The following is a 56,618-nucleotide window of genomic DNA, read 5'->3' on the forward strand; positions in this document are numbered from 1 at the left end:
TACAAGAAACCTTTGACAGACCATAGCCAGAATCCTAAGGTAAGCAGCAAAAAATTGATCTTTATCTATAAATATGGAGAGCATTGGTTCTTGTATGGAAACGTCTGTTTATATTGATTTCAGACAGGGAGGAACAGACCAAGAAAAACATTTTGGCTAAACTGAGCCATCGAAGGTTTATATCAATGTAATTATCACTTTAGATATGATTCTACCATCAAAATCTGCCATTACTTAAAACAGCAAAAATGAAAAAGGAGTTTTGGGAAAGAATTGGCAAGTCAAATGATAGACTACAGACATCAACAGGTTTGAACTGGTCTCTAAAGTTAAAGAATTAAAACTTAAATAATTGATACTACCTATGTATACAAGAGAAATATCTAGCTGTAAGATAGAAACCATTCATTTTAATATTTTTAAAAATGTTTTGAATTAAAGAGTGTTATTTAAGCAAGGGAGATTAAAAATACAAGTATCAGCCAGAATCTGAAACACAGTATTTTTTTGGAAATAAAATGAGAAACTGAAGGGAACATGAAAACAATGTATCTTCAGTAAAAGCAATTTTTAAAAACAGATTTAAAAAAAGATGTAAAAATCTAACAAACAGCATAGTTGAAGTCTAAGGAGAGGATCTGGTTCATTTTTAATTTTGTCTTAATCTCATTTTTAAAGCGATTATACTCATTATTCCTGTATACATGTCTCTCTGTGTGCGTGTGCATCTCTCCATGTCCCCAAAAAATCAACTTAAACACCTGACAAAAGGCAGCAGAGGTCTTCAAGAGATTTGCTGCTACAGCTGGTCCGTACGACACCTGGCTCAAGAGCTGCATGTGGACTGCGAAGCCTTTGGCCAGCCCTGAAGTAAGAGGCACAGCATCACCCCAGGCGCGCGGAGCAGCCAGCCGGGGCAAGTGGCCGAGGCGAAGACGCCTGGTGGTCCCCGCTAGCCGCAGATAGCCGCAGAGCAGCAGGTCCCCTGTCCAGCCCTCAGGAGAAACGAGGGTGGAGGTCAGGAAGAGGAGTTTAAGTACCCCCGTGGGGAAGGCAGAGGGGACACAAGGGAGATGCAAGGTTGTTAGGACGAATAACGAGATGCCAAGTCAGAGGAAAACAGGCCGTGTTCTGTTAGTCACAGAACTGCTTGTTCAAACAAGAACCCAACAGTCTCTATCTCTGCCTACTTATAACATTTTCAAAACTATTGAAAATGAAAAAGAGAGAAAAAATATCGCTCAAAAATCCCAATATGGAATGGGTTAAGATAGTGTTCAGATTCTGCACAACGTACTTGCACAGAGCAATGGGAATTAGAGGGTCAGCAGGCCTCTAGGGAATCTCCCTTGCTATTTAGTAAATACTTTTAATTCCCTAAAAAGCCATGGTAACCTTGTAATGACCTTACTGAGCCACAATTCTTGTGACTGCTTTGTAACATTGTAATTTCTAACTTGCTACCCAATCTTACGGGTTTTAAAAACTGCAAAATGCTGCATTTTTAGACGTAGATGTGCATTACATGTTGTTCTGAAGAAGAACTAAGGTCTTGTGGTTAACACACAAACTGAGCATCCTGAAGTATAAAGAGGAATCCAGGAGAGGAGAGACTGCTCACATCTTTTAGTTTACTTAATCTTTAGCAAATCACTTTATCTTTCTATGCCTCCATTCTCTATCTATAAAATAGGGTAATACTTGCTGTAAAGATAAAAGCTGTATGTGTCCTCCTTTTAAAAACTAAATGTCGTAGAAAAGCCTCTAGTTAAACAGTTAAAACCATTTCTTGCTAATATTAAGGAAAAGATCAATTTTCCTTGTTATCCAGAACAAAATTTCCCCAAATATTCTCATTCAATACATCATATCTGTTAAGCAGATTGGTTCTTTATATAAGAAGTGACCATACTGAGTCCACAACTTGACCTTGTTTAAAATTAGCCTTATAAATTTACTAGCAGCCTATAAAAATTCAGTAGGTTTCTTACTACATTATCTTGACAGAGATAAGAATCACAGACATAAAGCTCATAACCCTATCTGAGACTACAGCTTAGATCACTTTTCAGACAACTTTTGAGCAAACTATGGATTCATGTTTCACTGTCATACATTCGGTATGTATGACAAATCGCGACAACTACATGTATGTAAATCAGGTGAAGATAAAAGTCCTACAGCAAACACATTGGCTATATTACCCATTATCTTCTCCTGACTTTGATCCTTTTTCAGGTATTAAGATATGCTTAATCAAATCAGATTATTGATTCCAACTTTGGTATTTAACAAATCAGTGGAAAAAGCTGGAAGACCTCACAAAAAGGTATGATCGCTAACAGATGATGAGCCAGCCTGACAGTGTAGTGACAATCTGTCACACATCGATATGAGTTTGGATTCTGAACTGAAGCCTGAGCTGTTGAATCAGAGAGGCTGGAAAACTGGCAAGGGCACAGCATTGCTCTCCCAAAGAGGGTGTGGGGCACAGCAAAAGGACTCTTGGCATCGTTCTCAGGGGAATAGTTTGGCTCATGTAAGGCCCGGCTCCAACAAGTTCTGAAGGAAGCTATGCTCAGGCCTTCTCTGCAGGGGAACATATTTTACAACACGGGGCCTTTGACGGGACTTTGGGTAGAAGATGCCTGAGATAGCTGTATACCTAACTGACGATGAATGGGGAATGTGTGACTACATCTCTGTATATGAAAAGAATAAAAGGAAGTAGCCAACATGAGAAAGAACATGGAGAAAATTTCTGTGAAGAGAATAAATGAGATAGCAGAACTGGTGTATGATCCTATCTTTTTCTTAGAAAATAAGAAAAAAATCTTGCAAGTTAAAGTATCTTTATTTTCCTCAGTTGATGGTATTTGAGCTGATACCCTCTAAGCTGCGAGCTTGAAAAAGTCGTTTCATACTAAGAGAGAGCTTCTACAACTCCGACATTAATATCACAACACTCAGATCATGAATTACATTTACTTTATTTAATTTAATATTACATGCATTTTAGACACTGATTCATATTGGGTTTTTGCCCAAGTAGTAATTCTTACTGTACAAGTAATAACCACTGCTGTTACGGTGAAATTCAGTAGCGTGCACTGCACACACTCGTGTGCAAAGTTACTGTTTTCAGTTAGAAAATTTTAAGGTCATGATTTCTAAATTAATATTATACATACAACTTAATTTTGGTTTTATGCAGACATTGCATAGTTGATTATTAGCTTCTCAAGAAAGACTGGAATTGTGGCACCGGTATTGTTGAAGCAGATCAAGTGACAGTTGCAAATAAGAAGATCTGAAGAAGAGGCATAACTTTCAGGGTTGAAAGGTCAGCAAGTACAGCCTAGGATAAAAAACAAAAAGGCTTGTTAAACTTGACATCTGAATCAAATTTCTTTAAAGCAAGTCAAGAAATCAGAAAAAGATTCAAATACTACAATACTAACAATAATTAGATTCAGACCTGGCTAGAAACAAATTATGCTGTTTTATGTTAGTGCCTTATTGTATTATTTTTCATCCTAAGATTTCAAAGAAAAAGCATATGTTTACGTATATAAACCAAGTAACTTTATTTTAGCCTTTAGCCTTACTTCAAATATACATGGCATCATGGATGAATAAGGGATCTAACATTTCAACTTGCTTCTAAAAATAATTGGGAATTAAGAATCCTTATCCTGTGGCTTGGCTAGTACTTGTGAAGTAAGTCCAATGTAATGACTCAAATAGTCAATGCCTTCTCATGAAAGTATGCTAAAAAAAAAAAAAAAAAAGGAAAGAGTCATCACAAGCTCTCAAAGTTTGAAAAAAATGCATCACCAGATTTTGGGGAAAAAATATATTTTAACAAATTACTAGAGATAAACAATAATAATCTTCATCATAATGACTTAATTTTCTTAATTTCCCATCTGTAAAATGACAGTACTCACACTGAAATTTCAGATTCAATGCTGACAAAAATAATCTTGTAAAATTTTTGTAATATCAAAAAGCACAGAAGCAACTACATTAAAATGCACTGAGAAAAAAGGTACAAACCTCCACAATATTTCAAAAACAATATATCCCACAAACGTAGATATATTAAAATAGAAAAACAATATGATTGTACAAAATAACTTGATAACATTGCGTTTTTGTAGCAAATATACTCTTTTATTTCTTTTTACCCCAGAAAAGCAGTATTATGTACTGCATGTTCACAATTTCCTTAGTTTTTTATCTAAGGTAAGAATTTAGGCAGAAAGATTTGCACTATGTACCACGTGCCATGTGAAGCTTAAGTTACTCTTGTTGGCAAAGCATCAGAAACTATTTCAATCTCCTCTAACTGAAACTTATCCTTACTTCAGCTGCAGCCAGTGATGTCACCTCCATCAGGTTGACCGCTCGGAAAGCAAACACAGCAGCTGCCAGGACTGAAAGAAAATGCCCAATATTTAAGTTGCTGACCTGTTAATTAGTGGTTAGAATTAATCTTGATGTAAAATACCAATTCTCACTCCCTTAGAGTAATTATTTTGATTCTGAGGAATAATATACAAGGGATGGCTGTGTTTGAGTTTCTTTGGCCATTCTTTAAAACAGATAGGAAAAACACAACATTCTTTCAGAAAAGTCTGAGTGAAAATGCTTGAGTTTAAGGTGACTAGCTTTTAATTGAAAGGGACAAGGTGATTTACAATTAGTTCATTTCTAAGCCAATAATTTTAATTTATTTAAATAGCAGTATTTCAGTTGTGAATGTTATGTAACATAAAAAAAAAGTTCATTTATTTTGCACTATCTTACTTAATTGTATCTCTCTACATAGCTGTCTTACATGTACAGACAGAACCAAACCCCTTTCTCTTCTCTTCTCTTCTATTCACCTACTTTGTATTTAAAATCTGACCCAACTGAAGATACATGTCTTCCTTAGAACCCCCATCTAAAACCTTGCATAAAACTTAGGACAGAATTTTCTTCATAAAAAATACACACAAAACTTCCAAAGTCTCTTAAAAGATAGGGCTTCGAAAGAAGAAATCCAGCAAAATCTGGGGAATTCTCAGTTGCTGTAAGTACTGAAGAAGCACTCGCCATAAATGAGTAACATGAATCTTGCGTTTTGTGGAAGGTGATAAGCTCATGTATTGTTACCACTGAAGCTGAGAGAACATCCTATGTTCTGTTCACAGAGCGCTTAGCTTTTTTGGAGTGCTGTCATAAAAAGAAATTACCTCGCATATTTTTGTTAGAGATGCAGTATTAATGCAATTCTAGTTTTCTAAAAGTTATACTCTTTGACATGCTTTCAGCATTCAAAGAGCAACTATTTTCTTCTTGTCACAAAACACATTGAAGCTAACATGTATTTGCCTTACATCAACCTGGACTTAACACCTTTTGTAAAAATAATTCTATTACCAGCAAGAATTTCCAGAGAGTTGTATCCCAGGATTCTGTCCCACAGAAGCAAGAGCTGATCTGTAGCTAAATAACCAGAAAATGCCCGTACCATCCATTTAAATGAAATTCGTAGCCTGCAAACACGTGATAAAAAAATAGTTATTATATTTCTGTCTCCCATAATGATCAGACAGATCCTCTATAAAGTGAAAATATTTTATTATTCTTTTGCATTTCTCTTCCAGGAGGAATAGCCATTTTCTCTTGCTGCATTAATAATCAATATTTTCCTTTGCAACAGCCATCAGAAAACTATTTAGCATCTCATTTGACAAAGTACTAATATCATTAAAATACTCTGACCAGACAGTCACATTAGAAGGATCCTCAGCTTTTATCACCCTCAATGTTTCATCCTTTCTGCTATTATGCTATTAGGATGGATACCAATTATAACAGTAAGATTTTCAGGTTCTGTTGCACTTGGTGCCATGAGTACACTACAGAATGGCAGCCTCTTGCTCTCTCTCCCCTTCCAGTAGCTTCTGCTGTAACTAACATATCTCTGTGTCTTCTGTCCCCTAGGAAATAAATCACTTAGTTCCATCAGATCGGACATGAATAACTGAAATTTAGTTCAATAATGCAGCATTTCTCATAGAGCAATTCTCCTCTCTTCTTCATAGAACATACATACAGAAGAAATGCACAAAGCACATATACGCAGGTTAGACAAAGGACTCCCAACTGACTTTCAAGGAAAAATGGCACATTGATGTTTGCACTTCTGAATAATTTCTCATAGCTTTTAAATTAAAATACCACAGAACAGCATTTTCAGAACAATGAATCTGCAACATCTGTAGCAAGTCAGAAAGAAGTACTTACGGCTGAGCCCCAATTTCTCGAAGGTGATAAAAGAGCTGGGGCAGATGGGTTTGTAGAAGAGTCTCAAACAGCAAACACAAGGACACAATGCCCTAATGAAACAAGATAATATCCTGAATACTAACACTCATCCTGTCAAATCTGAGAAAACAGTATCAGCATGTAAGTATGCATGAATTTTTAATTCAAGCAATGAAACACTATTAATGATATAATATATAGCTTACATAAGCAGAACACAAGTAACTCTAATGCCTTCAGTCACTAAAGCCTTGCTCCTACAATTCTATGTATGTATTAGCAACATAATATATTTTGATAGTCCCTTTCAACTGTAAGTTACTTATGGTATTTATATGTCAGAGGTCTAAGTACTTAGTGGGTTATTATAATATGACCTACTTGAAATATTTCCACTTTGATGAAATAGAACTCAGTTACACTATATATACACTAAAAAACAGAGGATGTGAGAAATAATACGTCTGATAACTAGAAACAAACAGCAATGGGGATAATTACAAAAAGTTAAATGTAAACGCATTTTAAAATTTCTTTTAAAAAGTACCATGAAAATTGAAAGATTCCTGTCTGACCGGTTTCCCTGCTATTAATGACCGAAAGCACAATGCGCAGCCTTGAAATTGTATATCAAGGAAAGGATTTTCTTTTAACCAGGAAATGTTTTCAAGAAGTAAAGTAACTATTCTGCACTTTGTGAAGGAGAAAAAAAAATTACTATATTTTATTCTTCAAAAATAGAAGACAAGCAAATTTCTACAATTGTCTTACATTCAAGACAGCTGGTCCTGGTCATAAACATAACCAAATTATTTAAAATTCATCTAGTAGTGCTAAAAAGCATGTGCTGTCACACAAAGATACTTGAGGTAAAGAAACAGACATTAACTTGATACCACTGAAAAAAAAAATATCTCTCTGTATGACTATACTTTAGTTCCTCTACCCCAGAAAACACTAAAGTGTGTGCGCTTACATGTTATTGATTAAAATGAAAGCAAGTAAGCATTTATGTGACTTCTCGAACTGAGAAACCTATTGCATAGAAGACTTGACTCTCAAAAAAAAAAAAACCTCATAAAATGAGAACTGTACTATTTTAAAGTACATGATATTCTACAGCAAAGACTAACATTGACATAGAAAACAAAAATATCCTAACTGGAGTTACCTAATATTCTTTCCAAGCTTGTCTGAAGTATATATGTATTTCAATCACATACATAGAAAATCGCACCACTGTATATTATTGCTCCATAGCAAGCAGAATATCAAGTGAGTGGGTTTTAATTCCTAATGAACTTACAGAGGGATGAGAAGAGATGGAATGGAGTCTGAAGAAAAAACGCACATACATCTCACGGAATATCTGATACAATTTGGAAGGTTCATGGTACAGAAAACAAAGTGGAGCAACTGAAAGGATAAAAGAATTATAATTGACTCAACACTGTAAACTGCTAAAAAAGTTCAATGATTAAGTGCATGAAGTATGAGGAAACCCAAGTAATTTACAGTAGTACAATTTACAAAAGCAATACCAAACCAATTATTTAGAAAGAGATATTTTATAATCGAGTCTATCATTTGACGTAAAAAGTTCAGAAAAGAAGTGCAATACATTCTAGGTAATAGTTCTATATATTTCAAGAATCTAAACTAATTAGAACCTGCTTATGACAGTGCTGGCTTCCTAAGCATAAGAAATACACTTTAAGGATAGCTTCTCGGGGGTGTAGGGCAACGATATGTTGAACAGTGCAAGTTTTTAATTCAACCGTTTATAAATTCCAATGTGCTCTTGGGCTAGTGACCATCTCCGAATTGGTGCTCCATTTCTAAGACTGGAATAAGTTTACTGCTTGAAGATGGGTGTTGTGAAAACGAAAATATTGAAAAAACAGCTTTTGGTTGCCACAATAACATCACATAAGTATGACTGATTGATAGAGAGATTTCTTATAAGATCTGAAAAACACAGACATTTGGTACTTTACTGTTTAGAAGTCTTTTAATATACCTGATTCAAAATAATAGTTGGCTACATTTGTAAAGCAGCGGTTGTCAAACTTTTTCCCAATCAGTTCCTTTTTTCTTGTTGTAAAAGTCCAGCATATAGATAAATCTATCGTATATATATGCTGTACAAACATAATCAGTTCCCCCCAATTTCTACTCCACTCATTCAATGGATGTTTTACAGACAGTTGTTCTATATACATTTCTGTAAACAGCCGTTCCATCTGTCCACTCGCTCACCACATCTACTGCTTCATTTTACAGGTACATTCATTCTGGATGACAGCTTGCATTTTAACAGACTCATAGTTTCTATCTCTACATTCACCTTCCTTTCCAGGTTTAGTTACACAAAGATAGGGATATGGATACATTGGTCTGCATACATATGTATACATATGCACATAGATATATGTACATTTATATATATATATGGGCGTATGCACGTGCAAATCCATTTTCATATACATATATATCAGAGAAGGTGGCTTAATAGAAAATAATGGTGTACGTGTATGAGAGGTGGGGTGCAAAGGTAGGGTGAGATCTTCACAGAAATGTATTTACGTAGGAGTAAGAAAAGCAGAGGGTGTTACTAGTGTGTGTGTTTTTAAAGATTGAAGATGGAAGTGGAGGAATTGGCAGTGTGCATATGTACATGAAGCCCAGGAGGGTAACAGAACAGGGCCTGACAGTTGGCACTGTATGAGTGTACGCATGCGAACATGCAAAAGCGTATAGGATTTACATAAGGACCCAGATACTTCCTCCAAGAGCAGCACAGCATGGAATACACAGGATGCTCTGCTTGGTCGCAGCTACCTTACCCACAGCCTGGAGTTACACTAGTGTTTCTGCTGCCTTGCTTTTCAGCCTCCCTCCTTCTCACAACCAGCATATTCTGAGCCCTTGCAAACAGAGAGGACAGGAGGGAGGGAAGAAGCTCACACCCAGTTTGAGAGACGCTGTTCTCAAGGGCAGAGTCAAATACAAACATTTTGAAAAGTGGTTCCACACAGAAAAAGTGAAAGCCTCCTAGTGAGTACCTAAGGAAGAGTTTGTAACTAAGCTGTTCATTATTTCAAAGACTTAGATTCCCTACTCAGGTTCAAATTTGCATTTCTTATTTACATTGCCTGATTTCAATGATCGTGTGATCATTAAATTTTCTTATTAGCAAACATAGCATTTTAAGTATAATCTTAAAATCTGTTTGCCCTGTGATGCCACAAACACCTTTGATAAATCAAAGGAAAAAACTGGAAAGCTGTAACAAACAGTCTGACATTGTTGGAGTCTCTCTGCACCAGCTGCCTTGTTACATCTGCGACCTGAGGAGATTTTTCTGTTTTCTTCCTAGAAATCTTGTTGATATTTGAGCTTTCCTCTGTGCAGTAAAGTAGCAACCATTCTTTCATTTAATGCTCCCTTAGCACCTGTTCTAGGCAAATGGATACAGCAACAGGCCTTTCACATAATTCATGGTTTTAAGAACTCTTTCCACAGGTAACTTGGTTTACTCAGAAGTGAAACACAAGAAAAGAGCACTCTGTCAACAAACTTTATCCCTCTATTTGTATACATTAAAATGTATAGCTCAGCTATTAGCTCTCAAAGAAGGAACTCCCACATGGTAGTGAGCTGTAATATAAGTAAATAGAAACAGACTGGAATTTTTAAAAATATATACAACAGTCTTCATACACAAAGAAACAGAATACACACGTTTAAAAGTTGCAGAAGTACATACAGCTTTAAACTGCAATATGATAAAAAGCAGTCCTGAGGTTTTAGGAGTTTATGAGTCACACTTACCATACATAGAAAAGCCGTGAAAAGGAATTACACCTACAAAACAAAAATATTTCTTTTTTTGTTCTTTTATATTTCTTTTTATCCATGTAAAAAAAAAAAAAAAATGTATTTTTCCCTCAAGTTTCCAAATTGTATTCTGCCTACCACAGGAATAAAATATTTCCTTGTTATGGCACCTGCAGTCTTAAATCTCAATTTTGTAAATATTTAAGTACAGGAATTGTATCACTTACTTCAGTACAACGAACTACGTGCTTAAACACATGCTATAGTTCCTAGAAAGCCAAGTAAAGTTCTGTTTCCATGAAGTTATTACGTGTAAGCTTTGCTGAAATCAGAACCTAATTTCAGATAAATGACAACCTGTAAATGTCATGGACTGACAAGGAGAGAGCAGGAAAAAAGGAGGCCAAGACCTTTAGTAATTCATGTAGTAGTCAGAAAAAACATGTAGAGCAGTTGGCAGTTGTATCATGACAGTTCTCTCCTCCTTTCCACCTGATCTTCACTCCCATTCATTAATTTTCATATAGGACTGGTAAGAGGGAACTGCTTTGGCACAAGGTCATAAGGACAATGCTTCATGGCTACAAAGCTGCAAAGAATTGCAGAGGCAAAAATGGAAGAAGGGGGAACAGAAGTATGCGCTACAACTGACACCACTGGAACACAGAAGACATAAAAGACAAGGCCAGAGACACAGATTTAAGACTGGTGACGTAAGGCCTTGAAAGCAAGAGCAAAGAGCTTGAACTTAAAATACAAACGCAGCGCAAAAACAGCAAAAGGATTCAATAGACAGGGACTGATACGGCCAAAATAAGAGCTGAAAAAAAGAATTTTAATAACCGAAGTATCAACAGCAGCAATGACATTAACTTAAAGTTATATAGATTAGTCATGTCTGAATTTTTAAAATGAGCACAAATTTTGAAAGGAAAAGACTTTAAGGTGTGGTTTGTTGAGTACTGAAAAGTTAGGGGTCAGACAGTTTCAGCATGTATCGTTCAGATCCTCTAAGTGGTGATACAAGACTGGAATACAAGCTGCTGCACCAGAAGTTGTTTTCCTTCTGCTTCCCACACACATAGACAAACTCCATATGTGACTACTAACACCAGGCTGAATGTGGTTTTGGAGTAGCTTCAGTCCAGCTTACTCCTTTAAATTAACAAATTTTGCAGAATAACAGCAAAACATAACTTGTAACAGAAAAAGAAGTTATCATGTATTTGAGAAAAAAATCCTGTATCTTTCCAATCTACCACTAGAGGAGGCAATAGTATAATTCTTACCATTTGGAGGATAGAAAACAGCATACTCTTCCATTCCAAGTTTTCCTGTGAATCATTAAACCACAATTAAAATATAATTAAACTACTAAAAGATGTGAAGAGTTAAATTAAAAAAGATACATTCTAAGTTACAATTATAAAAATCATAACTAATTACGTTATTGACCATTTTATATTGTCTAAAACAAACGAGCAATGCAACAGGACAGGTACGGTGTCAAGATATAAAACTAAAATGCAGCACCAATAAGGGAGGATGACAAAGAAAAAAAAGAGGAGGAAGATTTCAGCAATGCCATCCCATAGAGATTTTATTTGGGTGTGTCTTAGGAGCGCTAAAGGTGTTTGCTGCAGACCTTGAAGACAGTGAAGCTCATGAGGGAATAAGGTTAAGGGGATAAGTCTGCCATGCTGTGGCAAACTGACCTAGGGTCAGGAGAGGCATTTAAAAAGATGTAAGAACAGATAAAAAATATTCAAGGCTTCATTAAGCCTGCAACAGAGAGGAAGATGGATGGTACAGTTTTGATATAACAAAAAAATATTTAAGTAATCTGTTGGATACAAAAGATCAATTAATTCAAGACAATCATTGGTAATATGACTGACCATGACTTTTTCTCTTCCCTGCAAAATGAACATGTTATATTAGTTAACCATATTTTAACTATAGAACCTAATAATTTAAAATCCACTATTAAAAAAACCCAACAATTTATTTAGAAATATAAGTGTTCTAAAGCATAATTACAACTAATTGAAAGCTGTGATTATTTTATTTTTAAAATGAGAAAATTCAACTAGAAAATGTAATTACTTATATGAGAATGTATAGAATATTCAGAGATCTTTTAGATCTCTGTGTATTTTGTTCCCTCTACACAGAAGAATTTAGCACAGGGAACTTTTGTCAGGTTCAATGGAGTCTGGACTTAGATATTTTCCTGTAGCATGAATTGACCAAATTAAATTCAAAATTAACCTGCAAAGCTCTTGCCTACTACACCATGAAAATAAAATCCAGTATTTTCCAATTACAGAAATCAGTTGTTTCATTAAACTAAAAAATACTTTTTACTTTTCCTTTCAAGAGTTTGCTTGCTGTGCAGCAGGGAGTTGTAATCTGGGAGTATTTTTAGCATAAAGCACATCTCTTGGAAAATTAGCCAAAAATAGGACCTACAAGTCTTTCAGATTTACGCTGCACAGGTTCAGCAGAGATTTAGATTTCAGCAACTTCATTCCCCAGATTTGTCTAGGAATAAGTAGGATGTTCCCCATAGCTGTGTTTCTGGGCTGCCATGACTCTGTGCCTGAAGTGAGACCTGGGATCCCACTGCTGTCTGCTCTCAGGTGAGCCCTTTGCTTGTTTCAAGAAGCAGGTAAAGAAAACTCCCTAATTCAGTTAAAGAGAGAGAAAAGACCTACAAAGCAATAAAGGAGGAAGAAAAAAATTAGAAAACAAATGTTGCCTCTAGTGACATAAGAAGCAGCAAGAGGAAAACTCTCAGCACAGGTCCTGTTCAAAAAAAGAACTTGGTACGGGGATCACATTTGGCTAAATACACTGGCACGAGGGACCAAGGAAGAAAATGGGAATGCAGAAAGTAAAGGTACATGGAAAAAAAAGTGATTGGGTGGCTGAATGATTCAGAAGAAAGACAAAATTAGGAACCTCTGGGTAAAGCCGAGGCAGGTGAGGATTTAAGATGCAAGGAAACAGAGCCCAGAGGTATGGCATTAGAAGCTGGCAGAGAAGGCAAGTGGACTGAACCAATAAATTTAAGATTGTTAAGAAAAATAACACTCACATGACAACTTAGCCAAAGAACACCCAGAAGTAAGCTAACACTCTGGAAGATGTCATGCTTTGAATAAAAATCGGTATAAGTCTGCGTGGTAGAGCTCTGCTCTCCCAGACCTTCAAACAGAGCCCACAGTTCTTCAGCAACATGGTCTGCTCCCATCTACAAATATCTGCAAAACTCACTGCTTTGGGAAGATAACATCCTACCACCACTTCCAGTTGCTAAATTGATTGAAGTTGCAGAGGACAAGGTTGTGTATTTAAATTTCTAGCTCTGATGAAGATAAATGTTGTCAAGATTTTATCATATTGTCATAATTGTGTGTTTAATTTATTTTGGTAAAAAACTGGAGAATTATACACAGGAAACTACAGTAAAAGAACAACATTGCAATCTGGGCGTCATGTGATCAGCTTCTAAACTGTCATAATAGAATCTGTGCAGATGTCAACTGGATACATGAAGTTTTTATTAACGTTCTTGTAAATGTAGTCTGCTAGGTGTAATGAACATAAAGGAAATTCACATACTGTATTACTGCAGCAGTCAACAAAAATCTATACAATCTTTTATAAAACAATTCCTTTTACCTCGTATATATGATTTCGGTGGGGTAGCACTACTGTAAGTGAAGTGCTCCAATACAGATGTATCTCGGGAAAAACAGAGTAATACCTGTAGAAAAGACAGCACATAAAAACCAGCTGACTTACTGGATCAACAAAGCAATGTCAAACAGATTTAAGAACCTGCCTTAATTAGCACCTGTTAGATGCTATTGAACAGAGCTAATATGGTTGAAAGCTCTTGACCAACTTAATTTACTTTCCTGTCCAAATTTCCAGGCTCGCTTTGAACTTGCTATGATTTTACCTTCACATTCATTTGTAGTCTGCAAAATATTCCCATTCTCCAACCCTCCTCTTTGCCTCAGCATGGGTTTATCCCCTTCTGTCACATCATTAGTGACTATGCATGCAACTGGCTGCTTTGATGTCTATTAGGTTATTTTTCTGTTCAGTTACTATGACCTGGGGAAGTCCTAGTAAGTGAATAAGCAAATGAAACATTTAAATTTTCGCATGTGTGCAGTTCGAGAAGACTGATCCTAACATTCGCTTTCATTCCCAGGGGCTTTACAGAATGCTTGCATGATATTCAGTTCTTTCAAAAACCACAGATTATAATGTTCACCTCATATCCATAAGTTCTGAAATGCACATCGTATTTTGTAAAATATATTTGTGGGTTTTATTGTTTACATAAATAGCTAGTATTCACAGCAATTGAGTATAAAATTAAATACTAAAAGCATTCCTAGAAAAAAATTAACAATGAAGAACCTCATCCTATATGCAGTTGTAAAAAATGTAATAATTAGTATTGTACTCGAAAATTTTCATGTTTTCATGCAATCAAGTTTCAAGTTTTCATGCACTATCAAGAATGTACACAAGAGGGCACACGTAAGACAGACTTCAATTTGCTGCTGACTTTTTTGCATGCATTAAACCCTCTCTGCTCTTGTAGGTTTTAAGAGTTTGTTTGTTTTAACTGTAGCCAAGCTATAAAAGGTGGAAATGTTTTAGATGTGTTTCACTACATAATTTATTGTGAAGAAAAATGAATGGATTTTTCCTTCAACTAATTATTGCAAATATTTTCCAGATATCAACATTTGCCAAAAGGAAACATACAAAACCGAAACAGTGTGACATCTGAACATCATTGCTTTTTTTTATTTTTTATGGAAAGCGGGTCATATTTTGAGACATTTTCCTTCTTTGAACCTCAAAACTATTTCTCAGATACAAACACCTTTTAAAAAATAAATAGTGTCTTTATCTCAAACAGTTTAAGCTAAATATTATTTCTGCACAATACACAATCATTTTCATAGCTGCCAAAATATAGCTGACAATAACAATACACAGGCAAATGTAATTCTCTGTATATGTTAATTGAGGTGAAAGAAAAGAAACTAATCTAAAAAGGACATAATTTATGTTCTCTCATAGGGGAAAGAATGTAACCTTAATTTGAGGCCCCCTTTTTTAGGAATACAGTGTCCAGTACCAGTATCTGGAAGTCTTTAAATTAAGACTATGCATCTTCATAGGAGATAGACTCTGGCTCAAACATAAGTTATGACTGTACCTAAAGTGGTAAAGCTGGTGACATTCTTTGCATATATTCATTATGCAGGATGTAAGACTAAAGTATTCGCATTAACCTCTGGCCTGAAATAACGAATTTACAAATTTACTACTTTATATATTATTTTTCTCATGCACAAAAATGATAATGCTAAAGAAAACAATGGCACAAACCACTTTTTAAGTACAGAAATGTTTGGCAAACTATTGGATACTTATAATCAAAACTTAAAACCACTGAATTCAAAGGACTGAGAAAAAGAAAAAAAAACAAAGCCAAAGCTGTTATCAAAAAGAAATTACTATCTTAAAACCGTATTCTATTTCAATCGTTATAAAGAAGTAATAAAAACATGTAAACTTTGGGACGAAGAGAACAAAGATATTAAAGGAAATAAATTACATCATTTCACAGTGTTCTTCTCAAAAAGGATTGCATGCTACTAAAGAGGTACCAATAATCCAACCAAATATCCTCACTGTTATTTTAGGCCCAAATTTGCTGGTTTTGATGGATGCTTTATCTGTTAACTAATACACAGACAAATGCCACACTCTGATCAATGACTTGGAAAACTCGGAGGCAGTAACTAGTCATGAAAAAAACCACAAACCCAGTGCAAACAGAAATAATTTATCCAGTTTAAACTAACATTTTTATTACCTATTATTTTATTTAGCCAATATTAAATTCCAGTTAACATATGAAATCAATAAAGAATATTCATATCAGAGTGACTTATAGTGCAAAATTTTTCCAGGGGCCACAGAACAAAATCATTTGGCAGCAATGCGTTTGCAAATTAGGCTGGAAGAGAAAATTATCAAGGAAAGTGGATAACTTTCTTCTAGAAAAAGTGTCTGAAGAATACCAAAAAGTACCAAACAAAACTAGAGCAACTAATAATTAGAAGTTTGAGATATTCTTTGTCTCAAAGCCTTGCAGTAAAACTAGGCACTTCATTTTTTCAGAGATTTTTGGTGACTCTCCTTTAAATTACTAAGGATAGTTTAGTCTTTTTTATGATTTTCATTCTGTGATCATTCTTTTAGTTAATAGAGATATATAAAAAATTAAAATATTCAACTGTGCTATATATTGAGAATGATGAACAAAATCTATTTCTGACGGTCTTAAAACAGAAGATTATACTGTATACTAGCTCATACTCCTTCATAGACTATAATCCTGTGTCCACTGGAACTGGCAGTTAATGACTAATTAATGTGCCTTAGTAGTCTATATAATGAATGAAGCAGAAGTAAGAATGAGATTTTCATATCCCATGATGAAGAGATAATGTTACAATAATGAAGATCATCTTTGACCCTTAAATCAAGAAAAACTTCTACATGTAAATATTTTACTGAATAAATATCAATGTTTCAGTTGTCATTATGTAGTCACTTTTCAAATTTTAATTCAGAAACAAATTCAGATACGGATCTTAATATTGGAACTATTTTAAGTAAAAAAGGCTATAATTTCATGAGGTTATAATTTTAAGTATTAATGTTTAAATGCTTATTACGCTAAAATATTATATGTAGATATGATTGAATAGTATGCTTAAATAGTTATGCATGTTCTTATACCTATATGGATTAAGCAGCATTAAGGACAGTTTCTTGCTTAGTTAAATTACTAGCAGTTTTACATATTACCATCAAAGAAGAAATCGTTTAGTTTTACATAGCTCTAAAACAAAAAATTAAGCAAGTCTAACCTAACAGATGTGACTAATGAAATTGAAAGCACTGTGGAAATGGTAAGTTTGCTGCATGACATTTATGTTGACACTGCAATCAGCTACACATTAGGAAATTCATAAATGTAATGTCCTTCTATTTAAGGGCATTTGACAGGCAGCAATGAAGATAATTCTTTATAAATTAGCTGGGTTCCCCATTGCTAGAAGCAGCTTTGGAATGGGAGCAATCCTAAAAGTAACCATACTTACCTTATGCAGAATCAATGTCTTCAATTTAAAAATATGTCAATAAAATCTCTTTTATGCTTATTGCAGTAGGTCACTGTAAAGCTTTTTTTTTTTTTAAATTGGGACCCTGAATATACTTCGCAAGTCTTAATTTCTCTGTACGCCACAGCTGTTAATCATTTTATTATTGCAAAGCTGGAAAGGGGAAGAATATGGCTGACTGTGTATTTTCCGGCTTACTGCATAGGAAAGACATTGTGTAGCGTCCTTCAGAGTAGGAGTTTTAGAAGCCTGTCCTGCTTAATCTGTTTAAGTGTACAAGATTAATTTACAGTATTGTTATTCAGAAGGGAAAGTATATGTAATGTGGCAAACAGATACTGTCTAGGGTCCCACTGTACCCTGCCTACACATGAAACACAAAGGCAGTCCTTACTCCGAAGATGATATAATCTCATAGGAGTGTACTTTCTAGCTTCTCTAAGAAAAAATTAGTTACGTACCTGATATAAATAATCCTCAAATACAAAATAGTAGTCATCATTGCTTGCCGTCAGCTTTACATCCTGTAATCAAAAAATACAGCAGTTTGGAGCCAAAAGACATCTTTTCAGACTCCCATAGAAGCTAAACGTAACACAGTGGTAGAAGACACTGTTTCACCATTGAACCATGAAAGAGCTGTAGTTAAGCATATACTCCACATTTTAAAATTAAAAAATGCTATATTAAGTTCATGATTAAAATATTCAGAATTGAAACTTGAAATGGAAGCACTCAGACCCCAGTGCTTTCTTCCTCACAAAACCAGTTATTGCTTCAAATGAAGTTACCATTTCTTTACAACTTAATGGCTCAACTCAAACAAATGTCTTACACAAGAGCCAACACAGGCACAAGGAGAGAGTTTACAATAACAAATTCACACTAATTATTCTTACACTCCTTAAAACCAAACCATCTAACATTTTCTTTGTTAGAAAACCAAGATACTGGTGTGATGAGTATATAAATCACTTAATCACTGTTTAGTGAATCACTTACTTTGTAAATCAGGCTGTCCACTAAAAGGTCGTGCTGAATCACATTCGACTTAAGCTGTTCATAATACAAGATATCCTAAAATTAAAAATATTATCATCATCAGTCTGAGACACAACTTTAATTTATATTTAAACTAACAAAGCCCATTTTTAACAATTAAAAAAAAAAAAACACAAGAAAAATCATAAGCATGTATTCAGCTGAAAACCCCACTGCATAATTTATGAAGCATTCTATCACTGTTTATTCTAGCTTAAGCCCTAAGAAATGAGGCAGATATTTGAGACTTAAATGCCCTCCCCTTTAGATAATTAGTAAAATGCAAATGAAGGAACTAATTCAAACCAAAGATCCATATCTTCCAACCCTTGGGTCTCTACAGCTAAAACTTTTTCAGTGCTCAAAATCATAATTTTTTTTTCTTTGTTACCCTCTATTTTCACGCACCTCTCCATTAATAGTTTCTGTCATATCTTCTAGCATTAGTGAGTTGCTGCATATATGTGATATTTATCTAATATGAATCTCTAAATGGTATAAATTTGTGAAAAGATGACATGAGAAATATATAAAAAAATCTTGTGAAGAATACAAGGAATGCAGACCTTTTTTTAAACTCCCATTATTTCCTGAATGTCTACAGAACATACACAAGGGTGAAATGATGGGGAAGTATCAGAACAAATACTTCTCTGCTTTTGCTTATTCTATCCCTTTCTTCTTAGAAAGAGCTTGCAAAAGGAAATATCGCACTATCATGTAATTCCTAAATCCCTAAATACTTCTCTGTCACTATGCCTACAACTGAATAACACGGTTTCAGACTGAATACCACAGTTTCAAATGGATTTGGAATAAATATATAAACTAAAACAGCAGTCCCAAAGCTCCTTCCCACTTTACAAAACTATTTTGATTTCAACGTGTCTCTACAGGCACCACACAAATGCTTGTATATTCCAAGTTTTACGTAATATTTACTGCCCATTTCTTTGCAAAAAAGGTAAGTCTGGAGTAAGGATTTAAAGAACAAATGGGAAGAAAGATGAAATTTTGAGAGGGAGAGAATAGAAAAAAAGTGAAGGGAAGTCTAGGGAACATTGTAACTGTTCTTTGTATTAATCCCAAACTGAGAAGTGGTGAATATTATACACTTAGAAATTATTAGAATTAATACGTTATTAGACTGTTAAGTTGAAATGAGGACAAAAGCTGTATTTATTAAGTACTGATAACTACCACAGAGAAAATATTTACATTTTTCTTTCTGAGAAATAAAAAGGGGAGGTATAAATAGTACACTATTTCTTTACGAAGGATCAGACACAAATATTTACTAAATGTAAATTAATGGCAGTATGAATGTATCACTGCTCTTAAGAGCTACAGAGAACTACTCTAATATTGAAGTCACAATTTTAAAGCATCAATACTGTAGTCAATTAAGTGTAACACTGCCAAATGAATAATGTCTAAAGTTTTATTTTTTCCATCTCAAATGACTTTATATATTAGAACAGAAGGAGCTAACAAAAACCCCTTCTTCTTCATGCTAAGGAGATTGCATGATTAACTGTTTCTGTTGTACATGGAAGTACTCTTGCAGAAGAAATGGTACAATGAAACTCATGGCTACAAGGGTACTAGATAACGCAACTACTAATTTATTGTAACTTGGGAAAGAGATTCTAACAACCTCATGGTTTCCTGTTATCATTTCCTAGTTTTCAATTCTCTAGAACTGCCTTGAAATTGCTAAAGGCTGTTTGAAAGCGGGAGAAAAAAGCGCTATGAAGGAAGAGAGTAATCTTTTGCTACACACATATAGAGCACACTTTAAATTTATATGCAGAAACGAGTTTTCGTCTTAAAATACTTTTCCCTGAGGTCACACGGTGGCTACAAGCCACAAGTTGACATTATCACTAGTCCAATATTTTGTACTAACCTTTTCCTTCCTGAATTAGGAAGCCATTCAATTATGTTTTACATTTGCTACACAAGTCCTGTTATTATTAAAATTATTATAAAACCACAACTAAAAAGTAATGACGTAAGTACAGGGTCCATTCATCTTAACAGTCAGAATAACTTGATATTAGGTTGAATTGCTGCAGTTTTATTCGCACTTAGAATAGACTTAGTGATTTGGCATGCAAGGAATGACTTCACTGCATGTATGAAGAACAGATTTCTGTACATGAAAAAAAAAATTCATAAACAATGCTCTACTGTACCGACATCATGAGTTTAGTTTCAGTGCAGTTTTGTTTATGGCATCATACTGAACTATGATTGCTATGTTATTAATCTCTGAAATATTTACTAGCTTCCTATGCCTTAATTCAACTGCATTATTAATTGAAGTGTAAAGAATCATGTCAAGTGCCATTATGTATAAATTAGTTTAGTATAGCCAGTGAACAGTATCTTCCACAGAAGAAAAACAGAAAAACATTGAAAAACATATAAATGAAATAGTTTAATCAGAACAGAGTATTTACTATTTGTTAATCCAGAATGACACATGTATTTAAAACATTTTGTAAAATTTCTTTTTGTTTTAGCAAAGGAATCAATAAAGCTGAAGTGTAGAAAATTCCCATTTCTCACCCTTCAGACTTGCGTACCGATTTAAAAAAAAAAAAACAACTTAATTAGAATATAGGGCAAATATTGCCTGAGTTAGAACAGAGATTTGAATCTCTTAGCCAACAGGATGTACAATTTCTGAAAAATACATCCTTCCCAATTTTCCTCCTTAATTTGTTTTAATTGGTGTAAATATTTCAAGCAGTTAAAACAGTGGTAAGAATAAGTAACCTGACATTTAGGGCACTGTCTCAAAAGAGAGAACAACTGCGCTCAGATTCTTCAGCAACTCGCAGAAACTGAATGGAAGTTCTTTATAATTCAGTTGAATACTTTCTTCAGTATGACTTTAAATAAAAAGTGTAAACAGTTTATCACCTTTTCTTTTTTCACAAATAATAGTTTCTCCTTTGCTCTTACAAAAACCCACTAGGCCAATTTGGTCACTTCTCAGAAAATAAAACACTGTTTGCTGCTGCTGTTATAATTTCAGCATGAACTAAAATTTCAAACACAACTCAAAACTCTACTCTGAAAAAATGAATAGTAAATTTACATTGCAATCATTAGCAGAATAAAACAGTACTTAAATATTTTAACAGTTCAATAATTTAGTAAAAAGACCAGAAGGCCAAGCTGTCCACCTGAACTAGAACTCATGACAAAAAGTTTGGGAAACAAATCAGAACTTTTAAAAAGGGACTTGCAATGCAAAAACAATCATAACCATTCTAGGAATAATGTTTTTAATTGATTACTTGTTATTCATTTTCTCTTCAATTGTGATTGTTGTAAAATGCAAAATGAAAACAGGGCTTGGGAATCACACTGGTTTTTCAGACGCAACTTGGCCACAAGCAGATCTTGCCCATGCCTCTTAGTAAGACAAGAGGCTTGTGATTCATGCTGTATTAATAAATGTATTCCTTATATCTGAATCATAAACAAGATTGGTCACAGATTTGCTTTCAAGCCACATGACCCTTTTGCTCAGTGATCAGTTTTTCTCACTTACACAGTGACAAATGTTTTTAAGAGCCTCACTCAGGCTTCAAAAAAGATTCAAGTCTTGGTTTTTTTATTGGTTGTGTTTCTTCCTCCTAATGAGACAACTGACTCTTACCAAGTTTCAGGAGTGCCCAAAAATGTGGTAGGTTTCTTAGCCTAAAATGTTTTCATTTATAAAGCTAAAATCTTATCATTTTCATCTGATTCAACCTTTCTTCTCTGTCTGCCAAATCTTAACGTAACCTTGATTTGTAAGCTGTTTACTTTTCAAAAATGTGTTGCATTTTTATATAGACGATAGCTTTTATCAAAATAATATTGATTATTTTGATATTGATTACTATTTTTTTTTATACTGCACCTCCAAACACACTCATCTTTCCAAGTTGAAACAAAGTACACTTTGGGATTGCAATGTCCATCCCTCTTGATCTTACAAAGCCACATACCGAAATTTCCACCCAAAAAACTCATACTCTATCCACCTGAGAGCATAAGGAAAAGGGAGCTCTGAAAGTAGCTCGCAGGCAAGAGAGAACATATCTTTCAGCAGTACCCAGCAAAGCTAGTTTAAGCAGAAGCTGGTGACTCACCTTTTTTGAAATTAAGGTTTGGGTTACTCAGCAGCCTCTGTGCAGGCACAGTCCACCTGTGGCCTGTCATGAAATCCCTGGCACAGGAGCTGCACTGTCACTGCTGAACTGTAGGCAGCTCATGATTCATTTTTATGTTACCCTCACCATTTGATTGCACTGTCTATACCTGCCTCTCAAATCTAATACAAGAAATGGATGGGTGAAGCATAGAACTAGGAATACGAAGAAAGATTGACATTGGGGAGTCTAGAAAGGAGACACTAAGATTTGTGGGAACTGGATGAAGCCTAAAGAATGGCAATCACCATTAATTAGGTGAGCTGTAGATTTTGGAACAGAAGTACCAGAAACAAGTACAAAACAAAAAACTGAACAGATTACATAAAGAGATAATGGACAAGAGAGCTAAAGAAAGTCCCCCCTGGCAAATCCTGGAAGAGGATCCAAAACTTATTCTCCTTTTACCAGACACCTGTGAAATCTACTCGTAAAGTACATCCTTCTCCAAAGATGATGACAGTTCATTACTGCTACTGGCTTCTCAGCTGTTTGAATGGTGCAGCAGGTACCTTCAGCTACTGATCCTAATCTAAATAACCCTATTGATAAGGCATAGAGTTACATCATGCTCCATTGTGAACTTACCACCTCACCTATTTATTAAGTTTTTAAACCTCGGAAATTACATTCAGTAAAAGCTGTAGTAAAGCAAGGCATTGCTAATTTCTGCATGCTGGAATTTTCAGAATTAAGATTGATTCTCAACCCATTAACTTATAAAAATTGGAGGAAAAAAGCCTGTAAGATAATGAACAATTTTGGTTTTTAAGCACTGCTTGAATAGCATGCAGTGAATAAACAAGAGGGTAACACACTGAACAGAAGGAAAAAATAATATTAAACAGATTCTCAGTAAGTGTGTGCCATCTGTTTTGTGCAATCAATGAGGCAGACATCCCACAGGAAAAACTGATTTTGTGATTCAAGAGCACACGATAAAATATATATATACAGCAAATTCGACTGTTTGCACAGACAATATTAACTGTGACATTGTTTAGCTTTTAAATGTTTGACTTTGCAACCTTAAAAATGCCCTGTTAACACAGTTTCTTTAAAATGTAGCATTACAAATGAAAACTAATAAACAATTCATTGCCAGGAAATGTGTTTATGCATTTCTAAATAACCCTGCATATAGAGCTTACAGTTTATCATTTTTATGATTACGATGCTAGATTGCTAGTATCACCCCTTGTTTGGCTGTATATTAGCTTTATACAGAGGCTGAGCTTTACTGAATAAAATTTCCCAACAACAATATTGGATGCTAACACACACAACGCTGCCCATACCAAACCCTCAATAATGTTTTACATTAAAGAAAGGAAATTCACAGTCCTTATGAGTTATAGATTCATACAGCTATAAATGTAGTAGAACCTAAACTGCAAATCAGAAATATTACAGCAAGAAATCTCTGCAACCACACAATTCAACTTCGGCAGAGAAACACTACACAAGAGGTAGAGAAAAAAAGTGTTAGATAAACCAATAAAGTCTATGTGAAATACAGCAGATCATAAAACAGCTACATGTATCTGAAAACTGCTTTGCTATACATTACAAAAAATAAAGTGGTATATTCAGTGTATGCAAGAAGAATGTCTCAGGGTGTTCACATTCTGGCAGTAGTTACAGCCTTCTGTGAAACGCTAGTAAATGCAATCCTTAAAATGAACTATGGACATTCAGCTTATAACATAGCTATAGTAACCGATGTCCTATCCTACCTGATCCATGGGCAGTCTGCTAGGTCTGTCAGAAAGCCTATCCCTTTATTGCATTTGTATTTTTAGTACCAGTCCAGAAAACAACTGTAACTTAGAGCCCAGGATAACAAATACTATACTATGCTATGCTAAAATAGTCTTGGAAAATAAGATAAAAGCCTCCAATAGCTGTTACGTTAGAAGATACAGTTTCAGTTTAGCATGATAGAAAAACAGTCATATGCACTTACATCAACAGCCTAGATGATTTTCTCCAACATAGTACATCTTGTCCACAGACATGATAATTTCTGTTCTTTGTGGGGAGAGAGGGTGGATTTTGTATTTTACTGTTTTCCAATCCTTTATTTCAACAATCTCAAAGTAGTGACAACTTTGCAATCTGCATCACTTCATCCATCCTTACTTACCACTTTTCCTTGATGTTACCATTACCATTTTCCAGCCACTTATCATCATCTTTCTCAAGTTCTTTCAGCATCATCACAAAATATTGTCTCACCAATAATTCCCTGCACATAGTCTACTTAGTTGAGTCTCAAGGCTCTGGCCCTGTAAAATGTCTCCTAAAGAATATCTACTGCACTGAATCTCAGAATACTACATGCGTATATGGTTTATTTTTCTTCTTCATCCATAGTTGATGAGCATCACTTGCTAATTGCATAGAAAGTTATCTCAAGGTAAAATATTATGTCAACGAGAACAGATAAGCTGCCCTGACATAAGTGTCCACATGCATCCTTGCAGTAAGTTGGAGCTGAATTACCATTTATTACACAGTAAAGGCACATACATGAGCACTTGTGATCAAACAGCTAATGTACTGTTCTCTAGCTTACCTAACAGCAAATTGAGTTAATACTCTTACAGCAGAGAATAACCTTTCGAGAAGCTCTAAAATATTCACATTTCATGCATAGTATAAACACATATTAAAAACAAGTATAAACGACAGTTAACTTTTAAGGGACCTAACAGTGTGGCTGACAAATACATCAAGAGACAGACATAGCCTGTTCCTCTTTAAAAAGGGTAACTGTTGAAAATTGTCCATGTGAATTTCAGGAAACAGATTTTAGTAAATCTATTTCTGTAACAACTCAGCTTTACATGAGCATAAAATGAAATATTTTATCATTTTTCTGATTATTATCTTGACTTTCAGTCATCAAAACAGAATACTTGGCTTTTTTATTAAATTATTTCATTTTCCACATTAAGATAAAAATGCTCTTCGAGCACGCAGCATTTAACAGAATATAAACAGATGCAATGTAACCAACATTAATTTCACACCTCTAATATTCCTGCTCCCATAACGAGAAAGACTTCTAAAATTCAAGTTATCCTGATAATTTAAAATAACTTAAATCTAGTGTTGAGCATCTTAAGTAAGATGTATAAAATCTCATTATTATTTCAACAGCTCTTTCTTCTACAGAAAATTCAGTCTTTTATTTACTAGAAAGAAAAGCCTATTTTATTTTTTCAAAAACGAATAAACAAAATAATTCTAATACCAGACCAAATAACTTCAACTCCTTAGGTAAGCTGTCAATGAACAAGATTTACATTCATTTTTAAGGGCAAGATCTTATGACTGTACTATGTAGTTACCAGTAAATGCCCCAGTATTACAAGAAAATGGCTACATCCTCAAGGGACATGAGATACTATAAAATTCTCACGTTTATGAGCAAGTATGTGTGTTATTTACATGTATGCATGTTATTTTTTATTGCAATGAAAGCCTTGCATCAAAGTCTTCACAATTCTGCAAAGATTTAAATAGGGATTTAACTCTTTATGGCATATTAGATATACTGACTATAGCATGTCTTCGGATACTGCAAAAGATTTCATTGTTGAGGACTTGAGTCAAACATAAGGTACTATGAAAAACTGCTGCTGTACAAGGGAGTATGAAAACAAGCCACATCTTACATGTGCATGTTCCTACATGCAATAATATATAAAGCAATTTACAATGTACATGAGTATGACGACAGGTTCAAATAGTCAGGAAAAAGGTATAGCACATCTTTTTATAAAACTTAGCAAAGATAAGAGAGTTTCAGTCTTCTTTCCAGGACTTTTTTCTTGTCCCCTTCTGAAAAAGTCAGCACTACATCGGAAAACCTCAGGAGCTAGCCAGATCAATTGAATAGTTTGTTCTACAGTATTTTGCTCATGTATCTGTTAAAAAATTAGGGAAGAGCCTAAAAGACTTCACCACAGCATGGAGTTTTTTACAGGCACGTGCATATTTCTCATAAAATGTTTATCAGTTTCTGTGACAACTCAGTAGGGCACTTATATTTTGGAAAAAGGTCACTAGAAGATACTTGCTTGCACTTTTGTGTTTTCACCTAGTCTTCATATTTTACTCTTACTTTGCTCCTTACCTCTGGCTGATTAGAAATATTGAGAATGAGGGCCCACAGATCGGCTCGGAGTGCTGTTGGACATCCCTGACGAACATATTGTTGAGCTGCAGCACTATCTTGCTCTGCTAAAACTGTTAAGAAACAAAGCAGGTAATGAATTGATGTAGTTTAAGACTTCCAAAATTTATCAATTTATCAAAAACTTTAATTTTTAACTTTACAAACTGGTTTATCATGCTGTAATCATTAGCTAATGGGAAAACATCTAAAAGGTCTGGTTTTCACAATGCAATTTTGAAGTAGTTCCCTGGGAAACAAGGCAATTGATATGAATTGATATAAGCCACGAAGATGGTGAAGGGTTTAGAGGGGAAGCCATATGAGGAGGGGCTGAAGTCACTTGGTCTGTTCAGCCTAGAGAAGAGGAGACTGAGGGGAAACCTCATCGCTGTCTACAGCTTCCTCACAAGGGAAGGAGGAGGGGCAGGCGCAGATCTCTTCTCCCTGACGACCAATGATAGGACCCGAGGGAACGGCAGGAGGATATGCCAGGGGAGGTTTAGGTTGGACATTAGGAAAAGGTTCTTCACCCAGAGGGTGCTGGAGCACTGGAACAAGCTCCCCCAGGAGGTAGTCACGGCGCCAAGCCTGACAACATTTAAGAAGCATTGGGACAACGCCCTCAGACATATGGTGCAAATTTTGGGTTGTCCTATGCAGGGACAGGAGTTGGACTCGATCATCCTTGTGGGTCCCTTCCCACTCAGGACATTCTATAATTCCATGAATAAGCAAGGCTGCACTACCTTCTGTCATAAAATAGCACTGAGTATGTATCTGCCCTGACGTGACTTAAGAGAATGAGGTCTGGAATTATAAATCTATTTAATTGATTCCTCTCTCCTTTCCTCTCTTCTTAAATACTGAAGAGACCAGTCTGCCAATTTTCTGTTTAACCTGAAGAGCTCTAATACAGATGGCGTGTGATCCTTTTTTCCTAAATGAAGAGGGCAAAAAGAAAAAACATTCCTACGTTCCCCACAAAACTTCAGAAAACACTGTGATTCATCTCAATGTCCACGAGTGCTTACCTTATTGTTTCTTACTGAGACACAAAATACTAAAAAGTCATTTGCTATATACAAGACGGGTTTTACTAAATACAATAAAGAAAATTCCTCAACCTTGGCAATACATCTAATATAAAAACAAAATCAATATATTAGTGGCAGCCAAAGATATAAGCAACACCCAACAGAGCATGCAGTAGGATTCCCACTGAATGAACTGAGATTTCAGTTTATGGTCAAGACTCTTGACTTTTGTTTTTACAAAATTTTATGTCTTTGCATACAGGAAAATCTAAGACAATCTCTGTAATAGAGGCTGCTCTACACAGACAAGAGACAAGGAGTAAGAATTACATCGTGGAGTTGAATGACTGGGTCAGGAAGTCTGGATGGGGAGTTTATTTGGAAGAACAGAAAAAGAACATAGAGATGGATGGTACCCTAATGAGTTGCTCTTGGATCAGAAAACAGACGATGAGGGATAGAAGGAGGATCACAAAAGGAGAAGTAAGTAAGAAAGGTCACTGTTTTGTTATTGCAACAAAAAAAAGAGATGAGGACTTTTGGGATGGTACCAACTATTTTTTTCTTTGATGGTGATAATGTTCAGCAGGAATCACAAAAGACAGTAAGGAGCAGATATTGATGGATTTCAAACATTCCTTGTCTGTTTCTTCTATAAGTGAACTTAAGCTAATAAATGATTGTTGCTTTTATCTTTCCCTTTCTCTTGTAGGTTATTTCTTAACCTACAAAAAACCCCAGAACTTCTTCAGAAAAAGCAGTATACAAACAAGTGCATTTTCCTTGCTGGCTAAGTATTGCAATACTTAGCAAGTTCTGCAATTGCAAATAACAATTAAAAAGACTGTTCTGATGCACAGGAGTAAACCCCATTACACTAATGAGAACTGTGTGTGCAGAGAAGGGAGTCCAGAGTCTTTTGATTTAAAAATGAAATTCAGTAGTGGCATAAGTTATCACCAAAAAGTTATGTCTATGCTTCCTATTTCATTTTTAATGAAATATCTGTAAAGTTTTTTATCTGGTAGCTACTGGTAGACTGCAAATGCTTGCTTTTCTGTCTCTGTCTGAATTACAATGGTATTACTGACTGTCTCTGTCTAAATTACAGTGGTATTACTGACTATGCTTTGCATTAGTCTGTCTAAATTGTTAAAATTCTAAAAGGTATACGTAATTGAGACAGAAATTTACTAAATGTATTCCTAACTATTCACAGTTTATTAGAGATGAAAACAGATCCATACCTTTCTGTCCAACACGTACATGTTCATTTTCAAAGAACTCTAGAAAATAAAGAAATAGAAAAGAATGGCAAAAATTAAATTAAAAAAAAAAGATACTTCAGCTAGTAATGTATTTTATATTTTTACTACACACCACTACATGCAGCTGATTTTTATTGCTAATGTCACTAAAAATTAACCTGCATCAGCATCAATGCTCTTTTTCAAAAACTAAGAAGAAATAATACTACAGAATTTTTTCTTGTCTGAAGGACACAAATACCAAAGTAGCACTATACTGCACGAACCTAGACTTTCAATTAGGTAAGTTTCTATTTGAAAAGAAAAATCATTTGATAATGTTTTCCACTTTTATATGGAAAGACCATTTTAACACCTGTTTCTACAACAATAAATGCATACACAGCAAAACAACAGAAATTATGCACTATTTAAGCTACTGATTATTATTGTAGGGATATTTTGTGTAATCTTTTCTTAAAGATAGTTATTTAAAAGATGTTTCTATATATGCCTATCTGTTAGTTGGCTTAACATTTATTCCTATTTTCTGTATTTTTGGAGACAGGCAATTTTGTTCTCTAGATCCTGGTCTTCAAACACACTGAAATTAACATATTTTCAACTTAAAGTGATGATTTTAAATATTTTCCAAATCTGACCCTTCGTATTTGCAATGTTTTCTATTATTAGCTTTATTTTACTAAGAAAATCACTACAATCATAGTTACAGAACAAACATTTATGGTTTGTTATGGAAAAAATACACAAATTACTTGATAATTGCAAAGTATTCTACTCATTAGTATTCTATTTAAATGACTGAAGCACAGCATTAGCTAACCAGGAGGCACTTGAGCTGAATCATCAATCCCCAGCTGTCCTATATTTAAGCCTAGTTCACTGAAGTCTTCTTTCTGAAAAGAAACAAAACCATAAAACAGTAATTAACAATGTTTAATTCTCTAAATCACTAGAGATTTCTTCTGAAAGGCTTAATGCGAGTATTTTCTAAACCAAACATAGTTCTTTTAAATGCCTATATATGAAATATGAGTTCAGGTTTTTAAAGAGAAGAATGTCACATCAATTCTTACTCTAGTTTTAGTTATAGGCCCCAGTTTGCATGTCAACTATGAGCTACACCTGGATGTAATAAAGTGGTGAATGAAAGATTAGGTTAAGGATATCTAATTCCCAGCTCTTTCCCAACCCAGGTGCAAGTGTTTCTACTAGCATAAAATCCTCAAGAGACTTATCAGTGAAGCATTAAGAAGAGCTCTCCTATTTTCCAATTATAATACTAGTACCCAAGCATTTCCTTTCTTTTACAATTTAACAATAAAGGGATTTAAAATTACTTTGAGAACAAAATTAGAAGTTAACTGATTGTCAGGTTACTGATCTTGTACAGCATCAAGTATAACTGTAGAGTTAAGATAAGCTACATATTTAAAGTTTTCTTGTACAGAAAGAAAATGAGTGAGTAACATGTACAGAAGTATATTTTTGGCACAAAATAAAAAAAATGAAAACTTCCCTACTGGCAGATTATTTACTGTTTATGTTTTACTTTTCATTAAAAATGTCTTTTCATAAAACTTTTTTTATGCTCTGTGTTTTAACTACATGTTTAGATTGATTTTCACTTTCAAAAGGAGAAACTTATTGTGATATTAATATTCTTTCTTATTGTTTAGAATGTTATTCATTAGCAAGGCAAAATAATTCTTACAGAAACCTCTTGTAAGAAAAAATATACTTACCAATTCTGGAATATCTTTAACTTTTAGAGGAACCTGAATTAGCCCCAGATGGTTTCTGAAACTAGGATGTTCTCCATTTTCATAATTTGGGTTTCGAAGATTCATCAGTACCTTAAAAACAGCAGCTCTGTCATTCTTTGCATATATTCAGAAATTTACATTCAGAACTCCTCTTAACATTATCAGTATTACAAGCAGTACATTCAGCATAAAACCATTTCCTGCAACTACCAGATATATGGGCCCAAATTATATCTCAACGTTTTCAAAATCAAGAAGGAGCCAAATTTTTAAGGAAGCAAACATATTCTACTTTGAAAAGTAAGCTCAAATTATGAAATAAAAAAGCAGAAATCATTTTTTATATATGGCATTAAGTGCTGGCTACATAGTAATGTCTCAACTAAAATTCACTTCCTCATCAAAGCCATTCAAACGCTAAGAGTATATTTCTGATGGGTACAATATCCAGGATATTCTTCAGTATTACTTTTTTCTGAAAGAATTTTTATCCATATTCTTACACTGGCAATCCTATGTAGCTTTCAATCCAAGTGCTACATAATTTGCTACTAAAATAATTCCTTACTAAATAACAATACACCAAAATACCGTATTTCATTTAAGAAAAAAAATAAATTACAGAATTGAAAACCTAAAGTAAGGATAAAATTTAAGAGACAAGGAATCATAATGTCAATATAAGTAACTTTGATCTATAAGGGAATTTACAGTCCCTTACATACTGTTATTCCATGGGTATAGATTGTGATAATATAATGTTGAGCTGGCAAGGCTTCTTTCTAAGATGAGTTTCCAGCTCTTATGAAATTCTTCTACAACATCCTACCTCTACAATTCTCAGTCTTGTAAGTATATTTATACCATATAAACTCACTGACAGACTTCTAAATTAAAAGATTAATGTAAGAAACTGCAAACTCTGGAAAGAAAACAGTATAAAAGAAAAAAAAGAGTGACTTTGAGGGTGACTGGATAAAGGTAAAACGAAGATGGATTTGTATATTTAATCTTGAATCTGTAAATAACTTGGCTGTAAGTACAGTGATGGAAAACAGAATAAATTAAAAATTTCCAATATTATTATCACTAACTGAACAAAAGGAGCTCTTTAGAAATGTAATAAAATGGACAGAAAGTTTATTGTTGGATTCAGAAATGCATTCACAATTCATAACCATGAAACAATTTACACTTAAGTCAGAAATACTATAAATCTCTTCTACCACAACAAAAGACATTTCACTAAACTTGCACTGAATCACATCGGAATATTAATACATTAATTCTGACTGATAATTCAGTATTAGACTTATAAGTTTTATTCTGTAAATTAGGAGGCCACCTTAACTCTATAATTCTACACTGTCATCATGCTCTAGACTATTTGTTTCCTGTATAACTCACAGGATATACAGATACTGATCTTTTAAATTTTATTTTCAATCACATTTTAATCCAAAATCTCCTATTGTGTCACCATTAAGTTCACTGTCATCAACAATGTTTATTGTCCACCATCCATGTCTATTCTAGGCACAGCTGGTAAAGCAAGTTCTGTTTTACTAAGACCTTCTGTGCTTGAACCATAGAACATGATGAGTAATACTGTCATTTCTGACTTTAAAGATTCAGCAGTCACCATTTTTTTAATGGTTTGGTTTGATTATAGACAAAAGCCTCCAATTTCCACACAGTTCTGTTTCATGTTTGATTTTTCACAATCTTCATAGATGACCTACAATTTCAACTGCATACAGGTCTACTATCTACCACCAACAGTCTATCAGCTTCGCATACTGCAATTTATCAGCTTTACGTATTGCAATTTAAAACGTAAAATGATTTGTGAAATCAGTTGGACAATTGCTCTCAGAGGAAAAAAGTTAGCTCCAAACTGATTGTTCTTTGGAGAAAGTGAAGTTTACCACAAATATAATTTAAAAATGAAGTTAAAAAAAGAGACAATAGCATTTTGTTTTGCAAACAAAACACAGAGTCATAGAAAACATGCCAAATTTCACTTGCTATAAAGGACAAATTGTCTGAAATACACTTATTTATTTTTCCCACTTCACATAAAAGACTATAATGGATGCAAGTCAATGGCTGAGTCATTGTTTCATAAATGCTTACCTCAAGAAAATCTTTAGGTGCATAAACAGGCCGGAAGAGACTTAGATCTGAAATAAGATTTCAATGATGCTATGTTAAAATCAAGAGATGAAAAAAGCATGCAATTTTCCCATACCTGTACCACAGTCTAGCAATTTCAATAACATATTAAAGCAAAGATTAAAATAACATTATCACAGATATCATGGCTACAACCACCACGTATTCTCCAAGATTATGCTACTGTTAGTGCCTTAGTTTTGTAAACCCCAAGTAAGTGAGCAGTAGTCACAGGATGCTTTTTACTTATTGTACGTAAGTCTGTAGATTGAACCATTCTTAGACATGGGAGAGAGACGATATTCAAAAGAGGGTTTTTCTTTAACAGCATAGATTGTGGAATTAAACGTACTGCTGTCGAACAAAAAATAGGGACTAGTCATAAACAATCCATGAAAAGTATTTGCCATCGCAGAGACGGTACTGCGATACAAACTAGTACCTTTGCAAAATCATTTATTTTAAGGAACTTGGATATGAACTAACAAGGCAGTTAGCCTTGCTCTCCCAAAGGATAATATGACTGACTATTCTGTGCAAGTGTTATTTTTATCTTTTGTTAATAAAACATCCGAGCTTAATTATCCATAGTTCTGAACATTTTCTTTCTATCTGCATGAGCTTACACTATAAGGAGCACTGCCCTAGCTGTATAAATCTCTAAAGCACTGCAATGAGGAGTATTATACCATAACCTCTCAGTGATGATTCAAAGTTAGTACAAGAACTTGAAACAAAATAACAATGAAATGAATATTTATTTACATATAGTGACACATTACCAATGAGAAAAAAGATTGAAATCAGTTTATCTTGAAGTGATTATGTTAATCTTTGACTGATAAATAAGATGCATATGCTATTCTTCTGTGTACAAAAATTTAACGCACGTAAATTTAGTTGACCTTACCTGGCTCATCAGTTCCCATTTCATTCCATTTATTAAGCAGTTCTTTCTGTTCACTTACAGGCCTCTGAAAGGCACAAGAAAGTAACTCTTCTTTTTTTATCAGAATGAGTAAAAACATGCCTATTTCAAATACATAAATTAATGTAACACTTTAAAAAATAGATTGCGCTAGCAACACAAACTTATTTTGCTTACAAATTATCCCCAGCCTGAAGGTATATTCTATTGTAGAAAGTCTAAGTTCCAGTTCAAGGAAAAAAGGAGCGTATTAAATAGTTTCATGTGTTTACTAATGGACTTTAGGCTATTTAGTAGTCAGTATCATATTACTGAAGATTTACTGCTCATTCCATAGAGCTGTTTGACTTTGTCATCAAATTCCTGTCCCTGGCACAGTCATGAAAAGCAAACACAGCTGCATCCTTTATCTCATATGATGAACCATAGAGGTTTTGCTACCTAGCATAGATATGCAACAGGAGAAAGATAAAGAACAAAACATTCTAACATTATTCCCCAATTCCCTGACCTTTAAAATTAAAGCTTCTAAATTAATAAAAACCAAAACAAAACAGAGCAAAATGAATGACAACCAAAATCAGCAATGTATCAGTACCTCTCTCTCCTAAAGTACCAGTTCAACTATGTCTTCTTCAGCACACACAGTATATCTATATTGCATACAGACTATGCAGCTAGAAGTAAGGCAGCTGAGTCTGCACACAAAAATGCTCTATTAAGAGCAATGAACATAGCAATTAACTTTCCAACATGCTGCTCCCTCAAGAGGCTAAGTACTGCACCAGCAAAGAGGAAGATCTGCCTATAGACTTTATCTTTTCCCAAGTTGAGCTGATGCATATACATTGCTACTATCCCTGAAAATTATTCTGTATTAAAATTATTTGGATGCTGGCCTTGCAGCTTTTGATAACCACGTGTAAAATGAACATTACGTTACAAGTGTGCAAGACGAGGCTTAATTTCCAAAAAATGTCAGTTTGGCAACAGAAAGTTAATAATACGTTACCTTCTGCGCTAATGGGATACTGAGTTCTGTGCACATGCTGTTTAGACTTTTTAGAATTCGCTTCTCCCAGCTTCCCTAAAGCACACAAAAAAAATTTATTTCCATGGAATTTCTTTTTCCTCCAATTGCATTTATCGTGTAATAACAAGCAGCTTTTTGAAGTTATGTATAAGAAAGGATAGAAAGAGTCACTGACTGACATCTGCAAAAACGTTAAGGGAATATTTACATGCTTGTTTAAATGGAAACAATAGAGCAAACAGATTTCATCATTTACATCACAATAAAGAACCAGAAAAATGAGTTGTTCATATTTCAGATGTCCAAAAAGCATGTATTTCACAGTTACTGATTTTTGACATATGCCTAATGATCAAGCTTCCTTATATATCAACATTTAACAAATTTGTCAAATAATTATAACCAGGGCAATCAACTGGGTACAGAGAATGCCTTCTCCACTTTGTGACCTGAAGAGAGTGCAAGCCTTTCTCCACCAAAGGTATCATAGATGCTCCCAGAAGTTAAAAAAGTTAGAAATTTGGTATTCTGTAATGCTCAAAAAAAAGTTCTTCTAAAATAATGTTCAGGAAATAGTTCTCTAATCAAAGAGAAAACCAGAAGCAGACAATACCTCAGTAGCAACTAGACAGCTTAAAGAACAATCAGATTCCTCTGACTATTGCATTAGACTCAAGCTTACCATATGGTACCTAATCCGTGGATAATTCCTCTGAAGTTAATGCCAACTAGTATTGACTTCCTAGTCAACTGACTTAGGATCTTGCTTCCGTGATTACAGCAGCACTGGTGGGTTTTATAATTAATTTAGTTTTCTGTGGATGATGAGTCAGGCCCTGACCAAATCAATGCAAAGACTCCTCTTAATGTAATTTAGCTCTATTTATTATTTGTAATTTGCTCTAGACACAAATTCTACAACAGTTAGTTACTGTCTAACCACATGTTCCTCAAACTTAAAAGTTCTGTCCTAAAGAGGCTGCAGTGTCAGGAAGCAAATGAAGGAAAGGGCAGATGTTCAAATGTTCTGTTAAAAAACAAAAATTATATCTTGTCTATAATTGTTTCATTTTAGTTTCCATTTACAGGATCCTCTCATGACTTTTTCCATCAAACGAAACAGCTATTTTTCACCAGAAATTTCTTCTCAAAATCAAGCCATCCCTTCACCTTCTCTCACATAAACGAAACAGATCTGAGTATTAACTGTAAGGAATGTTTTCCAAATTGCAGTGGTTTTTATAATATTCTGTATAATATTTTTATTTAACTGTATTAGCATATTCAAATGCCTTCCAGATGCTGCAGTTACACAACACCATGCCACAAACTGGTTATTCTCTCTCAGACGGGTGGTGTAGAGCATTTACAGTACCCTATTTTGCTGAGAAGTGGGGTTTTGTTGCTGAAAGAAATGAAAAGTGAGAGAGCACAAAGACTACTAAGCCATATAGGATAAGAAAGCAGAAACAAAGAGAGAATACAGAGGTGTTAGTAGCAGTTTAAAAAACAAAGTGAAATCATCAAGATCAAAATTAAGGGCAGGGGAAGAGCATGGATATGCTCCAAGATACAAAAGCTACAAAAGAAGCACAGAAGAGGCAGATGGCAGGTTTGCAAGACGGAGAACCAGCTCATTCCAAGGAGCAACGGAGGTCAATACTCTCGGTGTGACTGACAACTGCCAGACCAGACATTAAGCCACTTACTGCACTGGGGATGCAACATGTTAGTAATAAATCACTTCTGGATACTCATAAACTGTGCCATAATTCAGCCTTCAAGACTCTGCCCAGTAAAAGATGTTCAAATAAAAGCAACCAAGTCAAAACAAAAGTGAGGGTTACACAGCCTCTCCAAGCAAGATGGCCTCCCCTCTCCTCAGGACAGTGGAGTTACCTGCAGTGAGCAGAAACAGAACACAGTATCCTGGACTGAAATAAAAGCCAGAGGCAGAGTTCATAAAGTCATTTCATTGATGGGAACAATAAATTTTCCAAGATGATTCCTCTAATTTTATGAAGAAATGTAACACTAAGGAAACACGTTGCTGGGATTGCTATGGTTACAATGATAACCTTCAGTAAAACAGTTGAAACCGAGGAAGGCAATACTGCAATTTGGTAACAATTTCAAACATGTCTGTTACAAATCGGATTTATCTTATCCTGTAGCAAAGTCATTTATAAACTTTCGCTGCAGTTAAATGAAACTGGGTGGACAACAAATAAACTAAACAGAAATATGTCACAACTGCATAAACTAGCCAGGATTAGTTACAGTTTTTTCCACAATAATGAAGCCTAAAATTCTTTCAGAGTGCACCTAATAAGACCTACTCTGTGGGTAGAATTCAAGGTGTCTGGACACAGATTTCATTTGGTACATTTTCTCTAATGAAAACCTGTAAATTTCAAAAAGAAGAGAAATATGGAAACTATGTTGGTACTGCTCTCGTTCTGATGCTCATGAACTTTTCGTCTGGCCTCTGATAAGATGCATAGCTTAATTTAGGATGCAAGAAACCAAATCAATACATGGTCTAAAAAGAGATCTGAGTATCCCCTACTCCAACTTCTGTAACAAGAAACAGAAATTCTTTTAGGAATAATAAAAATATTATAAAATTTCTTTTGACTTTAATACTTTCCAAAGAAAACACCATTTTTCTTTATCAACTATTCAAGCACTCAAGTCTATTTTCTCAAAGAGATTTAGAAACTAGGAAAGGTGAATTGACTATTGAAGGAAGACAATTTAAGCAGATCTTCAGCAGTCACAGCATTAGAATATGTAGTATTGTCATTTTAATTTTTTCAGAGTCCACCAGTCTGTTTCAAGAAAGAAAATTAATAATTTAGCTGGGTTTTGTCCTTTAGGGATTATTTAACTCTTCTGGGAGAAATTAGGATATGGATAGGAACATCTCTGTTATACTTTAGAAAGTTCCTAGTACCCACGCTCCTATTGAAATTGACTGTAATGTTACTCTTATTTGAAATAGGACTGGGGAGTGCTTTAGCTCATAACTACAAACCTACAGGTCAGAATGCTTTTTTGATTGTGTGTCTGTGTAGCGTGTACAACATGGGGAATCTGGTCTTAGCTGGGAAAAAAAACTACCAGAATATCAATAGCAAATATAGCAAGGTAATTTTCTAATCAAGTCTGTTGTTTATGTATGGACTTTCTTCAAAATGCAAGATCTGAGAATAAACAAAGAGGAACATAGGAAAATTTAAGTACTGGGAGGAAAGGATTTGCCTTAGCAAAGCTCCACTTCAGTAAGATCTTCACAGATTTGGCTAGAAGCATGGAGGTAAAGAATCCAATGAAGCAAGGGACAAACAGATTAAAACACAGACAATTACAGTCTTCTTTCTTCCCAGAATTTGGAAGTGCAGCCCACCAGAGAACAATTTATCTTTTCACGTCCCTGTATTTTTAGATAACGAGCTGATGCTACTCAAGTAGAACACACTGAATTACCCTTAAGATATCCTTAAGTAGTACATCAGAATTCTCATTTTTGTGAATGCACTCCAGTACCCTGGTTTTCAGAACTGCCCTACCTTCAGGAAGGTATACTGTATCGCAAAGATCACCCAGAGTTGTTTCTGACTGTACAAATTTCAGATAAACCTATCTTTTTTTTCATTGGAGACAAATTTAGAAATAACGGAACAAAACTTTAAAGAAGATCAAGCAAGAATACGTATTATTAACTCAAACAACATGGGTTCTCCAGAGCCAGTAGAGTATCTCAGCTTCCTTTGAAGATAGCTAATTAACTTAATGTTGCCTCCCTCTGGAAAACAATACCTTTCCCACTCCTATTGTGGTAAGCAGTTGCTAGAGCGAAGCAGACCTACTCCAACGCAGAACTGGCTGCTCCTTTCCCGTTTTCCCACTCCTTACGCTTTGTAGCTAGACAATTTCTTATCCACCTATCACCTCCTTAAGTTTACTCATTTAATATTTCTCTCACAACCCTGAAAAAAGCTCCTGGCTTACAGCTAAAACTAGGAAGAAGGACCTGTATGGATTAAAACACAGTGGTGCAAATTTATAAATTATATATTATGGGATTGTCATGATAACAGTTCCTGTTGAGATTTACAGTGTTTGGTTTGTTGTGAACTTTGTAAAAGCTACACATGACACAATTAAAAGACAGCTTCGTAGGAGGTATCAGACTGTGGAAACACTTCCTAACATTTCTTTGGACTCAGATTCCTATGCTTCTCTTCAGCTCTTTATGCTCTTATTTTTATGTATGTTGTCCATTTCATTTCTTCATTGCTGTTTGCAGCAGCCTTGTCCTAAATCTCGCAAAGGCTTTCCCAGTGAACTCTGGGAGCAAAACAAACAGTTGAAGAGGTCTGCAATAATTTCACCTTATCAAAATGTAGAAATCAAAATAGTCAATACAGTAGTTCAGTGGATTCAGGAATGTTTCAACTCACATCAGTCTCTGCTGGGCACATAAAACAAATTAGTAAAGTTCAAATTTTTAATCCTAGAATCTAGTGCTAAAACTTTGCATTGAGATGCGTAAGTTTTAAGCAATAATTCTGCTCTTTCACAAGGTGGGAAGAGGTGAGCTATCCCCCCAAAATTGGAACCAGACCAAATAGCTCAGAAAACACCAGAGATGTGTAATAACCTGATATTTTAAAGAAAGGTCCTAAATGTTATATCTGACATTTTTCAGGAAACGAAACAAAACAAAGACCTAGTATTTCTCTGTCTGTCTCTGTCTAGGAAAGACCTAAACAATGCCAGACTAAAGCAGCTGTACCCAGTGATCTATCCCGACCCAAACACAGGTCCAGTTCTCCAGCACACGATTAGAAAATATACATTATGTTACATTAATATTCAAAGATATGTAAATATTAATGGCAGTACATTTTCTACACTGCACAATACCACAACTACATGAATAATTTACAGCGTTATTATGCATTGCCATTAATGCTCCATCCTTTCCTAGAAAGCTATTTTTCTTTTGAGGTAGTGAAGAGAATACAGTATAAAAACTTCAGTCTACCACCTAAGAATGAGCAAACAGAACCACCTTGAGGAGGAAAAGGGTTAATTATGAACATTTTAATATCCACTCTAGAAAAATACTAATATAGTTTTAATTACTGATTCAAAGTCATTCCAATAACTGGTATCAAAATAAGATGGTTTTCAGAGAGTATTACCCTTCTTTCCAGAATTCTGAAGTAGAGCAAAATTAATTAAGATAGAAAAGGATAAAGAAAATGTCAACGAGCTCATAAAAATGGAAACAGCACCTTAAACAGTGGCTGTGCATAATAAAAATAGGATATGACGTATATGGAAAACATTTTTTTCTACCAGGACGAATTTTGTTGATAGCACCAAAACATTCTCTTCCAACTGCTGTGATGCTAAAAGACAAATAAGGTGAAAAAATCTACCTCCAAATGAAACAAAAACAGTCTTCTACCTTCAAAAAATTAATTAGATTTCTGATACCTAATGGAAGTAAATTGGTACGTTTCCACTTTTATTTCTCTCCCAAAATGTATTAGCAACATCTATATTTGCATTTTAGCTACTTCCAAATATTTTAAACAAACAAAATCATGGAAACACTGTCTTTGTAAGTCTTTTACATTGTTTACTGCTCTTTAATCAAGAAGAGTAACAAAATAAAATCAAGTTGTAATTCAACTGATCTGATCATGATTGTTTTCTTACGGACCTATTATCTACAGTGATAAAAGTGTGTGCATCTTGAAAATCACTCACACGTACCTCAGCCGTTTTAGAAAATATGTTAAATCCCTAACTGTGTATTTATTACTATTTTGCAACTAGCACCATTTATCAATATTTCTCTATGAAAAGGATTCATATGTCTTTATTGAAGAGTTGTACTTCAAAAAAGGATTTGAAAGAGGATCTACTGGTTTTGGCTGGGATAGAGTTAATTTTCTTCATAGTAGCTGGTATGGTGCTGTGTTTTGGATTTGTGACCAAAATGGTGTTGATAACACAGCAATGTTTTAGCTATTGCTGAACAGCATGTAGGCCTTTTCTGTTTCTCATGCTGCCCCACCAGCGAGTAGGCTGGGGGTGCACAAGAAGCTGGGAGGGGACAGAGCTAGGACAGCTGACCCTAACTGAGCAAACAGATATTCCACACCATATGACATCATGCTCTGAATAGAAAAGCTGGGAGAAAGAAGGAGGAAGGGGGGACATTTGGAGTTACGGTGTTTGTCTGCCCAAGTAACCTTTACGCATGATGGAGCCCTGCTTTCCTGGAGATGGCTGAATGCCTGCCTGCCGATGGGAAGTGGTGAAAGAATTCCTTGTTTTGCTTTGCTTGTGTGCATGGCTTTTGCTTTACCTATTAAACTGTCTTTATCCTTCTTTATCACAAGTTTTCTCACTTTTGCCCTTCTGATTCTCTCCCCCATTCCACTGTCGGGGAGTGAGCGAGCGGATCAGCTGCCTACCAGGGTTAACTCACCCCAGAGGGTATGGATGCATAATACTCTTTGAAATAGGGCTATGAAATTTTGAAACTAGTAAAGATAGGACTTCTCCTACTCGTTCCTAAACTATTAGAAAAACAGTCCTTTCCACATAGAGCTAAAAATATTGGTTACCATAAGTATTGTATACACTTTTATAAAATAATAAGCAATGAAACTGGTTTAGACAAACATACACATAGATACACCTCTGTGGTTTTTGCATTAGTAAACTGATAAGAGTGATTATTTTCAGGCAGTAAATTGTGGCATTACATTTCACATCACAGAAGAAAAATTGTTTAATACAATCTTTGTCCCCAAATGCTAAAGACTGAAACCCAGGACAGCAAGATAAACTTACTGGAATAGGCAACAATATGACTGAAAAAGTAACATAATATGTTGAATATCTTGTAAAAGAATACTGCACTGTATTTCTAGGCACAGCTGAGTTAAATACAATTTTATCCTTACCTCAGCTATTTTGGTCAGATCATATTCTGGAAGCATTATTTTTTACATATTTATGTGGATTTTTTTTATTTATTTCAAATGGCACATATTGGTGAAAAAATAAAAACAACGAAGCAAAAATATTTTTTCCTGACACCAAAAATCCTCATTTAATCTTTTATAGTCCAGTTTCTCTTATTCTCCTTCAATATGCTTTAAGCTCCTTAGCTCTATACTTTCCATCTTCCTTTCACATTTCTAAGTACTAAATATATCTCTTCTTCCTGAAGATCTCACTATCTCTGCAGCCTGTTGTCTTTCATTGCCAAACTGCCTGCCAGTGTCTCTTCATAACAATATTTTTGTAACCTGAAGTGAAATGACCTATAGCTACACTTCATCTTCTTCCCAACAAAATCAAATTCTCCTCCTTGACATATTTCACATTGTCTCTCTGTTTTACAGTATTCACCTACCTGACACTGTATCCTACTTCTTTCATGGTTGGAGAATTACCTCAGCATTTTTTTATGCATGTAAAATTTCACATATACAACATTATTATTAACTTTGATGCAGTTACAAATTTGTGGTTTTCCTAAGGTATAAAACCTAGAAAATGTACAATAACATTATAGAGTGTAAATCTCAAATAGTCTAATCAGAGACCTGATATGAATGGTAAAATTGGTAACAACCAACCTGTGCTTTCCTCATATAAGCTAACGGTTCTTTCATATGCTCAGGTGGTGCTGCAGGATGACAGGGTGAAGGAAACCTTAAAGAAAGCACATTTTAAATGTTCAGATTTTTATTTTTCTTAATTAATCCTGTATTTGTAAACCCAAACGTAACTTCTTTCATGACAGCGCTAGTAAAACCGCTGTGTATGTTGATCAAGAACTAAAAATAAGCGTTATCTTTAGAAGTATTTCTTCCTCATCCTTTCCTATGGACACAAACAATATAAAGATATGTAAGTATTAATAACATTTCAACATGAGTTCTTCATATATTAAAAATAATACTTCCTCATAATTTCACATATTTGTAAAATAAAATCAAATAATTCTATGAACAAATCACGTATTTTAGAAGTGTATCCTCTGCACATCATGTCATCTTTATGACTCCCTGGAACTTTTACTATCCAGGATACTGTATTTTTTCAAGAGACAATATATTTTTTGGAGGATTTCCTTTTAAAAATCAATAGTGAACATGTACATGTCCAAAGCAATTAGAACTTTGTGGTGTTGACCTAAGCAAAGTTGAATATCCATTCATAAACTGCATTATGCCAAAATATAAAAGCTGGAACAAAACTAAAAAAAACCAAACCAAAACACTAATTTGTCTTCCAGTAGTGCACATTATTTCCAATGAGTTATTGCCAAACATTTCATCCAGCTTAATTTTAACTGTCTCAAATGTCTTTCAGGAAACAAAATTTACACAAAGCTTCTCTTATAGTTAGCCTGAATTTTCATTTGTTTATATGTATTCAATCAGTTCCTATCACAGCATTTTGGGAAACCCTCCCCAAATTTCTTCCCATTTTTAACTGGTAAAGTCATTCTTGTACTTGCTGCTAATTTGTTCCGGACAACTCTGCCTATGTGTAAAATGGAATCAATACTAACAGATTTGAGCAATGCTGTTTCTTGGCTTTTCCACAATGCTCATGAAATCATGGTATTCTTAGCTAACTTCAATTTTCCAGGGCTTATTTCTGTGAACTCAAAGAAATCATAAGCATTAGTCCAATAGACAGGTAAATATTTTTCCCTTGAAAGGCATGATGAAGATGAATCCTTACTAACAGATACATTTACAAGTATTTTGCTGAATCGAGTCCCTCGTACTACTAAGACGTTCAAATCTGGTAACTCTAATAAGCTTATTTAAACTAGCACAAATAGATTTGCATACACATTTCTTATTATACAGTTGCATTTATGGCTATACCTGTTATGAAATTCACCTTTCCACCTTGCCAGAATGTAAAGGCAACTTACGCTTCCCAGAAGTCTAATCCAAAGTTCGCTGAACAATAATAAAAAAGGAATTTCACAAATTTCAGTGTGTTTATAACCATATCCCAAGCATGATAAGCACTGATCTGGTAAGTCTAGAGATCCAATATCTTAATTCTTTTTTTTTTATAATTAATACAACAAATATGCACAATGCCGTCAGAAAAATCTGACAATAATTAAAATTCATTTGCAGCAACTACCTCAGCTACAGAAGAATTACATTATGACTCTTGGTACACTTTGGAAGTAAAACAACAAAGATATTACTAAAGTAACGAGAAATGTGGTAATATTTGTTTCAGTCATTCTTTAAAATGTACTTAAGTCCAATATTTTTACGAGGATGAAAAAGAAATAATAGCATTTTAAAAACAGAAATTAAGCAGGCACCCTTGGTATGACAGATCTTGCAGATAATAGTAACACAACCTACACCTATATACACAAATGAATCAAAAGTAAATCATGTGAGTAGAACTTATTAAATAAAAATACTAAATAAACTCACACGTTGAGTTCACTATAAACAGCATTCTGAAGCTTCTTTTCCCAACCTGTTAAAATAAAAAAATAACCAGAAGACAACTTTAGGAATTAGTACTAATGGAACATGAATCAGAGGTTGCTTTATAGTCACTAGACTTTTCTGTCCTGTCTCAATTCATGTCTACCTACCAGACAGACAGGAAGAGATGAAGAAACCTTAACCTAATTCAGGTAGGAAAAATTGCAAGTTGAGACCTGTATGAAGATTGAATATCCTTTATTTCCATCTACTGCTCAAATAATTACAACACAGTTTTGGTTAAATTATTATATGATATTTTTTCAAAGCCATCATATTATTAAAACAACTATAAATATTAATAGACACAGCATTTCTCATTTTTATAAATCTTACACCACTTACTATCAAATCTTCACATTACAGTTACATAGCCTACAACTTCCAACGGAAACTGGAAATTTAACTAAGGGTAAAACTTTCAAGAGTACCTCCATGAATGCTAATTTCCATTTTCAGAAGTGACTGAGCTCTTGTATCATTCAGAACTTTCAAAAAAATTACTAGTATCTTATAAAATAATAAAATCACCTCTTTGCATAGTACGTTTTTCAAAATGGTGCTGGAATCCAAGAATTTTTTCCCTTTTAATTTTCTCTATCTACCTCATTTAATAATCTGGAATCACTGAATATCTGCTTCTGGCTACCGGCAGTGACAAGGTACCAAGCTACACAAACTACTATTTTCATCATGTATGTCACATATATTCTTACATAGGTCTATACTATCCACAAATGTAGCAATGAAGTATTACAAACCTGATGTCTTCAGAAAATCCTTAATATCTTCTTTTAGTGATTCCAGTTTAATTTCTGGTTTATGTAGGCTAACCTAATATGAAAAATAAATAAACGGATAAATAATCATCAAGCAAGCACTAAAAAGAAAGTAAATTGTGTATTTTAGGTTATGAAACAAGAAACATACATGCTTAAGGTTATACACAAAGCAAACTGCTTATTACTAACTTAACAATGGTAACTGCAGCCAAAAAAAATCAGCCAACTTTTTCCTCACTTGATGTCTTTGCATCAGTGCTAAAAGCTGTATGTGTGGAAGGAGAGGGAAGGGAGGAGGAGTATCCAGTGATATATGGTTGATATTCTGAGCAAGTACCCCACATACTTCGCACAAATGCTAGACTCTACACATTAAAGGATTGGTCACAAGGTATACAAATAAATAACTAGAAGCCACTCACTGTATTCTACATGAAAGAATCAAACTGAAAATGTTCCATAACTTCTCACTTAACCTCCCACAGTTCACCTCTTTCAGATTGGAAATGCCATCTTCAAACTTCAAATAAAAACTGTGGACCAAACACTCCTCACTGCAGCTGTGACTACCAGGTTATGCAGCCGCTTGTAATGAAACGCACGACACAAACAACTAGGCACCAACCAGTTTTACAACTGTACCATGACACTACCACGCAAACGTTGCTGCAGATTTTTCAGCAACAGCAGAAGCAGCTGCTATAGCATCTCCTTCTTCTATAGCTAGACCAAGAGGAGAAAACAAATAGACCACAAAGGTCCAAAAGGACAACAATCAGAAACTCAGAGGTTTCTGTGAAGTGACTTCTAATACATATTTTCCTAAACATGGAGTGTGGCAATAGCTGATTAACACCAGAGGATAAAGCTAGAGGTTTAGAAAAGAATAGCAACCCTGGTTGCTACCTCAAAAATAACACTGGGAGATCCCTGTGCAATTTACTCCACTGCTGTGACAGCTCAAGGCATATGTTAGAAAGAAGCATATGGCCACATCATCTACCTAGAAATGTGAGATTATCTCTTACCAAAAGCTACTCAGCAATATGCTGTAGGCATATCAGCTGCTGATTCTATTGCAGTAAGTTATACTGCTATTAAAAATAAACTTTCACCAGCTTGCGCAGTTTGCCGGCCCTAACAGCACTGTTGACAGCATGGCATGCTTTAGGTCCATGACACACAACTAACAAACTCCACAATCCTATCATTTGCCTTATACTTTATATACAGAAAAGGGTATTTGCTGTGCTGCACAGCTTGCTGGAAAAGTTGGTCTAGATGAATTCACAATGCAGAATTTTAAGGAAATCTTTCCATTTTTCCTAATTGAAAGGGGGAACGCCAATAATGCAGAGACTGATAGCATCAGCACTTCTGCTCTTATTTTAAGTCACTTTGCCACTACAGGTAAGGAGGGCTTTTATATTTGGTTTATTGACTCCAAGAGCAAAGAGACCGTAAACATGCCTTCCAAGAAAGAAAGGTGATCACAAGCACAAACCATAAGGCGCGGTGAGTTGCATAACTCTCATGTCAAATGACAAACACATATTCCATTCAGCACAACAGTAAAGGCAGGCAAAGGATCATTGCTAAAGGCAGGGAAACAAAGAAAGATTTTCATGGGAGTTGTTGGGCAGCTCACAAAATACCCTTTCAAGCAACAGCCTCAAGGAATATCTTATGAAGGATTCCTTCTGAACCTACTTTGATGGAAAGTACTACATCCGTTTTGGACTGACGTATGTCAGGCTGAGTTTAATTTTTTCTGCTGCAAGGCAGTGGTTTTGTACCTCTCCTGTATGAATTTTATATAAAGCAACATCCATCAAACTGGGCAGATTGTGCCTTACTGTTCCTCAGAAGTTGTTGAGTACACTTTTGTAAATGCTCAATTTTGTCTTCTGGGTTAAGTATGGCCAACTTTGATCCCAAGGTCCACAGGATGTTTACCTGTGGGGCCTGGTACATATCCTTCAAAATACTTTTTAGATATGCAAAAAAACCCTCAGAAATACAATTCATTGACAGATGATGACTCACAACAAAAAAAAAACTTTACAATCTACTACAAAGTGGGTTCATTGTCTTGACACTGTGAACAGTGCAAGTGACAAAAGTGCAATCAGGAGAACAGTATTTTCCTTCTCTGCTGTTCAGACATCTGTAAGATTTGTGAGCTTTTGGCTCATTAAGGAATGTCTGACACTCATATTGATGATCCTTTTTTTTTGTGGTTTCCTGGAAATTCTGGAAATTGATACAGCATATTGCATTAGAGGGGATAAAGGAGTTCAGTCCACACAGATGACTTCCCATTTTCCCTGTCAGCCCAAAAGATACAACAGAGGACTTTCTTGTGAACTGCTGTTCCCAACAGAGCCTGTTCCCCAGCTGCAGAACAAAAAAACAGTGACTCTTTTGTATGCAGCAGGGTGGCAGTCCAAAAGGAAGCAGGACAGCACTTTGGGGAAAACTTTCTCCAAGGATTACATTAGTGCTTCATCTCCACCAGTTACGTTCACCTCTTCATGCTCATTTATTCAGTCCAGTTCTATTTCACTACTCCTAGCCCTGCTGCAGCTGCAGCAAATATTCTTATCTTTAACTTATCAAAACTTTTATTTTTAGCCTGTTTCCTGTGTCCTTTTTCTTCTCCTGACTGCAAAATGCCCTACTGAGACAAATTTTCATATAAGAAACATGAAAATTCTCCCCCAAATTATGGGGGCACTTATGTCCCCACTCGTGTCATTTCAGGATGCAACTGCCAAAGCCTCCTCCCATTTCCACTTTTCCTTTTGTTTACTTCTGGATTATGATCGATAGATTCCTACAGTGCTACACAGAGCTACAGAGCCGCAGAAACTGTTACTGTTACGGACTCATTGCGTACTGGATATCTGCATAACTGAAAGGTGAAAGCAGATGGCAGTCGGCCCAGCTAGTGGCTGCAGCCAGTTCTAACACAGAGCAACATACTCTAGCTCTCTGTAATATAACCAAAGAAGAAAATACTTATTTTGGCAGGTGAAAGGAAATCCCTTCAGAATTGCTTTGCCATAACTTAACAGAACGATACCTCTTTGGAATTTACACGGGTGTTTATGGGCACTAAATTGAGGAGTCAAGGAGACTTTGCAGAGCTGATGTTCCAAAATTGCTAAACCGGGTCTCCCATATACTTGTATTTTCCCTTTGGACTAACTGGTCTAACTTATTTCTGTGTTGCACTATGCTGCAAAAACATTTAGGTATTTTCGTAGGGTTTGTTTGCTGTAAACTGCTTGATACAAAGTACTGCCTAAGTGTCATTTGCATTTTCATCCACTATAGTTTTTTGGTAGAATGAAAAACATATTGACAAAATTTTATTTATATAAAAAGCATTACTATGTTTTACACTGATAAAAATGCCTGGCTAACATTTATTGGGAAAAAAACACTTGACGAAATTTGTACTGATGAACTGAATTAATATTTCCTGCATGATCAAAATGCAGCATATACCCAGGTAGAACTACAGACTCTCCAATTTCAATACACACATCTTGATGAACAAGTATCTTCCTTTTTTTAAAAAGGATCTGGTACTATCAGGAGGTCGTCACAAGCAGGGTAAAGGAGAGTGAGCAATATAAGGGAACAACCTGTGAAAGCAAAGAGGGACAGCCAGACCAGGGAAGAAATCACGCTATTCAGAGGCTCAGTCAGGCCAAGACAGAGTCCTGAAAGGAGACAGGGATGAATGCAGTGTGATTCAGCAAGCAATAAAAAATTATTTTTAATAAAAGTTAATGTCTACCAGTTTCTCTTCCAGTAAAACTGTGATTGTGCATATTCTTATGGATAGGGCGCTGGGGTTCAGGTGTTGGGTGTCCACGTTTATCTACAGTCTTGGCCAGCTTCTTGCAAATCAAGAAGCAACCGGCTGTTCAGACATTCCTTCATAAAACAAGCTATCATTACGGCATTTGTTGACACCCTCTTGTCCTTCAGCTGTATAGAAGAGAAAGAATGGTTTTCAGACTTCAAAAATTTTGCCAAACCTTCTAAAAGGTGGCTAAGGTACCACTAGCAATCCCTTGTATTTATGTTCTGCGCACATATTCTTTGTCTTCGATTTTGGTAAGGTATCCTGCTGAGATCTGGGCAGCCACCACCGTAAGTGATACTCTAAATGGATTACACTTTTCTGTACTTGGATGCCAAGACGGAAGAAAATCCAGACACTCAACATTGATCTGGCTGAAAGCAAGCAAAAGGATAGCACAGAGCTAGTTGGAAAAAGTTGGTGGGTGTAGCAAATTGATTCGCAGAGCAAGTGAACACAAAGAGACAAATCTATTTGCAAATTAGCATCTAAATTTGGAAATGGCATTCAGTCATCATGACTGGAGCAACATTGATCATGCAAGAGGACAGATGAGCCATCAAGGCACAGCACTCAAAGAAGTATAGGAAAATACTTAGAGGACAAGCAACATACTACGAAGAGGAGGCTTGACAGAACAAAGTGTTCCCACATAACTCCAGTGTTAAACTATTTCTTTTCTCAACAAGAATAAACACTGCAGAGAAGTGATCCAACTATACTGAAATGTGAAACTGCATCAGGTGAACACATATTTTTATCCTGCTGCAAACAGTTCTGCAAATAACTGTACATGATCTAAATATTTTTACAGGCTATCCACCATAATTTATCTTCAAAGCCTTTTTGTTTTAGACAAGTATGTACATTCTCAGAGCATTTATTATTGCTCATTATGATTTTGCACAAGTGCACAATGTTTTTAGCTTTTATTGCTATTATTTTCCAAATTACAATAAAGCACACTACCCCAAAAATATTCCAACTTTAGCAGAAGTAAATTCAATGAAAGCTAATAAATATTCACCTTTTCTCACATACTCCATTCTGCCGTAACTAGATTTTACCAGGATCAAGCCAACTTGTTAAAAACCACTTCAAGTACGACCACAACAATTTCAACATAAACACTCTCTAAACACTTAAAATCCTACAAATTTAAGGGAATGATTTTGTTTTATATGTTTCTGGAACAGAAAGAGGAATCATTCTGAGCATAACTAAGCAAATTTCCCTAAGTACGAAACCCTGATTACACTGACAGTTTTCCAACCCTTGTACATTTCTACAGTAACTACACTAAGGGAAAGAGTATTGTGAACTTTCTTGTTCAAGTAAAAACAACCTAGCAGTTGAAACAGAGACCTTCAATTAGCCTCACACAGGAATAAACAGCTTCAAATGTTATGTTCTCCCACAAGATATGCAGGATACATTTTTAATAATATAATTCTGATGTTTTAATAAATTTTCTAGGTTTTATTTTAATATAAAATTAGTCCTGCAAATAAAATACACACGCACAAAGTAAAAACATATAATCTACATTATTAAAAAAAAAAATCTGCGAATCAAGCTTACATTGCTTCTGAACTCAATAATCTGATCAACGTATTCACAACTGCATTCAATTTAAAATTCACTGCACTGCAAATGTTACTACTGAAGCATTTAAACCAAAGTACAAACTCTATCAGGAGGGGATAGTAAGTCCTTTGTTAAATACAATGCACAGAAAATAATCATTAATTATCTATGACGATTCATGAGCCTACGTTTATTTGCTAAGTTTTATTAAATAAATGCTATGTTTACAGAAACATTCTCCTTCTTAATTTGATCTTTTACTTAAGTAGGGATCAGTATCAATTTCTTTTTTTAACCGTTGGAGAAAAATGTAATGAAAATAATATCCTCAGATTTCTTGCAGACCATTCACTCCACATAAATTATTCTAAGATGCTTATCTGTACTCCTTTTAAAAGCACACAGTCGGGTAACACCCCAGCTGCAACATTCCTAGGGCTCCCAAAGCAAGCTCCTCTCCTTCTTTGCCCCATTTGAAGTCTTGTGAAAACCCTTACCTCTCACTTTGGTTAATATTTTCTTTAAATCCTTCTGGTACTAGTCACAGGTTTGTTCAAAGAGTAATGGCAGAGTCCTCTCCTCTGGACAATCATTCTGATCATGACATACCCTAGCATATATCCTCTCCACACCTTGTTCATACCTTCAGGTACCTCCTAAAATCTTTTCTCACTCCCAAACTTAATACTCAATTGCCAGAGTGGGGTGGGGTGTCAGGGAAACTCAAGTTACCACTTTTAGCCTACTTTGACAGCTATCATCCTGGTTTTCTAAAAGTTCTCCTTCAAGTTGCCCCACTACAGACATAACTATAAGAAACAAATCTGAGAACACCTACACAGAAAATGCCCAGAGGGATTCCTTGTATCGTGAGTCTTTCTTGTTCCATTTAAAACATAATTTAGAACCTTTATCTTTCATTTTATTTTCACCTCCTGATTTAGAAAAGTTCTTTAGGAACAAACTACTGAAGCTTTTGTTTGGTTGGTTTTGTTTTTTTGTTTTCCGGGTTTTTTTAACTTGTTATTTGCCCCTGGCCACTAGAGGTTCCAGGCAACTCAGAGTCAGACTGATTTCTATTAGAGGTTTGTGGAGGACAAAAATTGAGTAATCTTAATTAATTAATAAAGCCTGGCTTCCTTCAACCATGATTAAAAACAAAGTTTCTGAATTGTCTGCAAATGAAAATGTGTTAAAAAGGTAGCACTTTTTTCATGTCTCTGAACTGTTCCATTTTTGTCAGTTCACTGACACAGCTTTTTCCCTAAAACAAAATTTTAGCAAGACTTCACAAACAAAATTGCTTTCAAACTACATTTTGTTCTTGAAGATGTCCATGTCTCAGTTTTTCTAACCACCTCTAATTTTTACCTTAAAAACATCTACATTTCAGAAAGGGAAGAGAAAAATTGAGACAAAAGCAAACAAATTTGGTTACAAACTCACACAGTGAAAGCTGTGCCTAAGAAAGTGAGATCAGCTTTCTCCTCTGATACCCCAATAACCCCAGCAGCAATTCTACACGTTGAAAAGCTACTATCTAATACTTCGGCTCTCTATAACTCTTATCCTTTCCTTTCAAACACAAGACAAAATATGCTCAGAAGAAATTCCAAAGCAAATGACTTGCATATTTACACTCTTTCCTGCATTAATCTCTTCGTATTAACTGCAGGCACATTATCAATATACCAAAACTCAACCTACAAAATCAATGTAACATTTATTTTCCAAATTGTCACTAACAAGCATATGACCCTACCTCTACTTCAGTCCTTGGAACAAAAATGTGATTATCTTGGTATCCACAGAGCTAAAGCTCTGACAGCAAATCATTTGGTGCCCATACCAAACTTATTTCAAAGAGATTGTGTATCACAGTCCTTGACACTAGCTCAGGCTCTCAGTGACAGCCAAGCATAGCGCTGCTGTGATCACTTCATAACCACAGGGCTACTCTGTCAACTCTCACAAATAATGTCAGGATATTGTGTTTACCCCAAAATTCTATTAACTCGTGAAAAAAACTGTTCATTTTGAGCTCTCCTTCCTAGACATTGAAAGAGATGGATTTATAAAACAGACTTTTTGTTAAAATACTGTTTGTGAGTAAAAATTTCTCTCAAACATTTCAGGCAATATTATAATGGACCCTAGGATCCATTCTGACTCCCATGTTTTCAGAGAGGGTAAATATTTTTGAGGAAGGAGTATCAGCAATGTCTACAGTTTCTATACTGACAGATCAACAGCAATCTTTGTAAAGGCAAAATGCAACTGTAGTATAAATATCCAAAACAATAAGTACGTTTTATTCTGATGCATTGCCTCAACAGATTTCTCAAAATACAGTATGCTTCCCAAAAAATAGCTTAAAAATTGTATAAAAAGGGACCACCTATAGATCAATATGGCAACCAGTGCAGACTAAGCATTGTTCAGAAACTGATCGTTAACCAGCAGACAAAAAAACCACCACGTCCTATCAATGAACAGGAGTTCAGGTGCGATACATAGTAATAGCAAAGATTTCATATTTGATAATGCAACTACAGAAATACCCCATGTTACAGGAGGGAAATCAAGCATTAATTTAATACAGAAAGTAGCAAAATTCAGAAACCTTCAGAACTCTGTACAGCTGCTAAGGGATGGAGCAAAGATAAGGAAGTCACTGGTAGGGCCTTTGCGACTGCATACTATAGCAATAATATGACTATACAAGCATTATAAACAAAACAAGTCTATACTGTACATGAAAGAACATAAATGCACGCAAGGTCAATAAAAAAAAGAAATCAAGATCAAGGAGAACATACAGATTCCTGACAAACAGGGTGTACATTTGGCCCTATTAATTTAAACTACAAGCTCCAAAAGATGACTCTCTACATTGGGAAATCCTCTAGCTGATGTATTTAAAAACTTTCCAATCTTTCAGATCACTACACTGAACTATAGCTCTGATTTAATCTTCTATTACAAACTCTTCAAACACCTACTCTAAGAATCAACCTGAATATTTGTTGCTCTGTTTTTCTTTCCCCTTAGCACTTCATATGACCAGGATAATCTTCTGACCTATATATCCACGTTTTTTTTCTTCTCCAAGAAATCTGTAAAAGTGTTCTGCAAAGCTATCACGACAGATTTGGCTGTGGTCATTACACTGTATTTATTTTATAGGTTACCTTTATGCTTTAATTATGCAGAGTTTCTGGCCCTTTCAGACATCAAACACCACAAGGGAAGTGCACAGCTAAGGTCCTCAGAGTGTCCACCTGTACAAAATGGCTGTACAAAATAGCCATCCACCAGCAGCATTGAAACACCCCGCCAAGTCCTGAGGACACCAAGCTTCCTCGTGTTTCAAAACAAACATGAAAACTATCAAATGACTGTGAAATCAGGCCTCACAGGAGACAGAGACAAAAGAATGAATGCAGAGGTGAGTACATACAAGTTTTATTATAATCAGTAACGGAGCTGTTAAAGGAGAGTCCTTTTCTGAAATCCCATCACTGCCTTTACTGAGGACAAGGTCTTGAATTTGACTCTCCACACCTCATGTCAGGCTATCTATTTGGGATGCTGAATTCCCCAACGCTTAGCAGAACGCAACATCTATACTCTTTTATAATTCCAGCCCCCTTCAAGTCATGCACATTTGCTTACTCACATATTTAGAGAGCAGCCAATCAATAGGAGCAAAGCAGACGTTTAAAAAAGCATTTAGAGATCAAATCAGCAAATTTAAAAACAAAACAAAAACTAAAAAACAGAAAAGACACGCAGTGATGTCACTTGCTATGGAAAGCTTTAAAGACATTCAGAGAAGAAAATCATGTTTCATTTAAAAACCTAACAAAACTAAGGCAGATAATGGACATTCTATCCTAAAAAAATCTGTACAATTTTAAGCACTGTTTACAAAAAAGAAAAAAAAAACAAACAAGGTTTTATAAAACCCAAACCAAAATATTTCAATAACGCACAATAATCATTATAGCACCACTACTATGTTATTATGGTCATGAACACTGACACAATTTTAATCTGAAACATCCTAAATGAAGTTCAGCTGAAGTATGAAAATCTGGTTTCGAGCACAGATAAGCTACTAAATAAAAAAAAGCAACGGTTTTCCCAGCTACAAAAATGTACTTTCATGTGCGTTTTTCATTTATTTTGACTTCCTTTCACCAAATCCTCATTTTCTCGGGGGGCACTCTGGAGGAGGAAAGGGCGGGGGAGAGGTATTTAAAGCTTTCCAAATTAGAGATTAAAAGACAAAGCGATTAATTTTAGGAACTATTTGAAGCAGTGAGATTTCGAGAGGATAGTCTTCATGTTCACTGCGAAATCCTTCAGTCCCAGGGGTTGAAACTATAAATACAGCTCTAGAAACCAACCAGCCGGCTCTCCAGCCCCGTCGAGGAGGGAGGGAGGGAGGGAGGGGAGGCCAGGCCAGGCCAGGCCCGGCCCCGGGCCCCCTGCCCCGGCGGAGGCCGCACGGGCCGGGCCGGGGGCGACGGCCGGAAACAAAGCGCCGGGGAGGGGGAGCGGGAAAGGGAGGCGGGCCTGCGAGCACAGCGCCAGGTCGGGGCTCACCCGGGCCTGTCGCTCCAGCTGGGAGTGGAGGCTGGAGCCCTTCAGCCGCTGCACGATCCGCGCTATGGTGAGGGAGAGCCCGCTCTCCGGGTCCAGCATCGCGGCGCCCCTGCCCGCGGGAGGGCTGCTGCACCGGACCGCTTTCGCCGCAGCACCCCGCCTCGGTAACCGGCGTTACCAGGCAACTGCGGCAGCGGAGGCGGTCCTCCGCGGCGGCGTCCGGGCGGAAAGCGACGCCTCACCGACAAGTTCCTCCCCGCCGATCGTGACTTGAGCGGGACGGAGTGCCCTCCCCTGCCCGGAGTGGCGCAGACCCCCGCGGCCCCTCGGAGCTCGGCCCAGGAGGCCGCACGCTGTCCCCGCTGAGCCGGGGAGACAGCCCCGGTGGTGCCTTCAGCTGCCGCCTCTCCCCGGGCACCTGGCAGGCTTCCTGCAGCCCGTGGGCTGCGGGAGTTTTTTGGGCTGGATAACGGTTGCCTAAAGCTCTGGTGAAAATCTCACGTGCTTCTGTTTCCTACATAAACGTTTATAATGTATCATTGCTAGAAAAGAAGTCGGAAATAAGCGTAAGGAAAGACTATTTGTGGGTCTTGGGCTTTGGCCACACAGCCTGCGTGCCAGCCACTGGCCATGCTGATGTTGGAGGCATCCAGCCGTGCCGGGCCTGCTGGCCTGCCCCTCGCTTCCCCGGAGCTTGCCGAGAAAAGAGCCCTCGTCCCCGCCGCCTGCGCGACGGCTTCACCCCTACCTGTGTGTCCAACCGCCCACCTCGCAGAGGCGGGTTGGTGACAGCAGCCTGCCATGGCGTGCGGAGCTGCTGTCCCTTGCTAGTCACCACCTGCCAGGCCAGGTGGACTGCAGCCGGCTGTGGGCATTCCAGGTCTATCTCAATAACGAGCTAAATAATATCTTACATCATCATTACTTATGGCTTAATTAACCTGCCTGGCTTTGACTTGGAAAGAACTAAGCTTTCTCTTACAGTCAGTTACTGCACCTCAGCTGAGCTGCTGCAATCAGTGGCTACAAGGCAACGTCTTCTTGAATTGCTTCTCAGCTAGAGCTGACAGTGAAAGGGCTTCAAACCCGTTTCAGTGCAGACAGAAAGATTAGCTCAAAAACATCTTTAGCTGCAGTTTAAG

General features: G+C 35.7%; 1 protein-coding gene across 2 annotated transcripts; it reads right to left on the minus strand.

Annotated features, from left to right (window-relative positions):
- Positions 1-3,264: 3,264 nt before the first annotated feature.
- On the minus strand, positions 3,265-55,575 carry TBC1D19 (TBC1 domain family member 19; the record flags this gene model as incomplete). Of its 2 annotated transcripts, XM_082315080.1 has the most annotated exons (21): positions 3,265-3,358; positions 4,369-4,439; positions 5,431-5,546; positions 6,301-6,392; positions 7,628-7,737; positions 10,156-10,188; positions 11,451-11,495; positions 13,849-13,933; positions 17,858-17,920; positions 18,399-18,473; positions 26,796-26,908; positions 29,119-29,157; positions 29,963-30,035; positions 30,885-30,995; positions 33,042-33,088; positions 33,991-34,054; positions 35,021-35,095; positions 42,718-42,793; positions 44,563-44,608; positions 45,381-45,453; positions 55,477-55,575. In XM_082315080.1, 21 exons carry the CDS (start codon positions 55,573-55,575, stop codon positions 3,284-3,286), a joined length of 1,581 nt encoding a protein of 526 aa, XP_082171206.1. In that variant the 3' UTR covers positions 3,265-3,283. The 2 variants fall into 2 exon arrangements, with proteins under 2 accessions (XP_082171206.1, XP_082171207.1); XM_082315081.1 differs by lacking the exons at positions 42,718-42,793; positions 44,563-44,608; positions 45,381-45,453.
- Positions 55,576-56,618: the final 1,043 nt, after the last annotated feature.

This window comes from Platalea leucorodia, assembly GCF_965183815.1.
Source record: "Platalea leucorodia genome assembly, chromosome: 6".
Lineage (NCBI taxonomy): Eukaryota > Metazoa > Chordata > Aves > Pelecaniformes > Threskiornithidae > Platalea > Platalea leucorodia.